The sequence below is a fragment of the Myxine glutinosa genome, chromosome 5, assembly GCF_964187855.1.
Source record: "Myxine glutinosa chromosome 5, kmMyxGlut1.1, whole genome shotgun sequence".
Classification (NCBI taxonomy): Eukaryota; Metazoa; Chordata; class Myxini; order Myxiniformes; family Myxinidae; genus Myxine; species Myxine glutinosa.
Window position 1 is genome coordinate 25552866 of NC_136265.1, and position 72089 is coordinate 25624954.

Sequence of the window (72089 nt, forward strand, 5' to 3'; positions counted from 1 at the left end):
CAATTTTTCATTCTGTGCCCTTGCACAATTTCGGGGCTGGGTCGTGTGGCTCCACCAGCAGGTCCAACTACCTGCGCACCTCCACCACCGAAGTCGCCACCCGAGCTTACCTTGCTCCTGCGACTACCTAACTGGGGAAGGCCCCTCCTGGCTCTCACCCCCTGATGCCCTCCCTGGCATTGGGCTACCCGGATCCTTCTCCTGGATCCTCGGGCCCCACTGAACACTACTCTGACTGGCTCCCAGAGCCGACCTGCGGCCTCACCTGGCCTACAAACTACCAGTGGCGGAGTGCCCCAATAACCATACGCACCAACAAAGCCCACACGCCCAGCCATTCCACAGACTCATGCACCCAACTAAGCACTTCCTGCTACTTCCTGCACCACAGGTGTCAATATCCAAACAATTTACCTAAACCCTCTACCCAACTTTAAACTATCCTCCCCGGGTATTCGTGAAGGGGTCCATCTCCCCCCACCCACTCCTTCGCACCCTGCATTCCACACCTTCTATCTCACACCAAGCATTCCACACCACTCATTCCACACCATTTATTCCACACACACCAAGCTCTCTTGCACACCTCTTGTGCTCACACACCTGTTCCCCACTTGCACACCATGCAAGTCAATTCACTTCAACACACTCCATTCGTCCTTAATACACCACTTATACACTACTACACACACACAGCATCATCTAACTGACTACTTCCCCCTAATACTCGTGCTTTCCCGTCTTCCCTTACACTAAGCACTCCCTCGTCATTATCATCCTTCTAATCTCTCTACGTCCCCTCTACCTGTACAAAAGTCACTACATAAATCTCGTCCCTACCGTCATTTACTAAATCCCTAACAATATCCTAGCCCGCCCTCGGCTCGTTTACACTGCCACCCCATAATCTATTGCTCATGTGCCCCAAATTTGTGTGAGGAATGGCGAAACCACCACTCGCCCACGCCGGGTACCATTCGCCAACACTATGGCTAATCGTCCACTGTACTCGAGCCTCTCCGTGCAGCAATACATTTTCGTCATCACAGCTCGGCTTCGAAAAGCCGAGCAATGCATGCGGGTGGTTGGTCTCCTGTTGGTTGGGTCCGCCCGGCATTTTCGATTCTCGGGAGTAGGCATACTCGGCCCGAGGTTCCAGGCGCCATCCCGGCGCCGAGCCTCCCTGTCTCCGGCACGATGACCCAACCTCCCCCGGCCGGAGCACCGCGCCCACCAGGGGGCGCCTCTCCTACCCCCCCCCCCGTGAACCGTGCCGATCGCCTTTCCCGCCAAGGCGCGGCACCGACCATACAGGGCAGGGCCGGCACGAATCGTGCACGCTGCCACGGCAAAAATCCCCGCCGATCCCCGCTGCACACAAAGCACACCACGCACCGAGGGCTCGTGTCGGCTATACGTCGCCCTAACCGCTCCCTCGGTCTGCGTCGATGCTCGAGCTGCGTTCTCAACACACGCGACCCGTTCCACTCGCACATCGAGGCGCTCCAGTGCCTCCCATACACTCCATGCACTCTGTTACTGCATGCTTTCGTGAACACCACCCAGGCGCACTCGTACCACTCATACACTCTGTAACACACTTTTCCTCCACACACTTCGTCACACAATCGGCCATCGCACACCCTCACGTACACTCTTTTGTTACACACTCAGTAACAACCACGGGTGTGCACTCTCCCGGTACACACCCAATCAGCGCACACTTACCCATGGGTGTGCACTCTCCCGGTACACACCCAATCACACGCTCTGGTGTGCACTCCTGCACACTCTCTTCAACACACTCCGGTGTGCATTCTCCCTCACTCTCGGCCATCGCACACTCTGTGTCACACTCCGTTTCACACTCGGTTTCACACTCTTCCCACATACACTCCATTGTGCATTCTTCCTCGCACTCTGTAACACACTTTCCTGTTGCACACTCGCGCTCCGGTGCCGTTCGCACACGCGCGCCATTCACCCGCGTACATCGCACCACGGACCTTCCACGAGCGCCCAGGTTTCGTCTGGATCCCAAGCGCGCCAAAAATGTTTTCCAGCCAAACACTTTCGTGCCATACACACTCCTACTCACCTTCGGGACCCTCTTCTCCGGCAACCGCACCTGCAAACCTTTATTGGGATTAGCAAGCACGGCATCACAATGTGAACACGAACTTTGTGTGCATTCCATTTCTTTTTCTGGCGATTCAATTTCTAACTCTGCCATCTCTTCGGCCCCAATTTCAACTATACACATTTCTTTGTCTTTATCTAGCTCGACGACCGCCGGTGCACATAAAATTTTATTTTCCAATTTGGCGGCCGTCGGCTTTTCCACACCACGAGTCGCGATTTCTATACCCTCGGTCAACTCGGCCGCGCTCTGCCCAAGCTCGCTCTTCCTGCGTTCCTCACATCGCGTTACCCCGTCGCGTCCCTTTGCGACCTCTTCGCTCAAGTTGCATCTTATGTCTTTCCCTGCCTCTTTTATTTCCTTTTTCGACGCCACCCTCATTTTTCCCAATTCGTTCTTTTGGGTGTCCATTTTGTTTTCCAACCCAATTTTCACCTCGTCCAATTGATCACCCATTTTTTTAATGTCCCGGGTGGATTTGTCCCCCATTTCTTTCAACTGGCCCCCCATTTCTTTCAATTGGCCACCCATTTTGTTTTCCAATTCATCACCCATTTTTTTCATGTCATTCTTTTGGGCGTCAATTATTTCCCTTTTTGATTTGTACCCCATCTCTTTCATTTCTGCTCTCATTGCATTACTTTGCACCACGAAGCATGCTTTGAGTTGCACCATGAAGGTGCCCATATCCATTGGCGCCACGGGCTTGGCTCTCGCCGCCACGTGCGAGGCGCCGCCATTTTCTACCCCTACTGCTGGCCCCTCATCAATGTCCTCCTCTTCCATTTCTCCCAATTCTTCCCGTGGGTCCTGGGTTATCAATTCTTCGTTATCTTCGTTATCGCTTCCGGTCCGGTCTGAAGAGGACGCAGGCGTCACATGCTCGCCGCTTCTTCGACTGGGCCACTGTCTGTGGCTTGCTTTTTTGGTGGTCGTGCGGATTTTTTGGCCATTGAGTCTGCCCTCCGCATAGTCCCGGCTCTGCTCCCTGCTTCGCCTACCCGGCTCCTTCGCCTGCTCGCTGTTTCCTCGGGCACGCTCTCGTGGGTTGTGTCCTTCGCAGCGGTGTGGCGGCGGTTTTCCCGCCGTGATCTTGATTTGTAGCGGCGGCGGTTGATTGCCGCTGCATTTCCCGCTTTGCCGTGATCAACCTTGGCCTCGTGATCGTCTCTTTGCTCCTGTCTGCCCTCTGCTTGGTCCCGACTCTGCTCCTGGCTTCACCTACCTGGCTCCTTCGTCTCCTTCGTTTCCTTGGGCCTGCTCCCGTGCGTTGGGACCATTGTTTCACCTCCTCAACCTTGGCCTCGTGCTCGCCTCTCCACTCCTGCCTGGCATGGCTCTGCGGTACTCCGCCGCAAGGCTCCTTCTGCTCAATACCCGCTCCACCCCATCATGCATCTCTGCCATCAAATCAAATGGACTCCCCCGACGACCCAGGTACATTCACCGTGGCTCCGGTCATAAGTTTGTATATGTACAATCAGGTCACTCCATCCCCGTCCTCTGGTCGGCTCAGCGCACTCCCACTCATCGTCCCAGCGCACCTAGTCACGGCAACGCACAAAATCGCACCTCCTGCCTGCGAACCCTGGCTAAATCACCTGAATTCATCCCCGCTGTTCAAAACAACATCAAGCTCACCCTGTTCAACACCTGGTCCCTCAACAACAAATGCCTCATCCTCAACGACTACATCCTGGATAACAAACTGGACTTTCTCTGTCTCACCGAAACCTGGCAACAACCACTGGACTACTACACGCTCAACCTCACCACACCCAATGGATATTCCTACGTCAATAAACCACGCTCGGAGGGCCGAGGTGGTGGAATTGCCGTTATCCACCGTCAAGACATCAGGACCAGCCTCATCCCCATCGCCTCATCCTCATCCTTTGAACACCTGGCTTTTAAACTCTCTGGTCCCACGCAGTCAGTCATGGCTGTCGTCTACCGCCCTCCCAAACCACACCCATTATTCCTGTCTGACTTCTCCTACTTTCTGACCCAGCTATGTTGCCTCTCCCCCTCAATCCTCCTCCTTGGTGATTTCAATATCCACATGGACTCCACTGACTCCACAATAACCACTGACTTCACTGATTTACTCACCTGCTTTAACCTCACTCAACATGTCAACTTTCCTACGCATATCCATGGTCACATTTTGGACCTTGTCTGCTCCACTGGATTAATTTTGCACCATCTCTCTGGCTCCGACCTCACCCTCTCTGACCACTTAGCCATCACTATGACCATCAACATCCCCACCCCAACACCAAGACATTATCGCACGATCAACTTCCGTAAGCTAAACGCTCTTTCACCTACCTCATTCTCATCCACCCTCTCTGAAAAAATGTCCACTTCTCCCTTCATTGACCTCCACACACCTTCCGACCTCACTGACTACTACAACCACACTCTCTCCTCCTGCCTTGACCAGCTTGCGCCTGTAAAAACCAAAACAGTTTCTTTCACCCATTCTGCTCCCTGGTTTACCCCTGAACTCCGCCTGATGAAAACTCGTGCTCGCCAACTTGAAAGACTCCGCAATAAAACAGGTCTCACAGTTCACTCCCAAGCCTACAAGGACCACCTACAACACTACAAAGATGCCCTCTCCCACGCCCGCTCCGCCTACTACTCTCAAATTATCCACTCTGGCTCCGGAAACCCAAAAGCACTCTTCTCGACAATAAACAAACTCCTCCGCCCCCTGAACAGCACCACCCAGTCATTCACAGTAGACAACTGCATCTCCTTCCTTTCTTTCTTCCAACGCAAAATTGACAACATCTACAACAGCTTGACCACCGCCGCACCCGCTCCCCCTCCAACCACCTGCCCCCCCCTTATCCTGCCTTCCCCTGTCTCAATTCTCCCCGGTCTCCCCTACTGACCTCTCTGAACTCCTCATAGGAATGAAAACTGCCACCTGCACTCTTGACCCCATCCCCTCCAGCTTTGTCAAGGCCTCCCTCCCTGCTCTCTCTCCACTTATCATTGCAACAATAAACTCCTCCCTGTCTACAGGCATCGTCCCACCATCCCTCAAAATTGCTGCTGTTACCCCCATTCTAAAAAAACCTGGTCTAAACCCTGACACCCTAAACAACTTCAGACCCATCTCCAACCTACCCTTTCTGTCGAATGTTTTGGAACGCGCTGTAGCCACTCAACTCAAACATCACCTCTCTGCCAATAACCTGTATGAAACATTCCAATCCGGATCCGCTCCAACCACAGTACTGAAACTGCTCTCCTCAAAATCACCAACGACCTTCTCCTCTCCTCTGACGCTGGCAACCTCAACATTCTCGTCCTCCTCGACCTCAGCGCTGCCTTTGACACCATCGATCACACCATCCTCCTCACCCGACTTGAATCCACCTTTAACGTTACCGGCACTGCCCTCTCTTGGATTAAATCATACCTCTCTGACAGACGCCAGTTCATCTCCATCAATAACTGCAAATCTCCCACTGCTCCCCTCCCCCAAGGTGTCCCCCAAGGTTCAGTTCTTGGCCCCCTCCTCTTCATCCTTTACCTGTCCCCCCTCGGTCACTTAATCCGCCGTCATGGTCTCCAATTCCACTGCTTCGCCGATGACATCCAGCTTTTCATCTCCACCAAGTCCGTCTCCACCGACACCCACTCTATCCTGACAAACTGCATCTCTGAAATAAAATCCTGGCTTCAAATCAACTTCCTCAAACTTAACTGTGATAAATCTGAAATAATCATCATTGGCCCAAAAATGCTCACAAAATCCACCCATAACTTTGCCCTCAACATCGATAGTATCCCAGTATCCACCTCCCCTCTCATCCGGAATCTTTGCGTCATCTTTGACCAAACCCTCTCCTTCGACAAATACACTAAACAGATCACAAAGACAGCCTTCTTTCACCTGAAAAACATCGCCCGTCTCCGCTCATCCCTCTCCTCCACGGCTGCAGAAACCCTCATCCACGCCTTCATCACCTCCCATCTGGACTACTGCAATAGCCTCCTCTATGGTTCACCCTCAACAATCACCAATAAACTCCAATACATTCAGAACTCCGCTGCCCGTCTACTCACCCATTCCCGGACCCGTGACCACATCACCCCCGTCCTTTACAAGCTTCACTGGCTCCCCATCTCCCAGAGAATCCAGTACAAAATCCTCCTCTTGACCTACAAAGCCCTCCATAACCTGGCCCCATCCTACCTGGCTGACCTCCTCTCCAGACACACTCCCACCCGCAACCTCCGCTCTGCTGGTACCAACCTCCTGACCCCCCCCCCCATCCGGACCAAATTCAGATCCTGGGGGGACAGGGCCTTCTCCATCGCTGCTCCCACCCTCTGGAACTCACTACCTCACACCATCAGAGACTCCTCCTCACTCACCACATTCAAAACATCACTCAAGACCCACCTGTTCAGCACTGCATTCAACATTCAACCCACAGCATTTAACCCCTGACTATCACTTCTCCTTCTCCCTCCTTTTGCTTTAAATATTTCCCTATTGATTCTTGTCTTTTTGCAATGGTTGTTTTCATGTTTTGTTATGCATTATGTTTTGCACTCTGTCAAAGCGCCTTTGGGCTTCATGAAAAGCGCTATACAAAATAAATGAATTATTATTATTATTATCTACCTCCTCTTCTACCCTCACCGGCATTCGACCGCTTTGCCTAGCCATGGCACGAATTTAATTTTTGGATTTTACAACTAAATTTCGGTCGCTCGTAATTTGAGTGCATTAAGCGCACTTCGGGTCCTAATCCAAACTCCTGACACCAATTGTTGCGGCCAATATGTACAATTGGTGTCCAAAATTAGGTCTAACAAATTTCGTCCCAGGTTCCAAATGCCCTCTCCTGACTACCAATTGTTGTGGATCTGTCGCCGGCCTTCTCCCCTTATCAAGGGGGGATTAATCCCCTTGTCTTTACTGACCTGGCATGACCCGAGACCTATTACGTCCCTTCCGGACAGCGCTAAATAGGGTTTCAGGACCAAATTCGCTGTTACCTAAGTACTAGCGCTGCCCTGGAAGCGAGGAAATAAGCCTCGCACGAACCATGTGTGATGGTGATACGCTGAGCGGTTTGCGTACACGTGATCTGCGCTATTATTAGTTACTATACCCGATTGGAGCGATCTTATTCGTACCACACTTAGTCAATGGAGAAATCACAAAGGCGTTTCGATTGGAAAGGAAAAGAAGAACAAATATGTTTAATTATGATTGCACGTATTTACAGCTCAGGACGAAGAGACACAGGGAAATCCTTAACAGTCTTACTCTTAATACCCCAGGACAAATGGGCCCGTCTCACACACACACTCACACGGGGATTGCTGATGAGCAGGATGATGTTCACCAGCTCCGCGGTGGTCGTACAGGCTCGGCTCCGTCTCACTCTCCACGGTCCCCGGCACGTCCAACGAAGATGGAGCTAGGCGAAAGCAGGACCGCGTATCGTGTCGCTCGAACAAAACGGGTAATCTCGGGGCGAACGGTATAGGGCGGACTTTGGTGCGACTGGCGGTTATTCACTTGCTTATTCACTTATTATTCCTTTATTCATTTATTGTATGTTTTGTGTGCCCGTTTGTTTTTTTTGTGATTGATGTTAGCTCTTACACGAACCTCGATCTTGTATACAGTTATGGCTGCGTTCACTCGCGTGGCCGAAATGCGCTATCTTCGTTACCGGTGCATCTGGCTGCGCCCGCATACATGTACGGCCAACGCCTCTTCCTCTATCCCCTGGCGCGCACGTTCTATTGCGAGGGTCAAAGTTCAACAATCGGCGAGTGATGCAAATTCTCTGGCACAGTCCTTTCTCCTCAAGTCCTATCGCGCCACTGGTGCAAGTCAAGTCCTTTCGAGGGCTTTTCATATGGGCTTATATAGACCCGCCCCGCGAACCTTCTGGAACTCACCAGACTCTCTTCCCCACGCCCTCTCACGCCATGCGGCTCAAGCTCTGATTGGCTGGTTCATTCTTACCACCCCCACTGCTGCCGCACCGAGCTCAACCCTCCTGCACCTTTCGAGGCCTACCTCGTGTTACTCGACTAGTGGACAGCCAAATGGGGCGTGGGATGGATTGCGCCCATAGAGGTAGAATGGAGGTTGGAGCAAAATGAATGTAGGGCCTATTCTCCTGTTTTTACACAACGCAGGTACTAAGAGGGGAAATGGCCTTTTCTTCCACATACTAAGACATAACTATACTACAAATGGGCCTATATGTTGCTCGTGTGACTAACTATGGGGGGCAAACCTTTAACCTTTAATGACTTCAATGTGCCAATCTCAAAACCGCGGCAATATATATATATATATACACCGGACGGACAGACAAACGCTGTTCCATACGGGATTGCTACGCCTTTAAAAAAATCTGTAAGTTTAGCGCCCTTAATGCAATCTTATACACTACCTTAATTTACATATCCAAGTACAGAGAGAGCGGAAACTTCACTCCTTCATTCTTCTTTACTCCCGCCTCTGGAACAAACTCCCTCACTCTCTTCAATTCCACTCCTCCCTCCAGGTCTTTAAAACAGCTGTTCACCACCATCTCTTATCTTCCCCCATCCAAAACCTTGATCTTTTCTACCCCCGTTAATTCACCCCAAATCCACTTTTTGTTTTTGAAATACCGACTTCTTTCCTGGAAGTTCTAGCAGTGTCGATGCGTTTGATACTTCTCCCCCCCCCCCTTCCCATGCCTCCTCCCCCCCACCCCTTCCCATGCCTCCTCCCCCCCACCCCTTCCCATGCCTCCTCCCCCCAAGCCCTCTCCCCACAGATCTCCCAATGTCCCTGTTCTCTGCTGTTGTACTTGTGTGCTTCCCTCTCTCTCCCCATCTTGTCTCCCACTCCCTTTATTGTATGTTTTGTGTGCCCGTTTGTTTTTTTTGTGATTGATGTTAGCTCTTGCACGAACCTCGATCTTGTATACAAAAAAAAAAAAAAATTATTAATTGAATATATCTCTGTCGTTCTTGATGCCTGTGCCTAGATCTACAGTCATCTGTATACCCCACAACAAACAGACACGACTCTTCCTGACGCTCCTGTACCTGCGCTTGTCTTCGTGAGCATTGCGAGACTTTTATCTCTTCTGGATTCGGAAAGGAGCCTTTCTTTCCCTTTGTTGTTCCAGCAATATCTGACTTGGTCTTCATGTGACGTCAGTGAAACAACACAGATGGTTCATCTATTACGTACGGAGTGAACCACTGTCTCTTCACCGCTCGCCGAGCTGCTTGCAAAGCGGTTGCTGCGGAACGGCAAGCTTGGAAACTGACTAAGTAATATCAAGCGACTTGGTAACGGAACAAGAATCTTGGGTTTTCTTTTAAAATTCGACCGATTCCGATTAATCAAAGGAACGTTAAACTTGTTTTGTACAGTGTACTTCCGGATCAGCGATACACGTGGAGACGACGAGGTGGAACCGAACGTGGTGTTCCCTCGTAGTGAGTGTCATGGACCAAGACCCCTCGAGCTGCGCCCACGATCCGAGCTCCTCGGACTACAAGTCGGGCGATGATGGAGGGAACAGAGGACGTCCGGGAGGAGATGCTGGGATCTGTGGGTTCAGGATCCTGGACGTTCAGAACCTTCGTGATGGAGATGACGTCAAGGACCAGGGACCAGGTATGGAGTTTCCTCGTGCTTGTTAACAATTCTTTCATGGGTGATCTATTTCTTATGTACGCACGGAGGATACGAAATTGAGCAGAGCACCCACTTGGAAGGAAGGAAATAACCTCGTAGCAAACACAACGCAATAAGTACAGGAGGTTCGAGTATTGTGCACCGCTCCTCCTTTCCTGTTCCCTCTCCAGGCACTGCATGACGTCATCGCATGGCACCGAAAGGGAGCACTCGGTTTTCACTTTTGTTTGTCTATCAATCGCCCACAGATCACAATTTTAAACCGATCGTCACAAAACTTCATCAGATGGTAGAGTTGGTCATAAGGAAGAAGCCTATTCATTTTGAGGTCAAAGGTCAACTTGAGGTCAAATTTCCAAAAATCGTAATTTTTCATCCGATTGACTTGAAAGCTCAACAGCATTTGCAGATTGAGTCACTAAATTGGGAAACCAACTATTTTTGAGGTCAAAAGGTCAAATGTCAACTCAAGGTCAAACTTCCAAAATCATCAATTTTCATCCGATTGACTTGAAAACTTAACAGCATTTGCATAGTTAATCACTGAATTGGGAAGACAAGTATTTTTGAGGTCGGTAAACTCTAGGTCAAGCTTCTAAAATCATCAATTTTCATCTGAAAAATCGTCACTTTTCATCCGATTGACTTGAAAGTTACAATTGTAGAGTGCCTCGTTGAATTGGCACACCAAATATTTTTAAGGTCAAAATGTCAAAGGTCAAAACTAGGTCAAACTGCCAAAATCATCAATTTTAATCGGAAAAATCATCAATTTTCATCCGATTGACTTGGTAATCAAACAGCATTTGCATAGTGCCTCACTGAATTGGGAAACCAAGTATTTTTGAGGTCAAAAGGTCAAAGGTAAACTCTAGGTCAGACTTCTAAAGTCATTAATTTTCATCTGAAAAACCATCCATTTTCATCCCATTGACCCGAGCTTTGATCAAGACCGTCAATTTTAATCTTGATGAAATTGACAATTTGATGGATCAATGGCAACCTTTTTTTGGGGGGTGTGGGTGGATTTTGCAAGTATCATGCTCTGCATGACGTCTTCTTGTTTGTTTGTTTTTTGGTTGTTACTTGCAAAATCGAAGATTTTTCAAGTATACTGGTCGGTTGAGTTTGTTATTTTGTCTGTCTGTTTGTCACTCGCCTACAGTTCATAATTTTAAACCGATCAACACAACAGTTTTTTTTTCTTTTTTCTTTTTTTTTGTATACAGAATCGAGGCTCGTGAAAGAGCTAACATTTATCACACAAACAAATCAAACAGACAAACAAAATATATAAAAAGAGGGAGCGGTAGACAAGATGGGGAGAGAAGGGGAAGCACACAAACAACATTTGAGAGCAGGGACATCGGGAGATGTGTGGGAGGGAGAGGGCTTGGGGGGAGGAGGCGTGGGAAGGGGGTGGGGCGGGGGGGGGGGGGGGGTGGGAGAAGTATAAAATACAAGGACACCAAGGACTTCCAGGAAAGAAGTTGGTATTTCAAAAAAAGTGGATTTGGGGTGAAATTAGCGGGGGTAGAAAAGATCAAGGTTTTCGATGGGGGAAGATAAGAGATGGTGGTGAACAGCTGTTTTAAAGACCTGGAGGGAGGAGTAGGATTGAAGAGAGTGAGGGAGTTTGTTCCAGGCGGGAGAAAAGAGGAGTGAAGATGAGCAGAGAGTCTTGATTTTGGCAGTTTAACCATAAGAGGGTTGCAGGCAGATCTTGTGCGACCTGTAGGAATATTTGGGGGACAGAGCCCAGAGAGAGCTGGGGGGGAAAGGCCGGAGAGTAGTCGGTAGAAGACGGAAAGACCACCAACCTGCCTGTGGTGAGTGAGTGAAAGGCCCTTGGAGTTAGCTTCATCGCGGGAGATTCCAATGATTCTGAACGCTTTGGTTTCAAAAGCGTGAAGACGAGCTTGGTGTGAGGCAGGAGCACCAGCCTAGAGGGGAGAGCAGTATTCCATTAAGCTGTGGATGAAAGCCTTGTATGTGGTGAGGAGCTCAGGTGTGCCAAGGAAGGACTTCGCACGACGGAGGATGCCCAGTCGGCGACTGGCTTTGGAGGCCAAATTTGAAATGTGGTTTTCCCAGGAAAGATCATGGCAGATAGTGAGGCCCAAAAGCTTGAGTGCCAGAACTTCTTGGAGAGGATTATTCAGAAAGTGGATGGGAGGGTTGTCCAGTCGGTCTTTTCGGAGAGACATCGTAAGAGTGTGAGATTTGTCAGGATTGAAAGACATGTTCCACTTGTTTGCCCAGTCTGTGATTTTGTCCAGGTCTGCAGAGAGTGAGGAGGCTGCAGACTGTCGATCTGAGGGATGAGGAATGGAGCGACAGAGAGTAGAGTCATCAGCAAAGAGATAGAGAGGATTTTCAAGAGAGTCAGAGAGATCATTGATGAAGACCAGAAATAGCACAGGGCCCAGAACACTGCCTTGGGGAACTCCAGCTTGAACAGGAAGAGGAGATGAGAGAAACCCATTCAGGGCCACACGTTGACTATGACGAGAGAGGAAGTCCGCCAGCCAAAATTGATCACTTCACAAAATTGTAGAGTTGTTCATTAGGAAGAGGCCTCTTGATTTGGAGATCAAATGTCAACATAGGCCAAAGGTCACCAACTCTATCGGATTTCTAAAATCATCACTGTGCATCCGATTGACTTGAAATTTGAAGAGGGTTTACATATCAGACCACTGAATTCAACCACAAATTATCCTTGAGGTCAACATCGGCCAAAAGGTCAGCATAGGCCAAAAGCACAACATAGGCAAACGCCCAACAAAAGTTCTTCAGGTGCAATTTTCTAAAATTCTCAATTTTCATAGGATTGACTTGGAATTTACATATCATGTCACTCAATTCAACCACCAATTATTTTGAGGTCAACATAGACCATAAGGTCAACACAGGCCAAAGGTCAACAACTTATTTTCGGGACTTTGCTAGTATTGTGCTATGCATGACATATTTATTGTTTGTTTGTCTGTTTACTTGTTTGTCTGTGAACATGATATCTCAAAGTTGTGCACAAATTCAGACTACATTTCGTGGAGAGTTTGGGTATGTGACAATGATGAATGGCTTCCATTTTGGTGAAGATCTGGATCCGGATGCATGAATTTTTTAATTTTTAAAGTGATTCTTCACCATTGAGAGATGGGGCCAAAAACAATAATTGCATGATACTTCCAAAAGTTGTGGTCGGATTCAGACGAATCTTGGTGGATGAGTTGGTTTGGCGACGAGAAAAAAAACCAAAAAAAAAACCACCTTTAGAGGCCATTTTTCCCCGCAAAGCGGGGGTTGGCCTTTTTCGGGAACCGTGGTTGTTGTTGTTTTTTTTGGTCCCCTTTTTGAAGCAATGTTTTACGGCCGGATGCCCTTCCTGACGCCAACCCTTTTTGCCGCCTTTAACGACAAACAGGGAATTACCAGTGAACTGGTACTCAATTTGCCGACCTCGGAAGGATGACAGGCTGAGTCAACCCCCCTGGCGTTAATTCAGCGATCGACAGGGATTCGAACCCAGGATCCTAGGATTCTAAGCCGGCACCCTAGCCGCTAGCCCAACACCAGGGTTAGTTTGGCGACCAGAACAAGCTGATTATATTTTGGGGGTCCGGATCCAAATCCGACCTATCAGTGGGCCACAAAACGTAAACTGTTCAGCCTTTTGGAGGTATGCGCTCTATCGAGTGCCCTTATAGTTGTGATTGTGTTCGATAATACCTTGTGCTTTGTTTGAAGCATGTTTTGTTTCCCTGCAGATCCCATTGTAGTGGTGAAGGTCGAACCTGTACCTCCAAATGATTCTCCCTCACAAGGTAATAATCCAAAATAACATAGTACAGTACAAGTTAAGTTCAAAGTAATCGGAATTGTGATGGGTTTTTACTTATATTTAAATGTTTGTTTGTTTTTTTATCCATCTTTGGCTTGCCTTCCGCTAAATTTCAAACATGTTCGGAATTTCAAACATATTTTCAAACATACATGTACATATTTTACTCAAAATGCAAAGTAGTAAATGTGCAGCAATCAAGCCAAATTAGCCCGATATACTTTTGTCGTAGGAACAAACTATTTTGCAATGGGCCATCCCAAGTCAACTCCAGGCCAGGTGTGCAGCATATTGAGGAGAACAGGTGGTGTCATGATTGAAAATGAGACAGAGAGTGCAAAATATTAACAGTTTGGGCCTAAAGATCCTGGAAACAAGGAAAGGTGCAATATTACGTCTGTTGTCAATTTTGTCATGATTGGATCTTAACGGTTCTTGTCACCCACCATAAAAGGTCACCCACTGATGTTAAATTGAATAAATGCCTCCAAATTAATCCCCATGCAAATTGTCTTTTTGACCCTGTTACAATGATTCTTTAGGCCTCAGTCACACTTGATCGTACGATTTCTGGATCGTGCGATTGATGGCAATCTGGCCGAGGTAGGACCAATCGTCAATGTTTGCTCCGCTCTCCATTTGTGATCGCAAACAGCGATTGGTCTTAGGGGTCATCGTACGATTGGTGGTACGTGTGGTTGTGCAATCACCAACGATTGGAGAAGATCAATCGCAAGATCAATCGTAGGTAATCGTGCGAATAGTGATGGCGATCAGCGACCAATCGTACGGTCAATCGTGGCGACTTGCGACCGCTCGGCCAATCAATCGTGGCGACCTGCAAACGCTCGCACTACCGATCATGAGGTTGAACGACAGGTGGCACCACCAATCGTCAGGTGGCAGGACCAGTAGCACGACCAATCGTGCGACTACTTGACCCGCGATCATACACGACTGGTGGTGTGTCCATGCGCGACTGGTGGTACGACCATGTAAGACCTGTCTGCAACCTCTTACGATTTGGAATCGCAGGTCAGAAGTTTTGATCATGACCATCGACCTTGCTGCGACTGATTTTGCTCTGGCGATCACCCACGACCTCTGCGACCAGTCGCGCGCTCTTTCTACGATTTGCCCACGATTCACAAAATTTTCGGTCGCAGCTAGGTCGTAACCTGGTCGCAGGCCCGGTGTGACTGGGGCTTTACAAGTGATTGTTCGGTCGTTTATTTTGTTCAGTGCATGGTTATCACTTATTTTTATATATGACTGTAATGTTTGTTTAGGCTAGATGTTGATTTCAAAAGTTGAGTAGAGTAAAAAGGGGACAAGTGGAAATGGTTCATGAGTGGTCCATTTCAATGACAAAGTGGAACCTGAGGAAGAGGAATCTCGTTTTACCGTGGGGTCAACTGTGCCGTGGTGGTGTGTCGGTGAATTCTCGTGTGTGGAATATGCCATTGTTCTGGTTGAACATCAATTTATCAGAGAACCTTGTGTTTTGTGACAGTTTCTTACTTTTCTCATGTCATGGTTTATGGTGCTGCAGATGTTTACGGTCAGCTGAAGGTGAAACTGGAACCTTTTGATCATTGTTCTTCACAAGGTATGTCTAGAACTACAATACGATATCGGACCTAGAAATATTAAATTGTTCAGGATGCATACGAAATTAGTGATAACCTTTGGTTAGGCGTGATAAATTAGTGATATAAACATAACTAGAAAGAGCAATCAGAGATTGCAGACCCTCGCCAGGATGTGTTTTCAGTGTTTTTTAAGGCTTTTGTGTTAAAACAAATATGGCGGCCGAACCACGTGTCCGATGACGTCATCAATTTTTTTTCTCCACCAATTTATCCTGAGATGACGCTCAAGAAATTTCATCTTGATCTGATGAAGTTTTGTACTTGTAGAATTATGATGTCATAACAGAGGCACCTATGACATCATCATTAACATATTTTATTCCCCATGGAGAGTTCTTTACAATGAGCCATGTCTCAATTTTTTCTATGCAGTGCTTTCAGAGATGTAGGGGTGCAATTTTTTTCGGTTTTTCCAAGATGGCGCCCACAGCGCGTGACCTATGACATCATAATAATTATAAAAAATATACAGGAGGAGGTGCACCTATGTTGAAAATTTCCTGTCAATCGGACCAATGGTTGCAGAGAAAATCATATTTATTCTGTGCGGACAAACAAACGGACTCAAATGCAATACCCTCTCCTTAGGCGAGGGTAATAATACAGTACTTAGCACATTATTCCATCAGAATCACGATGTGATTTTAAACAATCGGACATGACATTGATTGAGCTCTTGACATGTAGCCTTTTAGAGATGTTCATTGTCATTGCTGTTTGAGTTTTAGTTCTCATCTCATACGAGTCCAGATTGGGACAACATCCTCCCCTATGGAAGTATGACGTCGACAAAGCATTGTCAATCAAATCAACCGGATTGTTTCCAAACAAAAGGTCACCACCTTGGATGTGGCATTGTTGCTTATTTTGAGATGCCTTAAGGAGGAAAATGACAAGGATCGGGACGCGATGGACAAAAAGCACCATTTTCTAATCAAAGCACCGCATGGCTTAATGATTGAAAAAAAGTCATACTCCAAAAAAATTGATAACTGGAAGGGTCCAAGATGACCAATGTCTTTCAACCTTTTCTCCATCATGAACAACAAAAAGTTCAGATATTAGAATTTTCTGGGACAAGTATGTACAAAGCAGTATGAAGGATTCAACTCGACAAAAGTGAGGTGCCGGTGTGCGTAGGAAGGTGACACATCAGACTAAAATGCCAGATAACACAAAACTTTCAAAATGATGTATTTCTGCCCTGATTTCTCAACACACAAGCGCAGAAACCCAAACGACGAAGTAAATCAGGGTGGCCAGACATCTTCCGTGCCTCCCAGAAAAGGATTGTAGAATGAAACGACAAAAAAAACCTTTTAAAGAAGCTGAAAGTACTTGTAAGCGTACCTGCAACAAAGGAGTGTGCCTCTCGACAATGAAGCAGTTGGAGAACTGTCCAAAGAGTTGATACATTGCAGTCCGTATTGCAAAAACTCCCGGCGATGTGTGCCTGTGAAAGGCCGAAGATGGTGCGTTCTAACCAAACCTTCATGCTTGCTAACATCAATGGGAAGGTCATATATGGGGTTCCGTCATGCACAGTGTAAGTTTTAAATGAATCTATGAATCATGTTTGGGAGAAGGGGGAGGGTGGTGGGAGTGGGAGTTCTATGGACTGTGAGGGCAGTTACAAGGATATATACAGTGGCCTGCAAAACTATTCACCCCCCCTCCAAAGTTTTCACATTTTGATGCCACCTGAGCTTAATTCATGATGCTTTCAAATGAAACTTAATATATATAGAGTCTTCACAAACTACTCCAAAGTGATAAAGCTAAAAAATGCAGATAAAATGTGAATCAAAGGGAGGTGCAAAGCACCCCTCCCTTTTTATAAGAGAGCGTTTCTCTGTATGCAGCTTTAACATAGGGACTGAAAATATGTTTCTCGGCTTCTACTGGACAAAATCGGCTGCAGGTTTGTACGTTGAGGTAATATGTTCCAAATTTCAGCAACGCCGTTTATGCATTCTTGAGTTTTATTTTAAAAACCCTTGAAATCATGTTGGTGTCTGTCTGTCCATCCGACCGTCCACCCAAAATGTGTTGGCGCTCATATCTCAAGGGCTATACATTGAAACTAGAAGCTGAAACTTGGAATATACATCAGCCAATAGATCTAGTTAATGGCTTTCAAAACAAATTCCACCTAAGTGCCATCGTTTTGGCTTTAAAATTAAATATATATAAAAATATATGCATACTTTATAACTCTTCAAAATGTTATTACTCAAATCGAATGTGCTGGATTAATGGCCTAATGGATAAGGCATCAGCCTCCCAAGCTGGGGAGTGCAGGTTCAAGTCCCATCTGGGTTGAATAATTTTTCTTCTTCTTACTTTTTGAAGTATTTTATATCATCTTGAATATAATCAAAGGGAGGCGCAAAGTACCCCTCCCTTTATATGGGATTGTTTCTCTGTATGCAACTTTAACATGGGGACTGAAAATTCGTTTGTTAGCTTCTACTGGTATATTATATTTATATATATATTGTTACGGACCGCGGATTAGATGTTATTTTGACCGAGCGGTGGTGTAACCGCGGCCGAACAGTTATTCCCCTAACTAAAACCCGATTTACCCCAAACTTTGGCCGTATCGCGCCGCAGCTGCTCAATCTGGAAAACTCTAAAGCGACTGAATGCAAAGAGGAAGAAGACGTACAGAAGAGTAACTGGGTTTATTATTATTCACACATATAAGCAAAAAGAAAGCAGTCACGTTTATTTACAGGGACATGAGACGCAGGTGACACAGTGAAATCTTTAGCTTATCTAACAGGCTTACTTACTACCCAGGGACAAGACAAAAGACAGACTACGAACACACTTACACGGGGAATGATGATAGGGATGGCAGGTGGATGGCTGGCAGGATAGGGAGGTCCAACTGGTCCTGCAGCACGATCGGCTCGTTGGGCAGCCGCCGTTCCTTCGCGGCCCTGCTCCAAACTGCCGTCCAGGCCCCACGCTGCTGTGGCTGCAGTTTCGGTGGCTCGAGCTGCTGTAGAGGCAGTTTCGGTGGCTCAAGCTGCTGTAGATGCAGTTTCGGTGGCTCAAGCTGCTGTAGATGCAGTTTCGGTGGCTCAAGCACGCAGCTCAGCTCTGACGCCCCAGCTCTTGTCTCCTCCCTCCTTGTCTCAACTCTGTCAAAGCTCATCTCCTTCGACCCAGCTCTTGTCTCCTCCCTCCTTGTCTCAACTCTGTCAAAGCTCATCTCCTCGGGGAACGCCCCGCCGCGGGTTATATAGGCCCCGCCCCTCAACCTTTGCGAACCTCCCCCAAACGTTCTCTCTCCGCCCTCTCAAGCCAAACCCCTTGTTCATGGTTGGTCGAGTGGGGCTGGCTCACTCCTCCCCTCTCTGACGAGGTGGGGACCCGCCTTTCTTCCCCAACCCTGCCTCGTGGCCAATGGTGGTTGAAGAGAAAACCGCCCAAACTGCAGTTGGCCATCGAAATTAAATGAAAGGGGACCTATTCTTATTTCACTTGGTACAATGGAGTATTTAAGTTAATGGGAGACACAGCCTTACCCTAAGACACATAATAAGATATAAGCTATCGAACAGGGGTATTCTATGATTGGCTGACGTGGATGCTTTATGGACTAATTACCGAGACGCCCTTTTTACCTTTACACAACTCCGGAGGCAGGAGGCGCAGAATAAACAATAATAATAATAAAGCACACAATAAAAAAAAATACAATCCTCATATCCGCAACAATATATATATATAGAAATATACATATATACACACGTTATCCCGCTTTAAAATATATATATTTTAATTCTATCTGCTGGCTCAATGGCCTAATGGATAAAGCACAAGACTTCCAAGCTGGGGATTGTGGGTACGAATCCTGTCTGGGTTGAATATTTTTCCCCTTACTTTTTCACGTCTTTTACATTGTCTTGAATAAAGTCTTGTATGATGAACAAATGCATTTTGTTCGTATTTAAAATGTATCTTGTGAAAAATGCCAGGGGCATAGAAACGGCCCCTTTATATGGGATGTGCCATGTGGAAAACTATAGAAAAGAAGGGACATTCAAAAAAAATCTTTTCTGCATGCTGTACTACCCTTGTGTTCTTAGGAGGAATCAAGTAATGCTCTAGAAAAGTTCAGATAAAGGGGCGCCCTACATCTGGCAAATAAAATACATTTGCTTACTTCTTCATGCAGCTGTATGAATGAAATTGGCACCCCTTTATATGAAGGTGTAAAGCTGGTAAAGATCGATCCAAAAAGACTCATAGCAGTCATTGCTGCAAAAAGTGCTTCCAACAAGTACTGACCTAAGGGGCTGAATACTTTTGGAACCACTGAATTTTGATTTGTACATGGTTTTTGCAGGTTTTCCTGACATGTAACCTCCTTCATTCAACTATAACTGTGTTTACTTTGATCTCAGTTATGAATAAAAAAGTTCAATTGGAAAAATTGTTTCTACATAATTTTTTTTTTTTTGTTGTATACAAGATCGAGGCTCGTGAAAGAGCGAAATTCGTAATTCATCTAAATGTGGCTAAAATGTGGCATCTAAATGTGGTAAGGGGTGAATAGTTTTTCCCGTCACTGTATTTGTTACTCCCGTCACTGTATTTGTTTGGTTCCAGGGCCACAAGAGAAATTATACTTTTTTCATCTTTTGATGAAAGAAGTGTGTGTGTGTGTGTGTGTGTGTGTGTGTGTCATGGGTTGGTCTCTCCACTTATGTGTGTTTCAGAAGGTGTAACGGAGTCCTTCCAGGTCTCGAAGTATCCACCCCCGTTTCCGTAAGGGATCATGATTCATAGACCAGTTTGTGAAGTTTTCTTATTCTCAAAGTTTTGTTCTGATGACTCTTTTGAGGATCGTCACCGAGCCTCGGACAGTTTCCAATTGCAGTTAGTTTGTGGTAATATTCCCAGGAATGGTTTTTAAAATATCTGTAAGGTTCTTTTTTTATCATTCCCATTGCTCCAATTTTCACTGGTACAATTTTGGCGCTCTTCAGCTTCCAGGATCTTTTCACTTCATTTTTGAGATCTTGGTATTTGGTCATTTTCTTGATTGCTGCGCTGGTTAGGCCAATATGGCTGGGTACTGACACCTCATTCAGCAATGCTGTCTCCATTTTTGTACCTCATTACTATATAAGGTCACAATGCTTTGTTTTCTATGTTCACGCTTGATGGGATTATTGGGCCATACATGAGCATTACTTCCTTGTTTTCAGTGATTGCTTTTGGTTCATGTTTCCATGAGTTTTCTAGAACTGGGATATTGAGACTTTTACAGATGTGCCAGTGGATTACTCCACATACTTTGTTGTGCCCTTGGGTGTACAGCTGCTCTGACAACTGTTCTGTACAGCTGTTGTGTGTGTATGTGTGTTGTTTTTAACCAAGGCAGCCACTAGCTAATTGTATTACCAGGATGGTAATATCATAGGTCAAAAGTGACATATAACATGTGAAATGACAACGCAATGAACGCTTCTTCCTCCTTATTCCATTAATTCTTGAAAAAAGTTGCTTTTATTTCCGTCGTTTCGATATTCGTCGCATCTTTAAGGAACGCTTCCCCAAAGTAAACCGGGCTCTTCAAGTATGTGCAAATCAGGTTATTGCACTAATTGCTGCACACCGAGGAAAGGATCAACTACAAATATATCATTTATTATTTACAAAATCAAGGCTCATGGGAGAGATGGATGAGAAAAGATCAAGAGAACAACAGAGGTTTTGCCAGCAGCAGATATAAGATGGGCACCACGGAAACACTGGGCATGCTGTATTACACCAGGACACATCGATGCCATTGTTCGATGAGTCGAGTTGAGCTGAACAAGACTTGAAGGGGTGAAAAGTGTTGATAAAGTCTGTAAATTTATGTAGGATGTATTGTATTGAAAAATACTTCCTTGTAATACCATGAAATGGTTACCATGAACAAAATGTATTACCGTGAACATTAATACCACGTGCATTATAATCATGTTGAGTATATGCCTACCTTTCATGTGTACATTAATCTTAATTAGCTCCACTCAGCATCGATGGATTGACTTTCCTATATATTAACCATATTACTATAATCACTGATAAATGCTGAAGATGAGATGTGTTCAACAATCAATGTGCTGCAATGGCCTAACATTGGATATTCCGCAGGTAAAATGGCTCCAGTGGAAGAGAAGTGTCTCCACGGTAACTCAAGCTGCGAGGAAGTGAAGGAAGAGCTGGGTGAAGATTCCATCTCTGCAGATGGTGAGCATAGTTAAGCTTCTGATGTACAGAATGATTCTACTAAAGCATTTCCTGCACCTCAATCCACTTGGTATAGAAGAAGAAGAACCACCTTTAGAGGCCATTTTTCCCCGCTGAGCAGGGGTTGGCCTTTTTCGGGCACCATGGTCCTCTTTTTGAAGTGATGTTTTATGGCCGGATGCTCTTCCTGCCACCAACCCTGTTGGTCACCTCTTGCGACACACAGGGAATTACCAGTGAACTGGTACTCAATTTGCCGACCTCGGAAGGATGACAGGCTGAGTCAACCCCCCTGACATGAATTCAGCGATTGACCAGGATCCTAGGATCCCAAGTCAGCACCCTAACCGCTAAGCCAACACCAGGCTTACCAGGTATGGATTTCTGAAATCCAGAACACAGCAATTCATCTCCCTTTGAAAAGGAATGTGGTTCACTCTTACAAGTAGTTTGGGTGATGTGGTAATCTCATCCACCTATGACAAGACAGTACCGTAACGATGACCCAGATGGATACGGTTATAGTGAAGACTCATCTTTCGGATGTCCCTCTGTGGGATGCACTTCAAGCTGGGTATCCTGTCTGCTAGTATGAGTTGGTGGATATCAAAGATCCCACAGTGTTTTCTGAAAAGTTGGCGAGTTGTCACGGGCACCCTGGTGAGATCCCAAAGTTCTACCACTGGGTCATTCCATGTCAAATCATCAAAGAATCTGCCGTCATCTCTCAGATTTTTGTAAAACTTTGGGAACCAATTGGGACCCATGAAAAACAGCTAGAAGTCAAATATTTTTGCTAACAGCCTCTTAATTAGTGAGATACAGGTTAACGAACTTTGGACTAATTAGCGCGATGTCGCGAATTCAAATGGCCATATCTCTAAAAGTATAACACCTAGAGAGCTGGTTTTGGTGTCATTTTAAAGGTATTTTCATGCCCTATAAATTTGTCTGGGCAACATTTTCCTACCTCCAATCACAAAAAGTTATCACAAAATATAAACTTCAATCGTGAATCCAAAAACAATGTATCCTTCAAATTTCCTCAAATTCATCCCAGATGTACCTTATGATGTCAAGAAGCTTCCACATAAGTTTTGTGATGGGCACTCCAATAGTTTCTGAGATATGAGCAATAATGTACATGTACGTATGGCATATAGGTTCGAAAATCAGCATTTGTAATGTATTATACAATCATTCTAACCTAGCCATGACAGGGAACACAGGGAACAACCATCAATTGCTTTGAAGTATCATATACTTTCATTTTCAACTGGGCCTGAGGGGAATTCTCATCTGGGGAATTCCAACTGGGATTTCCCATGTGGGTAAGTCGAGGTGATGCAACTTTCACAGTCTAAGATCCCCAGGGAAAGTCCAAGTTGGCTTAGTGTAATGCTTAGGCCTGCCACCAACAGAAATTGGCAGTTCACTTCTGAAGGAGCTGCAGAAAAATGACGACTGCCAAGGAAAAGTTCATCTTGAAGCAGAAATCCTGCTGCAATCCCTTTGGAGCTCATGAAAAACCAAAGTCGTCTGGCTTGAGAGCTGTTAGCCAAAAAGCCATAGCCGCTCATCCAAGCCTCAAACTGCAAAGTGCACAGAAAATCTGTACCCAGTGTCGTAAGAAACTGGCAAAAAGACAACCAGGTGTGGTAGAGACTCAGAGTGAAATACCATTACCAGTGACCAGCAGCGCTATTAGCAGTAGTGAGGACAATGATGGTGGAGGTGAATCACCAATACCAGGCAGTTCAGGGGAGTTTGAATTTCATTCTCCTGAAATGGAACTGAATACACTGAATGAGTCTTTGGGATTGATTGGAGAATCACCTATTCCAAAAAAGAGACTTGCTGCAGATAAATATGTGAAATCCAAAACCAAGAAAATCGGTGACACTGGTTAGTGAACCTGTCAGGTTAGTGAACACTGTGTACTTGAACTCACTTATTGATTGTATAATACATTACAAATGCTGATTTTCGAACCTATATGCCATACGTACATGTACATTATTGCTCATATCTCAGAAACGATTGGAGTGCCCATCACAAAATTTATGTGGAAGCTTCTTGACATCATAAGGTACCTCTGGGATGAATTTGAGGAAATTTGAAGGATACATTTTTTGGGGATTCACAATTGAAGTTTATATTTTGTGATAACTTTTTTGTGGTTGGAGGTAGGAAAATGTTGCCCAGACAAATTCATAGGGCATGAAAATACCTTTAAAATGACACCAAAACCAGCTCTCTAGGTGTTATACTTTTAGAGATATGGCCATTTGAATTTGCGACGTCGCGCTAATTAGTCCAAAGTTCGTTAGTCTGTATCTCACTAATTAAGAGGCTGTTAGCAAAAATATTTGAGTTCTTGCCGTTTTTCATGGGTCCCAATTGGTTCCCAAAGTTTTACAAAAATCTGAGAGATGACGGCAGATTCTTTGATGATTTGACATGGAATGGCTGACTTTCAGTCTTGCAGAGGCCTTACCATCTGGTTTATGGAAGTTGTTGGAGTTGTCTATTTCTTAGGAATCAAAAGGTTTGGAAAGCTGAAATTTTAGATCTTTATAGCTTCTCGATTGTTGAAATTTCCCTTGGTGTGAAGAAGGTTCCACTTTCAAGAACAGGAAGTTTCAAGTACAGTAAACCACTGAAACTTTTCAAGTTTCAAGTACAGTAAAGTACACTTCAAGTTACGTTCCTGAAAAATGACGCAATATTCAAAACCACAATAGTTAAAACCAATTTCGTATGGTAATAAGGGGATTAGGTTTCTGGGCTTCGTGCCAAAATATAGAGGAAAGTAGCAGCAGCCAAAATAAACATGTAAAATATGCATAAATCATCTTTACAATGAAATCTCTCGCTGCATGGTGTAGGTTAAACATTCAAAAGCAGCCTAAACACAGCCCTTTCCTTCTCTGATTTGTCTAAACCCCCTCTCTCTCTCTGATGTACCATACTCTTCACAGAGCATCGGTCCTGCCAACGGAACTTCCTGAGCAAGGGTTATACTGGGTGGTTTGCCATTGCCTTCCCATTAGTAGTTAGGACAGGAATTTGGAATTTGGCTATGGGCGGGTGATTGCTCGCTTACTCCTCATAAAGGACCCCGGTCGGGTCTGAAGCTTCCATCAACTAATTTTAAGGAATTTTAAGGCCATTTCCCCTGTTAGAACGGGGGTTAGCCTTGCGGGGCCCATGACAATCTTCTCCATTTTGCCCTATTTTCTGCATCTCCCCTTGTTAACCCCCTTGCCCACATTTCTTCTTCCACCACCTTTAGCCAAGTCTTTCTCGGTCTTCCCCGTCCTCTACTGCCTTCTACATTCATTTCCATCATTCTTCTCAACCAGTCACTTTCATCCTTCCTCAACACATGACCAAACCATCTCAAACTGTTTCTCTTCACAGCATCCATCACAGGCTCTTTTCCCATCAGCTTTCGCAATTCATCATTTGTCTTCCTCTCTCTCAACGATACTCCACACATCCACCGAACCATTCGCATTTCCACCCTTTCCAGCGTCCGTTGCTACTCTACGTTCATTACCCATGTCTCGCTCCCATAAATCATAACACTTCTCATCCATGCAGCATACACCTTTCCCTTCAGCTTCAACGACACTCCCCTCCTCCTCAGCACGTCACTCAGTTCCCGAAACTTCTTCCATGCAACTCTCACTCCAGCAACCGTTGCCGAGTCTGATCCACCTTCTCCATTCAACATGTCTGCTAGGTAGCAAAATGTTTTCACACCTTCCAGCTTCACGCCGTCTCCAAGATCCAACTCAACATTTCTTCCATTTGCAGCTCCCTCTGTGCACACCTTACACTGGAATGTAGCTGCCACACTGGTTAATGACCCTCTCAAACCACTACATTTTTGATGAACCCACTCAGCGCACATTGTACTTTGAATTGAGTTCATATCTGCACCCTTCCTGCACACAGCACACGGCCACTTTCCAGTTCTTTCCACCTCACCACATGCTTTACCACTTGCCATCACCTTCGTTTTTCCAATATTCACCTTCAGACCTTTTGTCTCCATACATTCCTTCCACTTGTTCATCTTCTCCTTCAGTCCATCCATACTTTACACAATCAACACCAGATCATCTGCATACAACAACTCCCACAGTAAACCCTTCTTTACATTCCGAGCCAGCACCTCCGAGCCAGCACCTCCGTCTCCATACATTCCTTCCACTTGTTCATCTTCTCGTTCAGACCATCCATACTTTACACAATCAACACCAGATCATCTGCATACAACAACTCCCACAGTAAACCCTCCTTTACATTCTGAGCCAGCACCTCCATCACAGCTACAAATAGTAGTGGACTTAGTACTGACCCCTGATGCACTACGACCTTCACCTCAAACTCACCACTGTGCTCGTCCTTTGTCCTTACAGCTGTGCGTGCTCTCTCATACATTGCCATCACTACTCTAATTAACCATTCTTCCACTCCTAACGTCCTCAATGCCTATGTCACTACTTCGCGTGGAACCCTATTGAATGCTTTCTCCAGATAAACAAACCCAAGAAACAACTTCTTCCTCTTCTCCATGTACTTCTCCTGCTACTGCCTTGCAATAAAAAGCACGTCTGTCGTTCCTCTTCCTGGCATAAATCCAAACTGCATTTCGTCGATCTTCACTTTCTTCCTTGTGCTCGTCTCCAACACCCTTTCCAATGCCTTCATTCCATGCTCCAATAACTTTATTGCTCGATACGAGCCATAGTCCAGAGGGTCACCTTTCCCCTTGTATAGAGGGACAAGGGTACTCAGTTCCCAATCCACTGGAATGCGGCCTTCTTTCACCACCAGATGACAGATCTCTGTCATTCTCTTCACACCCGAACTTCCTGCTGCCTTCAACATGTCTCCCACAACTTCCGTCGGCCCTCCCACTTTTCTACTCTTCATTGCTTTCATCGCTTGGTGTTGCCTGGTGTTGCCAGAAGCCTGGTGTTGGCTTTGCGGCTAGGGTGCCAGATTAGGATTCCTAGGATCCTGGGTTCGAATCCCGGTCGATCGCTGAATTAACGCCAGGGGGGTTGACTCAGCCTGTCATCCTTCCGAGGTCGGCTAATTGAGTACCAGTTCACTGGTAATTTCCCGTTTGTCGTAAAAAGGCGACAAACAGGGTTGGCAGCAGGAAGGGCATCCGGCCGTAAAACATTGCTTCAAAAAGGGGACCAACAAAAACAACAACAACCACGGTGCCCGAAAAAGGCCAACCCCCGCTTTGCGGGGAAAAATGGCCTCTGTAGGTGTTTTTTTTGTTGTTTTTTTTTGCTTTCATCGCTTCCTCAACTTCCTTCTCAGTTAACTTCTCTGCCGGTCCTAAAACTGGGTTACTCTCGATGTTGCCATTCATTCTCTGCATTCAACAGCATTTCCATATATCTCTTCCATCCTCCTTTAATTCCATCTGGGTCGACAACGATTTGTCCCACTTCATCCTTCAAGCAACTCACCCCCATCACATCGCACCTCTCTTTCGCTATCTGCTTTGCAATCCTGAATACCGCTCTCTGACCCTCTGCTGAATCCAAGCGTTCTCCAAACATTTTCCTCCATGCCTCCTGCGCCTTTGCTACCTCTTTCTTTGCAGCCTTCTTGACTGCCTTATAACTTTCATGCTCTGCCTTTTCTGCCCCCATACCCTTCGCCTTCTGCCACTCTTTGAACTTCTTCCTCTTCTCGTCAATCATCTTTCCAACTTCATCATCCCACCACCATGTTTCTGAGTGCCTCGGTGGTCCTTTTGTCCATCCATATACCTCACCAATGGCTCCCAACAGACTATCTTTCATTGACTTCCATCCACTTTCAAGCTCAACCACATCATCCTCTACCCTACTCAGCCTCTCTTTTGATACCTCCCTTACTGTCACCTCTTCCAACCTCCACCCCTTCATTCTCGGTTGGTACTTCACCCGTCGAGTTTTTTTTTTTTTTTTTTTGTATACAAGATCGAGGCTCGTGAAAGAGCGAACATTAATCACACAGAAAGACAAACAGACAAACCGACACATAAAACAAATAACATCGGGAGCGGTAGACAAGATGGGGAGAGAGGGGGAAGGACACAAACACAACATTTGAGAGCAGGGACCGAGAGACATGGAGACAGGGACCGAGAGACATGGAGACATCGAGAGATCTGTGGGAGGGAGAGGGCTTTGGGAGCTCTCCTTGCACCTTTCACCCTTATTTCACCCTTATGGATCACCTTTGTGTCCTGGAGGTGCCCCCTATCTCGCCTACGCACCATCAGGTAGTCAACGGTTGTCGTCGACCCACCTGACGTGTATGTAACAAGCTTATTATCGGCTTTCTGGAACGTTTTGGAACGTTTCTGGAACGTTTCATGGCGTTCAACAAGAGCTTTCCAATCATCATTTTCACAATCATCAACCTTTCACTCACTATTGTCACACTCACCACACTGTCTACAAACTCCTCAGAAAACAGGATACCAACACCATGCACTCCTTCCGGGCACCCTTGCTACACAAACTTGTATTTCTGTCCCTGCCTACCTTTCACCATTCCCACACCACTTCCCTTCACCATTCCCACACCACTTCCCTTCCATGTAGTATCCTGCACACAACATATGTCCACTCTTCTTCTGACCAATACGTCCACCACTTCTCCTGATCTCCCTGTCATTGTCCCTCCATTCCATGTCCCAAACCTCAGAAACCAATCTCCACATGGGGCATCAGACATTTCGTCGTCATAAATGGAGTAATTTCCTCCCTTGCTTCTATCGGGTTCCCCACCTTGATTTTTGACGAGAGGGAGTGAGGTCCCCCACGGGGTACTTCGGGCTGTACCCTGCCCATATGTAGTTGTAATTGTCATGGTTCCCTTTTTGAGGCAATTTTTTATGGCCGGATGCCCTTACTAACGCCAACCCTTTTAGTCGCCTCTTACGACACGCAGGGATACGGTGTACCTATTCTAAACCGGGGAATTTTTACTGTGACCGACTGTTCTAAAAGTCTCAAATACATCAGCCAATAAAATAACATTAGTTTTAAGATACAAATCGTGATACTCTCCAAGGTTCTTTATATTAAACTTTTTCCAAATATTTTGTGCTTGTGTATAATCTTCATCAGTTATATAGCTTTTATTTAACTCATTATACAGACTTGGCATTTAATATGGAATATTTTTTTTTTCTTGACTTGGGTTTCCTTTCTGAACTCAGAATATCAATCTGGTGAGTTTCTTTTATGCTTCGGTGATTTCTTTGTTAAAAGAACCATGTCACTGATTGTCTGTCGCAGCAAGAAGTCCATAACAGGATTATATCACAGGTGGCGTGACAAAATGTACGGACAGGTACATTTGACGATTGGCTTCACAATCGGGTATACAGTCACGTGAAAAAGTAAGTACACCCCATGTAAAGTTTTGACTTTTTCAACATATTTCAACATTCAGCTATTTGATCTTCATTTCAGCAATATTGATAGATAAAGGTGATATAATATAACAAATATCATGAAACATTTACATTTTGTCGTCCATTGTATAATTTAAATAAACATAAATGCAAATTTTGCATGTGCAAAAAGTAAGTACACCCCCACATTTATCACGACTTCAAATACCTAAAATTAGAATCAGGTGCACCAGCTCAGGTGCAAATGATTAGAACATCATCAGAGAGGATCTTGGAGGAACCTGTCTTATTTGAACCTCAGACATTTAATTTTGTTTGCTCTTTGTTGTTGAAGTGTGCAGCGTCACCATGCCTAGGTCAAAAGAGCTCTCTGAGGCCTTCAGAAAGAAGGTTATAGATGCCTACAAGTCTGGGAAGGGATTTAAAAAGATCTCCAAACAATTTGAAATCAATCATTCGACTGTTGGGAAGATCATCTACAAGTGGAGAAGATTCCAAAGAACTGCCAACTTGTTCAGGCCAGGCCGCCCCAGCAAGTTCAGCCTGAGAGCAGACCACAAGATGCTGAAAGAAGTCTCTAAGAACCCCAGAATGTCATCATGGGACCAACAGGTAGCTCTTGCCACTGTTGATGTCAAAGTGCATGAGTCTACCATTAGAAAGAGGCTGCACAAATTTGATCTACATGGGAGGTGTGCCATTAGGAAACCTTTGCTGTCCAGAAAGAACATCAGGGCAAGACTAAAGTTTGCCAACACCGAGGCAAAGACCAGCACTTCTGGAACAATGTGCTCTGGACAGATGAGTCAACGGTAGAGCTATTTGGCCACAGTACCAGAAGACATGTTTGGCAAAAACCAAAGACAGCATTTGACCACAAGAACCTGATACCAACTGTTAAGCATGGTGGTGGAAATATTATGGTTTGGGGCAGCTTTGCTGCATCAGGGCCTGAGCAGCTCACCATCATAGAATACACTATGAATTCTTCATTGTACCAGAGGGTGCTTGAGGATAATGTAAGGCCATCTGTCGGAAAGTTGAAGCTCAACCGAAGGTGGACCTTGCAACATGACAATGACCCTAAACATACCAGTAAATCCACCAAGGAATGGCTGAAAAGAAAGAAATGGAGGGTTCTGGAATGGCCAAGTCAAAGCCCGGATCTAAATCCCATCGAGATGTTGTGGGGGGATTTGAAACGAGCTGTGCATGCAAGAAACCCCTCAAACATCACACAGCTGAAAGAATTCTGCATGGAGGAGTGGGCAAAAATTTCTCCCAGTCGATGTCAGAGACTGCTAGACAGTTATAAGAAACGCCGACTTGAGTTTGTTTCTGCCAAAGGGGGCAATACCACCTACGAGAGCCAAGGGTGTACTTACTTTTTCCACATGCGAAATTTGTATTTATGTTTATTTAAATTATACAATGGACTACAAAATGTAATGTTTCATGATATTTGTTATATTATATCACCTTTATCTATCAATATTGTTGAAATGAAGATCAAATAGCTGTATGTTGAAATATGTTGAAAAAGTCAAAACTTTACATGGGGTGTACTTACTTTTTCGCGTGACTGTATAAGGGTTGTTGCGTTCTGTATTAGTGGAAAACAACTGCTGCACGTCTACAAAAGTTATTGCCGCTTCCTCTGGAGATGGTCCGTCAACTTGACAATGCTGTTTGTCATGGAGTGGTGGCTTTACGAAATTCCGGCATGAAACAGTGTGCTATTGCTCGGCAGTATGGCATCACTCAAGGTCGGGTGTCAAAGATCCCGAAATGAAATGCTCAGAGGGGTGTCCCTCCTCCAATATCAAGGCCAGGATGTCCCCACAGAACCACAAGGAGGGATGATCGCCAGCTGCACCGGTTAGGCCGCAATGGCCGTACCAAGTCAGCTAATCGGCTTAGGGCTGAGTGGCAGCAACTGACAAATGTGCCTGTATCCAGAAGGCTAGTCAACCAACGACTGGTTCAAGCAGGCTATCGTGCCAGGCGTCCCCTGAGAAAGCCACGCCTGACAAGACGACACCGCCAGCGCCGATTGCAGTGGGCCAGAGAGCACTGTCAATGGCAGCCAGGACACTGGAATCACGTGATCTTCAGTGACGAGTCTTGATTTCTGGTCTTTCGTCAAGATGGCCATGTCCGAGTGCGCAGACAAGTGCATGAAGCCTACAACGAAGATTGTATAGTGCCAAGAGTCCAAGCTGGAGGTGGTGGGGTGACCGTTTTGGCTGCTTTTCATGCAGGGGGCAAAACTGACCTGGTTGTTCTGAATGGAAACCTGAACCAGTTCAGGTACAGGGCCATTCTGGAAGAAACATTGCTTCCATTTGCTCGTGTAGCCTTTCGAGGAAACTTTGTCTTCCAAGATGACAATGCATGGCCTCATCGTGCTCGCATGATCCAACACTTCCTTGCTGACCGTGGTGTAGAGCATATGGAGTGGCCTGCCATGTCCCCGGATATGAATCCGATAGAGAACTTGTGGGCAGAATGAATGCGTCAAATCGACCACTTGGACCAGCAGCCGACCTTTGTGTGTGAATTGCAGCAGGCTATTGTCACTGCATGGCAAGCGATTCCTGTCCAAACCTTGGCAAATCTCGTGAACAGCATGCCTCAATGTGTACGTGCTCTCCTGAATGCTCGTGGGGGTTACACGACGTACTGAACTGTCATTTTACTATCCGTAATCCCAGTTGTAATTTAACTTTCGTTTTTGTTAAAAAAAAAATTGGCTAATGTGCAAAATAAAGAAATACTTCTGGAAACCGTACAGAAGTTTAACGCAGTACTGTCCGTGAATTGAGTTCAATATCAGTTTCCATCACTTTCAAGGATCAATTTATTTGCTTCGAAATGTCAAATGTGGTTTTTGTTTCTTTTAAACGTCACATTAACAAAATCTAGAATAATTTCAACATAATTCCAATGAACTTTTGGTTCTAAGTCAACTTGAAAAGTAAGTTCACCCCCACAAAAAAAATATTCCATATTAAATGCCAAGTCTGTAGAAAGACAGCTTAGATGGAAGTTGTGTTTCTTTAAACCTTTCAAATGAGTTCATATAATCATAAAGATATATTCCCTTTTGTGAAAAGAGTTCAAACTCTTCTTGATTTGAGAAATGTGATCGGAGAATTGGAAAGTTTTTAATATTTGACAACAAGTCAGATTATGGACTTGACATAAACATGAATGTGTCAAAAAAAATCTGATATGAGTTATGGGCGATGTGTGAATTGTTTTTGTGAATGAGATGTATTTCTGGTTCATGTTAGGAATAGCCAAAGTGTCTCCTGAGGTTTTACTCATCTACTCAACAACGATATTTAAACCAAGAATCAAGTTCTAACATATTGTTTGTTAATATACTCGATGGCAATGAGTGCCATAAGGAAATCAAGTTATTTCCTAAAATAAAACATAAACAAATATTAATTGGCTCTCTATATGAGTTTAATGTAAAGATGTTAGTATGGTGTGAATAATGTGAAAGACCATCTTTGTCATCACATCAGTAATACTCAACCCACCCACAAGTAGTAGAAGAATGTTGGTTTTGAGATAAGCGCCTGACAGCGAACGAGTGACAACGAGTGCCTGTAAGGATGGCAGTCTCAGAACCAACATTCTCCTACTACTCATGTATGACAAATAATTTGTTCCTTATCGAATCAGAAGTTGGGCATACAATCATGAGAAACGCACTGAACCAGTACAACACTTACAAATCACTCATAAAAAATTGTAACATTGAAGCTTTCATCGATTTCATACTTTTACACCTTTCTCCAAGCTTGTGTACCCTCACTATACTTGGAAAAGTCAGTGTCACACAAAATGTGTCAACTGACATCCAGGAAAAGTCATTAAGAAAGTGTAAATTTCAATATTCACTACTTTTCAATGCATCTGTAGGGATGATGCTTATTTTACATCGCTGAAATCAACATCCTTACTTTTTTCTGTTTGCAATCTTCAGAGAGATCGACGGAAATCTTCAGCACGTCTTCCACCAAAAATAGCTGGACATTCAACGAAAGATCTTTGCTGCAACACAAGAAGAGCCGCTCGGAAAAGTCGAAGAATTCCAACCAGAAACCTAGTTGTGCACAGACACATGCGAATAATCACACTTGTGAAAAGACACGCGAGTGCATTGTGTGCTACAAATCATTCAGTTCAATATCAATGTACCAGTCGCACATGAGGATTCACACAAGAGAGAAGTCCAAGAAGCAGCCGTATAAGTGCACAGTGTGTTGTAAATCGTTCATCAAAAATGCGAACTGCCAGGCACACATGAGAACACATACTGGAGAAAAGCCGTACTCATGTATTTTGTGCAATAAATCGTTTGGTCAGGCGTCAACGTACAAGGTACATATGAGGATTCACAGTGGGGAGAAACCGTACAAGTGCAGTTTCTGCAATAGATCATTTAGTCATATCTCTAGCTGCAAGGTACACATGAGGACCCACACTGGAGAAAAGCCGTATAAGTGCCCTTTTTGCTATAAATCATTCATTCAGATTTCAAACTGCCAAGAACATATGAGGAGGCACACTGGAGAGAAGCCCTTCAAATGCAGCATCTGTAATGCATCGTTAAGAAATAATTCAATTTATCAAAATCACATGAAGATCCACTCCGGTGACAAGCCTTACAAGTGCAGTGAATGTAATAAATCATTTGATCAATACTCAAAATGTCATGAACATATGCGGACGCACGCTGCGGAGAAGCCGTACAAGTGCAGCATGTGTCCGAAATCATTCAATCAGAATTCATCCTGTCATGCACACATGAGGACCCACACTGGCGAAAAGCCATACACATGCAGCGTGTGTAATAAATCCTTCAGTAGCATCACATCTCGCAAGGGACACCTGAGGACCCACACAGGTGAGAAGCCGTATAAATGCAGTGTATGCAATAAAACATTTAGACAAAACGAGCACTGTCAGAAACATATTCGGATACATACTGGAGAGAAGCCGTACAAGTGCACTTTGTGCAATAAATCATTCAATCAAACTTCTAACCGGCAGGTACACATGAGGACCCATACTGGGGAGAAGCCATACACGTGCAGTGTATGTAATAAATCGTTCAATCACAAAGCAAACGTACAGGTACACATGAGGACACATACCAGAGAGAAGCCATTCAAGTGCAGTGTTTGTAAAAAAACGTTCATTCAGAAATCATCCTTCGAGATACACATGGGGAATCATATCGAAGACAAAATTCAAACTCGAAAATTGCAAGCTTCACCAAACAAACTTATCCACAGCCTGGGTCGGTTACAAAAAACCCTTTGATAGTGTCCCACATTCATGGATTATAAAATGCATGCAAGTATACAAAGTAACCTCCAAAATAGTCACACTGATAGAGAAAGCAATGACGCTCTGGAATACAATGCTGATACTACCTCACTTGGAAAGAAAAATTGAAATCCCAAAACGAAAGATATGACGTGGTATCTTACAAGGTGACAGCCTTTCCCCTCCTGTTTTGTCTGGCTCTGGACTCACTGAGTAACCTCATCAACGAACAAGAAAAATGTCCAAGTAACCTAGAAAGGTGACAAATCTACTGCACATGGATGATCTAAAACTTTTCGCACCGAATGATAACAAATTGGCAGATCAACTGAATCTAGTAAAGCGCTACTCAGAGGACATTCAAATATAATTTGGTCTTGACAAATGTGCCAAATGCACATTTCTACATGGTAAAATAAGAAGAACACACAATGTCTCATCTGATGAAAGCACAACATTGCAAGAACTAGAAAACGAAACGTCCTACAAATACCTCAGAATAGAAGAAGGTCCCCAGGTACGGCACAAAGACATGCGTAAAATAATCAGCCAAGAGTACCTTACGCAGAAAAAGACTAATTCTGAAGCCATCCCTCTCTCCAATGAACAAAATCAAAGCTATAAACCAACTTGCAGTAGCGGTATTCCAGTATAGCTGTGCAAATATAAACAGGCCACAATCAGAGATCAACAACTTCTTGAATTGTTCAACAAACAAATCAAAAATTGATCAACAAAACAAGGAAACTTCTAACTATTCACAAGATATTCTACAAAAACCAATGCATTCCGAGGTTTTACTTCCTGAGACAAGGAAGAGACAGTCTGATGGAGCTGAACCAAGTGCACAGAACAGAGTGTGTGGGACTAGTGGAGTCTGTGAAAAGCTCAACAGTGTCCATGTGTTTTATACCTCTCCCACCCATTGTGTCCATTTTTTTTTTCTCCACCAATTTATCCATAGATGACGCTCAATAAATTTCATCTTGATCAGATGAAGTTTTGTACTTGTCAAATTATGACGTCATAATGGAGGCACCTATGACATCATCATTAACACATGTTATTTCCTATGCAGAGTTCTTTACAATGAGCAATGCTTCAATTTTTTACATGGAGCGGTTTTGGAGATATAGAGGTGCAACGTTTTTGAAAGATGGCGTCCATACCACGTGACCTATGACATCATAATTATCACTAAAAAATTATACAGTCACCTCCTTCGGGATGTAAAAAACTCATGTCGCAACAGTTGTAAAATAAAGAAATGACGGTGTCTGTAGAGTAATCCACTGGCACATCTGCAAACATTTCAACAATCCGGTTACAGAACAATCCTGAAAACACAAACCAAATCCATTCCTTGAAAATGAACATATCGTGCTCATGCATGACAAGATGATTCTATAAAGTGTGTACATTGCAAACAAAGCATGGCGTCCAGACATAGTGCTCAAACACAAAAAGGAAAAGACAGCATTGTTGATTGAGGTTTTAGTTCCAAATGACTTTGGACTAAATGCTTCAGAAACCAGGAAATTGCCTAAATTTCAGTAGCTGAAAAATGAGGTCAAGAGGACTTGGAAATTGAAGAAAGCTGAAATTGTACCAGTGATAGTCGGAGCAACAGGGATGATCAAGAAAATCCTTACTGAGCACTTAAGAAGTATTCCAGGGAATATCACTACAAACGAGGCACAGGTGGAGGCTGTGAGTTCAGTTCAAACAGTTCCGTGAGGATTCTGAAAGGAGCCATTGGAACGAAGCTAGGATAATGAAGTTTCACAATCTAGTTCATGAATAATGATCCTTTACCGAAAAGGGAGGTGGATACTTTGAGTTCTGGGAGAACTTTCTCCCACCTTCTGAAACCCGCAAATGGAGATAACAACCAACGAGAGAAACCATATACGCAGTTTGTGCAATAAATCCTTCATTCAGAAATCAAACTTCTAGGCACACGTGAGGATTAATATTGGAGAAAAGGTTCCAGCCGATTCACAACTACTAGGTTGTAGATAAATTGGTGAAGATTAAATTAGCAGAGCTGAAGCTTAGAGGAGAAGGAAATCATCCTCCACTGTGAAGTGTATTCTGCGCATGAACCATGGGGGACTAAGGGTAAAGGAGAAAGATTCATGAACCAGTTGAAACAAACAAAGCTGGCAGCCAAGGCTGAAAGAGTTCCATAAACAAAATTCACTGCAATAGCATCGATGATGCAAAGATACATCATGCACGAAAGAATAAAGGAAATAACTGACAAAGCAATACAGCAAGCGTTTTAAGACGTAAATTGAATGACCAAGGAGAGAGAATCAGCATAAAAAACTGGAGAAAGAAAGGAAAATGGACCTTATTATGCGCAATAGAATATGCCAGATAAAAAAGCGTGAGAAAAAACGTGCGAACATCTGGGAACAGATATTCCGAAGATTATTCCCTGATACAGTTAATTTTAATAAGGCAACACTAAGCTCAAAGAAATAACAATTTCCTCAAACTAAAAATATTCACAGAGGAGGAACAAAGAATAAGAGGTGAATATGTGAGGGATTTCATATAATCATGAGGGATTTGTGAATATGTGAGGGATTTCATATAATATACAACCAACTTCTTTCCTGGAAGTCCTTGCAGTGTCCTTGTGTTTTATACTTCTCCCACTCCCCACCCCCCTTTCCTATGCCCCCTCCCCCCAAGCCCTCTCCCTCCCACAGATCTCCCGATGTCCCTGCTCTCAAATGTTGTGTTTGTGTGCTTCCCCTTCTCTCCCCATCTTGTCTACTGCTCCCCTTATTATTACTTTGTGTGTCTGTTTGATTTTTTTTGTGTGACAAATGTTCTTTCACGAGCCTCGATTCTGTATACAAAAAAAATAAAAAAAATAAAAAACCCCTCTCCTGATTTGGTGACGGCAGCGTCACACTGTGACCCATTTTGCTTCACTAGCGTCTAATCGTCTGGCTCGGAGAAAAACTGTTTACAAAATTCTTGTTTGACCTTGCTAAACATTCATTCCCCATGAGCTCCCTGCCTGTCCAGTCCTTACAACTTCTCTCCAAGGCGGCAGTCTGTGAAATTGAGGAGGGTGAAACTGGGGAGATGTTTTGAGTTCCTTTGATCTTTGAGAAACGTATATTAAACCGATTACGGGTTGAAGCTGACTGAGATGTTGGTGCGGGCTGTGCATGATTGTAATGACTGTGATGTCATCCATGCTGGCGTTACTGTCCTACACGCCACTTCAGCATCTTCCATTCATGTTATTATTTTTATCTATTAATAAATCTCTTGTACACTGTCCGAGTTCGACCAGGTGCTTATAAAACCCATGACAAATATACTGACGAGGCAATAAATGACTGGTCACCTATATATGGCGAAGTACCACCAACGCCACAATGGAATGACGGGACATACATTTGGAATGAGATTCCCAGAGTACAAACTCCCAAAGAAAAGGAGCAACCGACAGAACTTACTGGTGCTACGCAGGAAATAGAACAGGAAGAGGAGAGGAGAAGCAGATGGGATTTCAAGTTTAATCACAATAACAGCAACACAAATTTGGCAACAGATTGGAGAATTGAATACAACAACAACAGGCATCTTAAGGCCATTTTCCCTGCTAGAGCGGGGGTTAGCCTTGTGGGCCCCATGACAATCTTCTCCATTTTGCCATATCCCCATGTTAACCCCCTTGCCCGCATTTCTTCTTCCACCACCTTTAGCCAAGTCTTTCTCAGTCTTCCCCGTCCTCTACTTCCTTCTACATTCATTTCCATCATTCTTCTCAACCAGTCACTTTCATCCTTCCTCAACACAGGACCAAACCATCTCAACCTGTTTCTCTTCACAGCATCCATCACAGGCTCTATTCCCATCATCTTTCACAATTCATCATTTGTCTTCCTCTCTCTCAACGATACTCCGCACATCCACCGAACCGTTCACATTTCCACCCTTTCCAGCCTTTGTTGCTGCTCTACGTTCATTACCCATGTCTCGCTCCCATAAATCATAACACTTCTCTCACACGCAGCAATGACACTTCTCTCTAAATCATAACACATAACAATGACTAAATCATAACACTTCTCTCACATGCAGCAAATTAACAATGTGACCTTTCCCTTCAGCTTCAACGACACTCCCCTCCTCGTCAGCACGCCACTCAGTTCCCAAAACTTCTTCCATGCACATCTCACTCTAGCAACCGTTGCCGACTCTGATCCACCTTCTCTATTCAGCATGTCTCCGAGGTAGCAAAATGTTTTCACACCTTCCAGCTTCACGCCGTCTCCAAGATCCAACTCAACATTTCCTCCATCTGCAGCTCCCTCTATGCATTGAATCCAGAATTGAATCAGGAAACAAAATTGAAAACTCCACAACAGGCTCAGTGATTGACAAAAGGAAATGCTGCAGCAACACCTCAAGAGGAAGAACAACTCGAAATGACTAACTCAGCTCAACCTGCACCATTGCAAACAAAACAACTAACAGCAACAAAGATATATCACAATGAGGAGGAGAATAATGGACAACAACAGAATAAAGAAGAGGAAGAGGAGATTGACAATGAACAGCATAGCCCCTAGGTGGAGTTCGCTAATAAAATAGAAGAAATCAGACTAATATCACACAAGCAAAGACCGCACGCAACTCCAAGATACAAGTAAGGAGAATAAACCAAGCAGTCACTAAAATGCTCCCCAAATCACCTAATCTGAGAGAAATTAACAATGTGAGTTTTGCAGCAGCACTGTATGTCCAAGAGAAAATAACTGGCAAACAACACAAAAAAATAGATCTGATAATCTTAACAAAAACAAAACACACCATGGAAACAGAGACTGGATAAGCAGAGACCAACTGAGGACGGAAACGGGACAAATAGAACAATTCAAGAAGTAGAAGGGAAACAGAAGCCCAAAGCTCAAGAAAAGAATCAACAAATAAAAAAGAAATATAACATTGAAAACAATGAACTAGAACCACTTGCTGCCCATAATAAGCTCCAAATACAACGGATAGCAGGGAAAATTAAATATAAAATTATGATGATATCGGTGCCACCAGGATAGGGTTATTCGCAGAACGCATACACCCTCAATTGGGGGATTCAGAGGACTGAGAGAACAGAGTGAGAAACAAATGAGAGAACATGGTAGAAAACAGAGAGACCACCGGCCTGCCGCATCATGGGACATTCAATCATTTTGAGAGCTTTAGATGCCACAGAATCCAGTAGAGATAGATGTGATGCTGGGGTGCCAGCCCATATGGGAGAGCAGTACTCCACTGAGTTTTGGACAAAAGCCTTGGGGATTGAATAGTTCTGGAAGGTTTTGGATTGACGGAAGCTACCCACTGTGTCACTGGCTTTGGAGGCCAGCTTTGGAATGTCATTGGCCCAGCAGAGTTCATGGCTGATGGTGAGGTCCATAATTTCAAGAGACTGAATTTCTTCCAGTGGTGACCAACGAAATAGATAGGTGGGTATGTCGGATAGTCCTTCTGGAGCAATATGGCGAGAGTGAGGTTATTGTGATTTCTTCCCTCGCTGAACACTCGTTTTTTTTTTTTGGTTTTTTTTTTTGTATACTGAATCAAGGCTCGTGAAAGAGCTGACATTTACTTCACAAACAAATCAACCAGACAAACAAAATACATAAAAAGAGGGAGTGGAAGACAAGATGGGGAGAGAAGGGGAAGCACACAAACACTTGAGAGCACACAACATTTGAGAGCAGGGAGAAGTGTGGCAGGGAGAGGGCTTGGGGGGAGGAGGCGTGGGAAGGGGGGGGGGGGGAGGGGTGGGAGAAGTATAAAACACAAGGACACCAAGGACTTCCAGGACAGAAGTTGGTATTTCAAAAAAGTTGAATTGGGGTGAAATTAGCGGGGGTAGAAAAGATCAAGGTTTTGGATGGGGGAAGATAAGAGATGGTGGTGAACAGCTGTTTTAAAGACCTGGAGGGTGGAGTGGGATTGAAGAGAGTGAGGGAGCTTGTTCCAGAGGCGGGAGAAAAGAGGAATGAAGGAGTGAAGGTGAGCAGAGAGTCTTGATTTTGGCAGTTTAACCATAAGAGGGTTGCAGGCAGATCTTGTGCGACCTGTAGGAATATTTGCAGGACAGAGCCCAGAGAGAGCTGGGGGGGCAAGGCCAGAGAGGAGTCGGTAGAAGACGGAAAGACCACCAACCTGCCTGCGGTGAGTGAGTGAGAGGCCCTTGGAGTTAGCTTCATCGCGGGAGATTCCAATGATTCTGAATGCTTTGGTTTCAACAGCGTGAAGACGAGCTAGGTGTGAGGCAGGAGCACCAGCCCAGAGGGGAGAGCAGTATTCCATTGAGCTGCAGATGAAAGCCTTGTATGTGGTGAGGAGCTCAGGTGTGCCAAGGAAGGACTTCGCACGACGGAGGATGCCCAGTCGGCGACTGGCTTTGGAGGCCAAATTTGAAATGTGGTTTTCCCAGGAAAGATCATGGCAGATAGTGAGACCCAAAAGCTTGAGTGACAGAACTTCTTGGAGAGGATTATTCAGAAAGTGGATGGGAGGGTTGTCCAGTCGGTCTTTTCGGAGAGACATCGTAAGAGTGTGAGATTTGTCAGGATTGAAAGACATGTTCCACTTGTTTGCCCAGTCTGTGATTTTGTCCAGGTCTGCAGAGAGTGAGGAGGCTGCAGACTGCCGATCTGAGGGATGAAGAATGGAGCGACAGAGAGTAGAGTCATCAGCAAAGAGATAGAGAGGATTTTCAAGAGAGTCAGAGGGATCATTGATGAAGACAAATTGATGAAGTCAGAGAGATCCTTTCCATGAATTTGTTCCATTTCTGTTTCATTCCTGGTTTTTCCGTTCTCTCCTTGCTGTGTTTGAGGTTGTGTCCAGCTTGTTCACCCCGTGTCCTCTGCCCCCCTATCATTGCTCTCATTATTTCTCTCACCAAGTCCTCCTCAGTGTCTCTCTACCTTGTTGTTGTCACCTCCCATTTTTCCCACACTGTTATATTCTGTTTCGTGTGACTGCTGTTCCATGATCTTGAAATTTGTATTAAAAACAAGTAAAAACCAAATCAATTGTTTGCAAATGACTTAAAATTATACCAAAGGGGAAGGAGGGATGTGGTTGGAATGTGTTACCTTTTAAAAGGCAAAGTAACAAGCGTATAACAAATTGAAGATCAGAATTGAAAGTAAATTCCTGAAGGGGGAATTCCTGATAAAAAAAAAAAGATTGGAAAACAATCCACAGAACCATCAATTTGAAAATTCCTGGAAAGAATGTCAAACTTCAATTCTGGTTAAATCGAAGATCTAAGACGCCTCGATAGATGAATCCACGAAGAAAGATCCCATCTGTGGTTCACAGTAGGGAATACTTTCCTCAACCTAAAAGTTCAAGAACTCCAGAGATTTGTCGGAATTCCCACGAGATCGTCAGTAAAGTTCCTATCCGATAAACAAACCCTTTAGTGTACATACTTTTTACCTTTCAAACACGTCTTCATTACACGGAGTGAAAACAAGTGGAAATGTCAGGAACAAATCCCAATGTGATGTAGAAGAGCGTGTTCGACATGAATATGAAGAAACTTGTGGAAACTCGTCTTCAGCCTGCAATGGAATGGACAGAACAAGCTCCTCTAGGAGCCTTAAATAATTGTTCATAAAATAAAAACAATCATTTGGTGCGTTGGTTGATCGGAGTCCGTTTAAACGAGTTTTCATCTACACAAAGCTATGCAATTTTTATCCTGTTATTATTTTTCTTGTTCTCCTTCTCTTCCCTTTATAACAGGTGAGGTCCGATGGCATAAAGATTCTGAAATCCCTTGCAGGGTGTTGATAGAACAAAGCTGTGTGTAGGCTAATGTCCGAATGTCTTGAGAAATGTACTTTGATATGAAAGTTGTGGTGCCCAAACTGACTTGGCTAAATGTCACGAGGAACCAGCCAAGAGAGTTTGGAATGGTAACAAAATGAAGGGCTGCAATGAACTTTGAAATGATGACAAAATGAGAAAAGAAGGCTTGAGCAAGAGTGGAGTGAAGGCCTCTGAGAGACCTTGGGTAAGACATTATAAATCAGCAAGAGAGCTTGCCTTTGATTCAGGAATGAGGAACGCACCATGTGAGCTGTGAGAAGGAACTGCTTTGTGTTGCATGAGGCAGAAGGTATTTTAAAATCCACTTAACCAGTAAAGAGGGGATTGTGAGTGCTGCATGCAGAACCGGCTTCGGATGCTGGTCTGTCTTAATGTTGGCTGGTCAGTACTCTACAAATGAAGCCTTAATTGTCTTGGAGACGACGTCCAAGCAGGCATCTTCTCATCACTCACTTGCATTGAGATGGCAAAGAAACTGTTCCTTACACCCTCTTCATTCTTCAGCGCAGCCGGTAGGCAGTTGTTCTTAACAGTGCACAGTTTCCGAATTCAGTGTCGCTCAGCTTGATCTGTGAACTCGGGTTCATCTGCTTGCTTTGGTGATACCAAGCTCATCTTGAGGACTTGCAACGTGACCAGCCCTGTCAGACTTCAATCTGTACACACTCGCTGGACAAGATTGTTTGAACGTGTTCACAGCGGACAATTTGTAACTGGCTGAACTTTACTTTACGACCTAGTTACTTGAGATTAAAGTTATCACCTCAAAAGTTGTAAGTTAATTCATAGCTGCATGGATTTCTGTGACATTTGTACTTTTATAATCTCAGGATTTTAAAATCAGTCTTTCTTTTAATCAGTACTAGAATATAGGACCCGTCGCTTCGCTGAATATGAGTCCCATCTAGGGATTCTTGGCCAAGCTCACAATGGCGGACGCACCCATGATGCCATGCATGGATTGGACCAGCGCCTACCTCCGTGAAGCCTTCGAGCTATTCAGAAAGCATACCCAGCTGTACTTTTCTGTGAAGGATGTAGCAGGTGACAAACAAATCGACCACTTTCTACAGCTATCAGGTGAGGAAGGCCTGTGACGGTACAGTTTGTGGGGCCTTAAGAACGCTCACGGCACAAGGCCTAACACTGTGATGCCAGCAATTATTGGGCAGCGTTTTTAAGCTGAGCTGAAACCCCCAGGCCAATTACCGTGTGGCTTGTTTCTGCTTACAGCGATTTAAGCAGGGCGACGATGAAACCATGGACAATTTCATCTCCAGATGCAGCCAACAAGCAAGCAAATGCAAGTTCAAGACCCCCGAGGCGGACGAGCGCATAATAGAACAGCTCATTGCGTGGACGCGGTATCAGGAGCTACAGAAAGAGCTCCTTGCGAAGGATGACTCCCACACGCTGGGGCAAGCCCTGGAAATAAGTCGGGCGCATGAGGCCTCTGTCACTCACATGCAGCAGTTTACCCAGACCAACAGGCAACCAATTTTGTCCACACCATTGGGTACCACCCAAAAGAGTGCCGTTTCTGTGGAAGACAACATCCACCCCAGCCCCCGACTTTGATGCTCAGCATGGGGCTTAACCTGTGAGGCATGTGGAAAGCAAAACCACTGGAAGGCTGTTTGTCTCTCAAGATTGAGGCAAGAACAAGGCCAGCAGACAACCCACCCAGAGACGAGAGGGCAAAAATCCTTCACCCGAAAGCCCATCCACACACTGGGGAGAGACGAAGAGCCCGACAAGAAATGTGCAAAAACAGATCCTTGCAATTACAGACCAATCAGCCTGCTCCCAATAATCAGCAAGGTCATGGAATCAATCATCGCTTCTGATATTAAATCGTTCCTCTTCTCCAAAGGCTTGATCTCTGATCATCAATTTGGATTCAGACCAGGTTATTCTACTCTGGACATGCTGCTTCTGTTGTCTCAACAATAGATGGAGGCCTTCAATGCCAACAGGAAATCAGAGCTGTCTCCCTTGACATATCTAGTGGCTTCGATACGGTCTGGCACCCCACCTTGCTCACCAAACTCTCCTCCTATAGTATCCAGGGAAATCTCCATGCATGGCTTGCCGACTTCCTCTCTGGTCAAAGTCAACGTGTGGCCATGAATGGAATTCTCTCATCTCCTCTTCCTGTCCAGCCTAGAGTTCCCCAAGGCAGTGTTCTGGGCCCTGTGCTTTTTCTGGTCTTCATCAATGACCTCTCCGACTCTGGAAAATCCTCTCTATCTGTTTGCTGATGACCCCACTCTCTGCTGTTCCATACCTCAATCCTCAGATCGGCAGGCTGCAGCCTCTTTACTCTTTGCAGACCTGGATAACATCTCAAACTGGTAAAACAAGTGGAACATGTCTTTCAATCCTGACAAATCTCACACTCTCACTTTGTCTCTCCGAAAAGACCGACTGGACAACTCTCCCATTTACTTTCTGAACAATGCTCTTGAAAAAGTTCTGTCACTCAAGGGTTTGGGTCTCACTATGCCATGATCTTTCCTGGTAAGCCACATTTCCAAACTGGCCTCTAAAGCCAGTCGCCGTCTGGGCATCCTCCGTCGTGCAAAGTCCTTTCTGGGCACTTCTGAGCTCTTCACCACAAACAAAGCTTTCATCCGCAGCTCAATGGAATACTGCTCTCCCCCCTGGGCTGGTGCTCCTGCCTCACACCTAGCTCGACTTCACCCTGTAGAAACCAAAGCATTCAGAATCATTGGAATCTCCTATGATGAAGCTGATTCTGAGGGTCTCTCTCTCTCTCTCTCTCTCTCTCTCTCTCTCTCTCTCTCTCTCTCTCTCTCTCTCTCTCTCTCTCTCTCTCTCTCTCTCTCTCTCTCTATCTCTATCTCTATCTCTCTCTCTATCTCTCTCTCTCTATCTCTCTCTCTATCTCTCTATCTCTCTCTATCTCTCTCTCTCTCTCTCTCTCTCTCTCTCTCTCTCTCTCTCTCTCTCTCTCTCTCTCTCTCTCTCTCTCTCTCTCTATCTCTCTCTCTCTGTCTCTCTCTCTATCTCTCTCTCTATCTCTCTATCTATCGCTCTCTCTATCTCTCTCTCTATCTCTCTCTCTATCTCTCTCTCTATATATCTCTCTCTATCTCTATCTTCTACCGACTCCTATCCGGCCTAGCTCCCCCAGCTCTATCTGTGCTCTGTCCCCCAAATATTCCTTCAGGACGCACAAGATCTGCCTGCAACCCTCTTATGGTTAAACTGCCAAAATCTCGGCTCTCTGCTCACCTTCACTCCTTCATTCCTCTTTTCTCCCGCCTCTGGAACAAACTCCCTCACTCTCTTCAATCACACTCCTCCCTCCAGGTCTTTAAAACAGCTGTTCACCACCATCTCTTATCTTCCCCCATCCAAAACCTTGATCTTTTCTACCCCAGTTAAAACACCCCAAATCCACCTCTTTCAATCCCCAACTTCTTTCCTGAAATTCCTAGTGGTGTCAATTTATTTTATACTGTGTACCCCTCCCCCCTTCCCCCAGCCCTCTCTCTTCCACAGATCTACCGACGTCCCTGTTCTCTACTGTTATGGTGCTTGTATGTTTTCCTCTCTTTCCCCCTGGTGTTGGCTTAGCGGTTATGCTGCCGGCTTGGGATCCAATAGGATCCTGGGTTCGAATCCCGGTCGATCGCTGAATTAAACACCAGGGGGTTGACTCAGCCTGTCATCCTTCCGAGGTCGACAAATTGAGTTACCAGCTCACTGGTAATTCCCTGTGTGTCGCAAGAGGCGAGTAACAGGGTTGGCGGCAGGAAGGGCATCCGGCCAAAAAACATTGCTTCAAAAAAGGGGACCACGGTGCCCGAAAAAGGCAAACCCCTGCTCTGTGGGGAAAAATGGCCTCGAAAGGTGGTTCCTCCCCCTCTTGTCTCCCGCTCCCTTTATTAACGCACAGGTTGTAAACCTGGTGCGTTATAGCGTTTGCCTGGGAATTTCGGGCGCTCAAAAGTGAAGCTAGTTTCTGTCACCCATTTCTGTCGCTCATTTCTGTCGCTCATTTCTGTCGCTCAGATGTGTAAACATGACGTCATCAAATCTATATTTATAGGATAGGTTATAGGAGATATATATGTTATAGGATAGGAATATAGGACCCAAATGACCCAGAGGACCCAAATGACCCAGAGGACCCAAATGACCCAGAGGACCCAAATGACCCAGAGGACCCAAATGACCCAGAGGACCCAAATGACCCAGAGGACCCAAATGACCCAGAGGACCCAGAGGACCCAAATGACCCAGAGGACCCAGAGGACCCAAATGACCCAGAGGACCCAAATGACCCAGAGGACCCAGAGGACCCAAATGACCCAGAGGACCCAAATGACCCAGAGGACCCAAATGACCCAGAGGACCCAAATGACCCAGAGGACCCAAATGACCCAGAGGACCCAAATGACCCAGAGGACCCAAATGACCCAGAGGACCCAAATGACCCAGAGGACCCAAATGACCCAGAGGACCCAAATGACCCAGAGGACCCAAATGACCCAGAGGACCCAGAGGACCCAAATGACCCAGAGGACCCAGAGGACCCAGAGGACCCAGAGGACCCAAATGACCCAGAGGACCCAAATGACCCAGAGGACCCAAATGACCCAAATGACCCAGAGGACCCAAATGACCCAAATGACCCAGAGGACCCAAATGACCCAGAGGACCCAAATGACCCAGAGGACCCAAATGACCCAGAGGACCCAAATGACCCAGAGGACCCAAATTCTATGTATGTTTCTATGATGATGTATGTTTTGGTGAAAGTACATAATGTGAATACTAGTAGCAATTTTACAAAAACCATGGCATAATTTCAAATCTTGACCCGAGATGATAATTATGCTACATCATAATTTCCATGTGCCAACCTGGGCGGAATCCAAGTGGATTCACTTGTTTATTGTATGTTTTATGGATCTGTGCTTGTCCTCGTGTGGAATGTGTTAGCTTTTACACGAGCCTTGACTCTGCATACAAAATCAATAAGTAAATAAATCCTGCTTTTTGCTTCAGAGAAGTAAGTGTTCCATCAAAATAGCACTAAACTCCCCTATTCCACGTTCGACCTCTACGATTTATTACTCTACCAGTTGTTTCCGAGTCTTCAACGTCGTCCCGATTGTTGTGAACACATTGCAGGTTCGTCAATGTATGACCGACGTCATCCCCAATTTCCACCACGGGTTCATGCATGTACGGTCTGACATCACCTTCTACGTAATTATTTTGTCTTTCATCGTAATCTGAGGATTCTTGATCAGAAAAATCTATATCAAATTCACTTTCTGACGAGTTTGAGGAGACTTGTTCGGCCGTTATCCATTGCGCGCCAAGACGACCTTTCCTTTGATTACGTCACGCAAATGACGTCTTGACCATCATGGTGTTCTGGAACTTTAGGGGTGGTGCATGTGCCCGTGCCATTGCATTGCAGGTTTTATGGGAGCTTCAAGATGGCGCCCGGTGACTTCACTCCACGCGCTCGATCCGCTATCCAGCGAGAATGATTGACGTCAGGGCTCTGAACCCGACTACGGCAGCCATGTTTGATAAATATGTGGAAGTATCGCCCCTCATCGCTCGCCGAGCTGCTTGCAAAGCGGTTGCTGCGGAACGGCAAGCTTGGAAACTGATAGTAAGTAATATCAAGCGACTTGGTAACGGAACAAGAATCCTGGATTTAATTTTAATTCGAGTGTTTCTGGTGAATCAGAGGAACGTTAAACTTGTTTTGTACTTCCGGATCATCGATGCACGTGGTTCGGCGATTCAACATATATAGTTCGTGCCTGAGCGGCTGAGCCTGAGGAGAGTGTTGGAGACGACGAGGTGGAACCGAACGTGGTGTTACCTCATCCTGAGGGTCATGGACAGAGACCCCTCGAGCTGCGCCCACGATCCGAGCTCCTCGGACTCCAAGTCGGGCGATGATGGAGTGAACAGAGGGAATGCTGGGGTCTCCGGGTTCAGGATCCTGGACGTTCAGAACCTTCGTGATGGAGATGACGTCATGGACCAGGAACCAGGTATGACGTGATGACGCCAACCTCGCAGTAAACACAGCGATACAATAACTGCGGATCTCTGAGATCATTTTCCGACAAATCAATAAAAGTGAAATCATCTTCTTCACAGGATGAAACGAAAAAGGTGATTTTATTTTGGTGCAATACTAAATATCCGTGTATGTGTGTGTGTGTGTTGTGTGTCAATGTGTGTGTTTGTGTGTGTGTGTGCGTGTTTGTGCGCGTGTTTGTGCATGTATGTGTGTGTGTGTATGTTTGTGTAGGCCTATGTGTGTGTGTGTATGTTTGTGTAGGCCTATGTGTGTGTGTGTGCGTGTATGTGTATGTGTGTGCGTGTTTGTGTGTGTGCATGTATGCATGTGTATGTGTTTGTGAGCATGTGTTTGTGTGTGTATGTATGTATGTGTGTGTTTGTTTGTGTATGTGTGTGTGTGTGTGTGTGTGTGTGTGTGTGTGTGTGTGTGTGTGTGTGTGTGTGTGTGTGTGTGTGTGTGTGTGTGTGTGTGTGTGTGTGTGTGTGTGTGTGTGTGTGTGTGTGTGTGTGTGTGTGTGTGCAGATGTGTCAGTGTATGGGTTTTTGTGGTTTGCTGGAGGGCAATGGTTCGAGGCCAGGATGTAGAATTGAATAGAACATGTATTAAATCCATATTTATTCACATGAAAACAATTTAACTACCTATAAAACTATCTTTTCATCTATGTGGGTGCACTTTGCACCCCGTGGGGCACACAACCATCACATTGTTGAACTAGAACGGCACTCAGTAGAGAGCATACCTCTGCCAGGTGAACAGTTTACGTTTTGTATCCCAGAGTAGACCAGAAAATCACAACACAGAATCACATTCAATCAAAATCATCCATCTACAACTTTTTGAAATATCCTGTTCACAGATCGACATTCAGACAAACGGGGGTGAAAACATAACATCCTCATCCGCCCAATCTCGGTGGTGGAGATACGTAACTAGAATACTACCGCCAGGCTCAACAGTTTACGTTTTATAACCTTCTGATAGGCCGGATCTGAACAAAAATCGAATCAGCTTGTTCTTGTCACTTACCCAACTAGTCCACCTAGTTTGGTGAGAACCCGTCCACAACTTTTTGAAATATTGTGTTTGCTATCATTTTTGGCCACATCTCTCAAAGGTGAAGAATCACTTTTAAGAATCTTACTATAATTCACCAAATGTCCGTCCGTCTGTCTGTCTGTCAGTCCGTCCGTTCAAAGGTACCGCAAAAACGGCTGAACCGATCACAACGATATTTTGGGTGGGTAATCCTGGGATCTCCTGGAATAAAATAGGGTGTATTGTTTTTCCAATTTCAGCTTTGGCCTCCAGCATTTTCAGGTTTGGTCTCCCGCATCACGTTATTTTCCCGGGTACCGCACAAACGGCTGCACCGATCGCTGCACAGCTGCACCGATCGGACTCGGTGACCTCGGACAAAGACCTTTTATAAGGACATGGGTTGAATCCCTGCTTGAGAGAATGCCAACCCCCTCCCCACCATCACGGTCGTCTCTCCAACTCGCAATCCCACGAGATATGCGGAAAGGATGACCCAAAACCAATTACCTTCTTTTTGATTCGTATACAAACATCATTAAAAGTAAATAATGACCTCGGCCAAAGTTCAAACGACGTGGGTTTAATCTCTACATGAGAGAATTCTACATAGCTATTTGGGTGGTGTATAAGCGAACAGATCGCTGTCTCCATCGATCTTGCCAAGGCCGTAACACCTATCGGCTCAAAATCCTTTTAACTGTTGACTTGGTAGTTTTTAAATGAAGGAAACATTAACAATGTTGTTAAACGTTTATTTTGTGATTAATTTATGATTGGAGTTATGTTGTTTGGAATGAAAAAAGGAGATATCGAGTTCAAGTAAATGACGACATGCCGTGATGGTTTCTACTTTCTAAACGTGAACTTCGCGGATCACCATATGCAGATTCGCCACGGACCCACCATCGATATTTCCATACGTGAACGTACCCGTTTTCTACCCGAACGTAAAAACGAACGGGTACGTTTTTCATGGAAGTCCTTCACGAACTTGCTGTCCATGTCTGACGTGCGACTGAGGGTGCTACAGGAATGTGGAATTTATTGGTTTCATGCTTTAGCATTCGCCGTATCTGCATTGCCTATTTGCCTCTGGCCTCCCACGCGTGCATGGCACAGGTTTCTCTCGAGTTTAAAGAATTCTCCAATTCGGATCTTCACCAAAATCTAATCAATTCGTCCTTGTCACACACCCAATCTGTCCACCAAGTTTAGTCTGAATCCTTCCATAGCTTTTTGAGATCTCCTGCACACAAACCACAACAACAACACAACAACATGCATTTTAAGGCCATTTTCCCTGCTAGAGCGGGGGTTAGCCTTGCGGTCCCCATGACAATCTTCTCCATCTTGCCCTATTTTCTGCATCTCTCCTTGTTAACCCCCTTGCCCGCATTTCTTCTTCCACCATCTTTAGCCAAGTCTTTCTCGGTCTTCCCCGTCCTCTACTTCCTTCGACATTTATTTCCATCACTCTTCTCAACCAGTCACTTTCATCCTTCCTCAACACATGACCAAACCATCTCAACCTGTTCCTCTTCACAGCATCAATCACAGGCTCTATTCCCATCATTTTTCGCAATTCATCATTTGTCTTCCTCTCTCTCAACGATACTCCGCACATCCATCGAACCATTCGCATTTCCACCATTTCCAACCTTCGTTGCTGCTCTACGTTCATTACCCATGTCTCGCTCCCATAAATCATAACACTTCTCACACATGCAGCATACACCTTTCCCTTCAGCTTCAACGACACTCCCCTCATCATCAGCACGCCACTCAGTTCCCGAAACTTCTTCCATGCACATCTCACTCGAGCAACCGTTGCCGAGTCTGATCCACCTTCTCCATTCAGCATGTCTCCAAGGTAGCAAAATGTTTTCACACCTTCCAGCTTCACGCCGTCTCCAAGATCCAACTCAACATTTCCTCCATGTGCAGCTCCCTCTGTGCACACCTTACATTTGAATGTAGCTGCCACACTGGTTAATGACCCTCTCAGACCACTACATTTTTGATGAACCCACTCAGTGCACATTGTACATTGAATGGAGTTCACTCCGACACCCTTCCTGCACACAGCACAGGGCCACTTCCCAGTTCTTTCCACCTCACCACATGCTTTACCACTTGCCATCACCTTCGTCTTTCCGATATTCACCTTCAGACCTTTTGTCTCCATACATTCCTTCCACTTGTTCATCTTTTCCTTCAGTCCATCCATACATTCCGCAATCAACACCAGATCATCTGCATACAACAACTCCCACGGTAAACCCTCCTTTACGTTCTGAGCCAGCACCTCCATCACAGCTACTTATAGTAGTGGACTTAGTACCGACCCCTGATGCACTCCCACCTTCACCTCAAACTCACCACTGTTCCCGTCCTTCGTCCTTACAGCTGTGCGCGCTCTTTTGTACATTGCCATCACTACTCTGATCAACCATTCCTCCACTCCTAACTTCCTCATTGCCCATGTCAATACTTTGCGTGGGACCCTATCGAATGCTTTCTCCAGATCAACAAACCCAAGAAACAACTTCTTCCTCTTCTCCATGTACTTCTCCTGCAACTGCCTCACAATAAAAAGTGCATTTGTCGTTCCTCTTCCTGGCATAAATCCAAACTGCATTTCGTCGATCTTCACTTTCTTCCTTATCCTCCTCTCCAACACCCTTTCCAATACCTTCATTCCATGCTCCAATAACTTTATCGCTCGGTACGAGCCACACTCCAGAGGGTCACCTTTCCCCTTGTATAGAGGGACGAGGGTACTCAGTTCCCAATCCACTGGAATGCGGCCTTCTTTCACCGCCAGATTACAGATCTCTGTTATTCTCTTCACACCCCAACTTCCCGCTGCCTTCAACATATCTCCCACAACTCCCGTCGGCCCTCCCGCTTTTCTACTCTTCATTGCTTTTATCGCTTCCTCAACTTCCTTCTCAGTTATCTTCTCTGCCGGTCCTAAAATTGGGTTACTCTCTATGTTGCCATCCCATTCATTCTCTGTATTCAACAGCATTTCCATATATCTTTTCCATCTTCCTTTAATTCCATCTGGGTCGACAACGATTTGTCCCACTTCCTCCTTCAAGCAACTCACCCCCATCACATCACACCTCTCTTTCGCTATCTGCTTTGCAATCCTGAATACCGCTCTCTGACCCTCTTTCGAATCCAAGCGTTCTCCGAACATTTTCCTACATGCCTCCTGCGCCTTTGCTATCTCTTTCTTTGCAGCCTTCTTGGCTGCCTTATAACTTTCATGCTCTGCTGTTTCTGCTCCCGTACCCTTCGCCTTCTGCCACTCCTTGAACTTCTTCCTCTTCTCATCAATCCTCTTTCCAACTTCATCATCCCACCACCATGTTTCCGAGTGCCTCGGTGGTCCTATTGTCCATCCACATACCTCACCAACGGCTCCCAACAGACCAAAAACAAATCTGCACACAAACCAAAAAACAGAAAACAAACGGGTGAAAACACAACCTCCATCCCCCTTCGGTGGCGGGGGTAATAAAATAAAATTCCCGATATGTTTTTGGGAAAGAACCTGGGCAGGGAGCCTGGGCGTAGAGCCAGATTTTTCAAGGTTTCCTGTCGTTGTCCAATAAACATTTAGTAATGAGTTTTAAAAAAGCTATTGCACAATGTACTGAATTGATAAATTGATGATAAATGCTTATTCATAAAATATGTTATTTATCGACAATTGCAACTGATTATTTTTGTCTTGTTGACATGGATGTGGGGGTGGGATAGTCGTTAGGTTTTCACACTTTTTAATTTCCTTCATTGTTAAACATTTTTATACACCAGAGGTCTAATTGAGACATGGCGTGGGGCAAATGGCATGCAAGGGAAGTTGAGGCGGGGAGTTGTGAGGGACGGGAGTGGTGTTCAAGAAGTTTTGGCATTTTTTTCAACTTATTTTGGCAATTTTATTAGTCCACTACTGGTTTTCCAGACTTTTCTCTTGTACCTTTTAACATATTCAGCTGAAACTTGGTACATGGCTTTGTTATGATAAGATACAGAAACTGCAACTTATTCTGTCGCTTTACATACCTAAAACAATTTGTCCTCACAATTGCTGAGTGCTTGGACCAAGAACATTCATTGGGACCGGTATGGGCCATGTATTGCAAAGCAATTCTCCTGCTTGTTAACTCAACTGGACTACGTCCAGTTGAGTTCATCACATACCCCTCCGGCGTCTGCCGTCTGTCGTCCGTTAACTTTTCGACGTTAACACTCCAGCGTCCACAAATATCAACCGATTTTTATCAAACTTGACATGCAGCATCTTTACCCCAAGGACCAGGTTGGTATTACATTTCAGCCTGATCCGCTGAAAAATGGCGGACTTAGGCGACCATTTTGTTTTTGGTCATGAAAACGACGTTAACACTCTAACGTCCACATATATTAACAGATTTTGATCAAACTTAGAATGCTTAACCCTTACCACACAAGGTAGGTTGCTATTGCATTCCAACCCGATCCGTCACAAAATGGCCGCCATAGGCCGCCATATTGTTTTCAGCTCCAAAAGGTTGTTGGCTTTTCATTTAAGTCAAATCTAGTACAGACAACTGACCTACTTTAAAGTTGTCCAGTCAGTTCAGTTGAGTTCTGCTTCCCTGGAAGCTCTAGTTTATATTGGCATTTCTCTAAGTCCTAGAACTCTGATAATTTCATTTAATTATATAAAAATTAACCAAATTAAATTATTCATTAAATTATTTAATTAACTGATTTTTCCCCAATCTGTCCCAGAACTCTCATTTTCATGAACTCTCACGCATATCTCACAAAAAGCATGGCTCTCAGATCAAACTGTCTGACAGATTGGTGCTCCACCTTGTCTACGACACTGTCAGTTATTGTGCCTTCAACACCTGAAGGTTTCCTTAGCCTAGGCCGCAGTGTGCCACTGTGTTCACCGTCCGACACCCACAGGGAAGCATCCATTCAATAGAAACACTTAATTGTGACTATGTGCATGCGATAATACTTTGTGCTTGTATGTTTTCCTCTCTCCCCCTGATGTTGGCTTAGCGGTTAGGGTGCTGGCTTTGGTTCCTAGGATCCTGTGTTCGAATCCTGGTACATCGTTGAATTAACACCAGGGGGGTTGACTCAGCTTGTCATTCTTCCGAGGTCGGCAAATTGAGTACCAGCTTGCTGGGATGAATGTGCCGGTGTGTGCCCCGGTTTAGAATAGTACACTGTATCCCTGCGTGTCGTAAGAGGTGACTAAAGGGTTGGCGTCAGGAAGGGCATCCGGTCATAAAAACATTGTCTCAAAAAGATAACCATGATGATTGTCATGGGGCCCGCAAAGCTAACCCCTGCTCTAGCAGGGAAAATGACCTTAAAAAGGGAATTTATTTATTTATTTTTTGTTTGAAACAGGTTTTGTTTTACTGCAGATCCTATTGTGGTGGTGAAGGTGGAACCTGTATCCCCAAAAGGTTATCCCTTACAAGGTAAGAATCCAAAATAAAATAAATCTAAACGGCTTGTTCTTGTCACCTACCCAACTCGTCCACCAAGTTTCGTCCGAATCCGTCCACAACTTTTTGAGATATCGTGCTATATATAGTTTTTGTCCCGATATCTCAATGGTGAAGAATCGCTTAAAATATTGTTACGGTTTTTGAACCTTCACTAGTAAATTTTAGTAAATGTTTCCCTTATAAATGATCCCCTGTAAATATCCCCATCAATTGGCTTTATTAAAGATCGCACCCTAGATAGTCCATGTACAACACGTAGAGCACCATCGGACCTCTCTGTAGTTATCTCATTATTATGTGTTTTAGTTAAGGATCTGTTCCCAATAGTTGAATCTGCGTTGCATTAATTAAATAAGATAGGCCCCATTCCATCCATTTTTCTCTCTCTCTCTCCAAATTGTGTTACTTTGCTTGCCAGCAGCGTTCGCTGCATTCAAACGCCATTACGCACGCGGTCAAGCCGGAGAAGAAGGGGGAGGAGCGCCGAGACCGAGACCGAGGCGTGGCCCTTTCGGTGAGCCAACCAGGGCTGAGATGAGCTCGGTGGTGGGCGTGGTTTTGGAGGCGCGCATAGTGATCTTGGCTCGCATTATAAAAGAGCGCGCGGAAAGCCCTTTGACAAATTTCTTTCGACGGGCTCCTTTTGAAAGAACTGCGCGGAGACGTCTCTGGCGAAAGAACTATACGGCGGCGCTCTTGAACAGGACTCGCGTGCACACGGCAGTGGCGAAAGAACTATACGGCGGCGCTCATTGCAAAGGCGTTATAAGAGAACCTTGGAGAGGGTGTGTTTGGCAAAGCCATTCATTTGTTACATACGGAGCATCCCAGTCCCCCCGCTATACGTAAGGTCCACTCGCGGTTGAATGATACGCGCGAAGCTGCCTGCCGGGTTTTCGCCCGCGGGACCGGAGCCTGGACCCCATCGCCTGGACCATCCACCTGGACCTTCCACCCTACCAGCTACAATCCCCGTGTGAGTGTGTATGTTTGTCTGGGGTCGTAATATAAGACTGTTTAAGGCTGTCCTGTGTACCTGCTTCTGCTTCTCCTTGTAAATTCCCTTCTTTCGTTTCCTCTTGTCGATAGTCAATAAACCTGTGTTCTTCCTTTACCCTTTTTGGTTCTTTGGCTTCCTCTCGTCCGGTCGCTTTAGTCTTTTCCCCATTGAGTACCTGTGGCGCGATTTGGCCAACTGCTTTATAGTCGGGTTTCGTCTCTTGCTAACTCCTCAGTCACATTTGCTCTACGGCTAGGATATGGCGGTCGTACCCCCCCTAAATTGACAGAAACGTGCGGCGGCTGCAGAGTTTCTGAGGTGGCCTCAGGGTGGCCCTAGGGCGTATGGCTATCTTTTACAGGCCGTAGGGGTCTCCGTGGAATTATAGCGCGGAGTTATAACTTTTTTCATTTATAGGTTGGCCGTAGCAATTCGACAAGCCGTAGCCATGACGTAGATGTGTTCTACGTCGACTGTACGTAGGGCGTACGGTGGGCTTGCGTTATTCGTGCGGCTGCCGTAGGCTCTTATCAATGAAAAATGAATTTGGCCAACCCCCAAAAAATTACGGCGGCCGCATTATTTCCACGGTCGCCGTAGGGTAGTCCTAAGGCGTCCCTGTGTTCACCGTACGGTGGCCTTGCGGTCTGTGTGACTACCTGCGGGCAACGCAGGGTCGACGCACGGTTCCCCTACGCCCACCGTGCGTCCTACGTACGGCCTCCGTGGCAGTCTGCGTCGACCGTGCGTCCACCGTGCACTACCGCTAGAGATCGGAGTATAGGTGTTTGCCACACACATCATCACATTTCACCAGCAGCTCAGACCAGACACATCACCATGCCGCCAAAGAAGCGATCAACCAAGGACAAGGGGAAAGGTGCCAAGAAAAAGACCAACCCAGTCCATGAGGATGAGCAAGAGGACCAGCCATCCATGGAGCCAGAACAGGTGCCAGACACCCAGCCTGAGCAGGACCATGACCCTGATGGAGAGGATGAGGATGAGGACGAGTCTCCCGCGCTCCAGCGCATTGTCGAATTTTACGAGGCCCATCCCTACTTTTACAACCTCAGACATGAGAAGTACCGCAACACCAAGCTGAAGGAGGCGGAACTGGCTGAGCTTGCCAAGGAGATTAAGTGGACCGGTGAGTAGTGAAATTAATCCTGGTACATAGTTGCCACTATCAGTACTTTCCCCATTTCCTCATTTCTGTAATTCTTAAATTACTGATTTGTATTGTAGTTTCATTGTCAATTGTCCAAGTATCATGAAAAAAATCCTCCATTGTGTAAATACATAATATTCACTTTCCTCTGACACATTCTAATGTGATTATTTTTTGTTTGCAGTGGAGAAGATCAAGAGGAGGTTCAAAAACCTACGTTCTGCCTATGGCAAACTCAAGAACCGGGCCGGTTCTTCGGGGAAGTCGGGCCAAGCATCCTCCAAGTTAACCAGCCTACAGCAGTGGAAGCTGCGGAACTTGGCCTTTCTCGATGAGGTGATTCAGCCGCGGACCCAGGGACAGGAGTTGGGAAGGGTAAGCATTGGCATTGAATTTGTTTGTGTGCAAATGATCCTCTTCTTTTCAGTCCCTGACAGAACATCCTGAGTGTTGCATGTACCTAATATTCACTTTTCTCTGCCTATGCTTCAGGTTGCTGTGGAGGACGAGGACGAGGAAGATGAAGATGTGGGGGACGACTCTGCGGCACCCGACTCTGAGGCACACGACTCTGCGGCACACGACACTGACGACCATGACAGAGGGTCTGAAAGTCGGACGAGGGGGAGCAGTGCCGACAGTCACCACAGTAGCAGGAACAGGGTGGGCACCACCACCAGCACCAGCAGCAGCACCAGGATGAGCAGGAAGAAGGCCGCAAAGACCACCCCCGACGTAGGGGAGCTCCTCCACGAGATGCTGATGGAGAACCGGAGACGGGACCGGGAAACAGAGAAAAAGGTAAATTATAACCGATTTAATGATAACCTAAACTGTACTTTTAAATGTCATGTGTCATAAGTCTTATGTTTTTTGAAATTTGGATTGAAACAGTTATGATAATTTTCCTTTTTGTTTTCTCTTTCCCCCCAGTTGGAAGAGTCCGCAAGCAGAGAACCAGATGAGCGAGAGGCGTGGGGCAGCTGGCTCCAGACGGTGGTGCGCAACTGCCCGAAGGAGAAGTTCCGACAATTCCAGACTGAAACCCTGGCCCTCTCCCAGCGATACCAGCCAACAGATGAGGGGCAAAGTACGAGTCAGCAGTGTCCGGCTCCAACCCCAGCTCCACCTGCCATGTACCCGCCCCAGCCCGCGGCCTCCCAGTTCTCATTTCAGGGCCAGTTCCAGCACCCTTCCCAGAAGTTCCAGCCCCAGCCGCAGTTCCAATACCAACAACAGCAGCAGCAACCGCCAGGGTATTTGCGGCAGCAGACCTTCACCCAAATGCTGGTAAGTTATTATAAAGAAATAAACTCATCAAATCAGGATTCTATGTAAAACATAAAAGATTTTATTGCAGAAATTTATAAAGAAATTAACTCAGTAAATTATGATTCTATGTAAAACATACAAGATTTTATTTCAGAAACGTACTATTTATATAGAACCTTTATTTAATGTGCATTTTTCTTGTGTCTACAGACCCAGTCGCCTCAACAGCAGCAGCAGCAGCCGCAGCAGCATCAGCAACCCGCCCGCCCCACCTCTGCTCCTACTATCCCCAGCACCAGCAACATATTCGGGGACCAAGACTTGCTCCCGGCCCTCCGCACCCCTGCATTGGGGGACAGACTGAGCCTCTCGGGATTCAGTGGTGGTAGCAGCTTCGGCCTCCATGGCACCAGCGCGGACCAGTCCTTGCTCAGCGGTCTAATGAGGCCCCAGACTTCATCTCCGGCAGACAAGGCAGACAAGGCGTGTGCTGAGTCCGAGTCTGATGGAGACTAATATAAATATACACAAAGAATTAAGTTAAGCACCCCCCCCGTTTTTTTACAACCTCGCACATTACAAGTTTGTTGTCGTCAAAACAGTGTAATATACCCATGATATTGCTATATTTTCTGGAGAAGTGATATTATGGTCACATAAAAACATAACAATCATGCCGTTTTCAATATTTTATTCTGAATAATTTAAGGTGAAAATTTTTGGGAATTTTAGGCATATTTTCACCTCAATTTAAGTATGGAGCTATAGGTCCATCACGGACAGTGTGGATGACGTTTATGTTTTCTAACGTACAGTCATTGTTCTGAGAAGACCTCTAGCGATCTTTGCGTCAATAACGTGTGTAGGACCCACGTGATCGGATCACTGACTCAACCCTACGTCTCATAGACCCTGTAAGCCGTCGTATGCGTTGCTGTGGCAGGTTGTTCCATTCCCGATGTAATGCACGTTCCAATTCATCCAGATTGGCTATTGGAGGGACCATCTTCGCAATTTGTCGTCCCAACATGTCCCAAACGTGCTCGAGGGGGTTCAGGTTCAGGACAGGATTAGGGGGTGCTTAACTTAATTCTTTGTGTAGGGGTGCTTAACTTAATTCTTTGTGTATATGTTGCTGTTACTATATATATGATATGTTAGTTATTTTTGTTATAGTTAATAAAATGGTACCATTTATGGGCTTTGAAACTTGATTTATGTGTTGGTCTTTAATTCTTCCATAATATAATTATTTATATACCTTTGAAAATAGGAAAGAAAGTTAAAAATTAATACCACAATAGAGTGAATATTTACGCTATTACTTTAATCTGATCACTTTAAAGACACAGGGAAGCATCATAATTAATAAAGAAACAGAAAATAAAAACCAGCAATTGGGCACTTAAAACTTTCAAGGGAAATTTTCCCTTTATTTATAAATGGAAATTTTCATTGCTAAAATTGATTTAAGTGTCTAATTTATGGGTTTTATATTGTTCTTTTATCGTTCAATTATTGCTGTCTGTTTCTTTGTTTATTGTGGGATAAAACGATAAAGCAAACAAACTGGGTTATATTCAACTTTTAAATACTTTATTTGACAAGTGGGATCACATGGTACATTTAGTTCACAGGTTATTATAAGGTCAGATGTTATGGCTATAAAGTTCATTTGATGGTCCAATTATAATAATTCACCAGTTGAGAGCTGCCTCCTGCCATGGCACGCTGCCGGCAGCACTGTTATAATAATAATAATAATAATAATTCATTTATTTTGTATAGCGCTTTTCAAGAAGCCCAAAGGCACTTTGACAGAGTGGAAAACATAATGCATAACAATACATGAAAACAACAATTGCAAAAAGACAAGAATCAATAAGGAAATATTTAAAGCAAAAGGAGGGAGAAGGAGAAGAGATAGTCAGGGGTTAAATGCTGTGGGTTGAATGTTGAATGCAGTGTTGAACAGGTGGGTCTTTAGTGATGTTTTGAATGTGGTGAGTAAGGAGGAGTCTCTGATGGTGTGAGGTAGTGAGTTCCAGAGGGTGGGCGCAGCGATGGAGAAGGCCCTGTCCCCCCAGGATCTGAATTTGGTCCGGATGGAGGGGGTCAGGAGGTTGGTACCAGCAGAGCAGAGGTTGCGGGTGGGAGTGTGTCTGGAGAGGAGGTCAGCCAGGTAGGATGGGGCCAGGTTATGGAGGGCTTTGTATGTCAAGAGGAGGATTTTGTACTGGATTCTCTGGGGGATGGGGAGCCAGTGAAGCTTGTAAAGGACGGGGGTGATGTGGTCACGGGTCCGGGAATGGGTGAGTAGACGGGCAGCGGAGTTCTGAATGTATTGGAGTTTATTGGTGATTTTTGAGGGTGAACCATAGAGGAGGCTATTGCAGTAGTCCAGACGGGAGGTGATGAAGGCGTGGATGAGGGTTTCTGCAGCCGTGGAGGAGAGGGATGAGCGGAGACGAGCAATGTTTTTCAGGTGAAAGAAGGCTGACTTTGTGATCTGTTTAGTGTATTTGTCGAAGGAGAGGGTTTGGTCAAAGATGACGCCAAGATTCCGGATGTGAGGGGAGGTGGATACTGGGATACCGTCGATGTTGAGGGCAAAGTTATGGGTGGATTTTGTGAGCGGTTTTGGGCCAATGATGATTATTTCAGATTTATCACAGTTAAGCTTGAGGAAGTTGATTTGAAGCCAGGATTTTATTTCAGTGATGCAGTTATAATAGTGTTTGAGGTGTATCCGGAGCTCTTTGCCGGCACGGTTCTCCCTGGGGGCACGTAGTGCACCCTGCATGTCGGCGAGGTAGCCTGCATCCCTCCATGCCCCTGGGACAATCACACCGTCCGCCTGCTCCCCGTCAAGGTCGGCATTCTGCAGGTTGGGAGAGCGGATCCGCATCAGGTTGTGAAGTATCACACACGCCTTGGTGATCTTGGTGGATGTCTCGGGGGTGGTCATGAGGGTGGTGAGGAGGCAGCGGAAACGGTTGGCAAGGATGCCGAAAGCATTCTCAACCACCCTCCTGGCACGGGAACACCTGTAATTGAAGATGCGTTCGTCGTGCGTGAGGTTCCTGTGGGAGAAGGGCTTCACCAGGTATGTTCGCAGGGGGAACGCGTCATCCCCGATGAAAAGGTATGGCACGTCGTGGTCGTCGTTGGGGAGGGGCTCAGGGGGAGGGAAACCAAGTCTTCCTTCACGGAGGTCGGGCTCAATGGAAGACCGGTTGTAAATCCCTGCATCAGAGGCAGCTCCTTCCGCACCCACATGCACCCAAAGGAAGCGATAGTCTGCGTCCACAATCCCCATCAGCACTATTGAGAAGAAGCCCTTGTAGTTGAAGTAGACGCTGCCTGACTTCGATGGCTTCTTTATCTTTATATGTTTGCTGTCAATGGCCCCGCAAGCGTGAGGGAAGTTCCACCTCCTCCCGAAGACCTGGGCAACTTCATTCCATCCATCAGGAGTTGAGGGGGTCACGAACACCTCGGCCCGGTACTCTTCAGAGATGGCATCGCACACCTCGGGCACAAACAGTGATATTGTGTTATGTGCCACCCTGAAGCTGAATGCAAGCGAGTGGTAGGAATCACCCGTTGCCAGGAACCGGAGTGTTATGGCCAGCATCAGGCCTGGCACAAGGGGGGGCCTTGCACCGTCGCTTTTTGTGATTCTGGGAGCGACACGGACCAGCATCTCCTGGAACATTGCAGGTTCCATACGCAGGAATGCCTTGAAGTCACCCCTGGATTCACGCATCAGCTCCTGCATCAGGTTGTCGTAGTGGCCCAGGGTGACACGCCGCAACAGCCAGGGCTTCACCCACATCGTCCTCCTTTTTCGCTGCCGTCGGGCCAGCCGCTGCTCCTCCAGGAAAAGGGCTGCAATCAGGTAATCTCGCTCTCGATGCACCCGCCTCAGCTGCATGCGCAGGTAGCCCAGCCTCTGCCGTTGAGGAACAACCAGCGCCATCTGTATATAACCTGGTCCACAATCTATATGACAGATATGAGATATGATATACATATGAAAAAGAACTGGTATATATACCCACTCGTTACCGTCCGTCTGGCCGCACGTTCGCCTTAGGGCCCCCCTGCGGGCGCCTTGCGGGCACCTTGAGGCTACCTTGCGTCTGCCTTGAAAATTCTATGGCCGCCGCAGGGACGCCCTAAGGTCACCGTGCGACATCAAATCAAAGACCATACGGCACCCCCACGTTTTCGGTCTCCACAATTTCTAAATACCCCGTGCGGCTACCCGAAAAATAAAAACATATGTGACTGCTACATTGTGTGACCGTGGAAATACTGCGGCCGCCCTATAATTGCTAGTGGCCGTAGATTTTTTAGACCCTACGGCCGCCGAGGCAAATGTGACTGAAGCATAACGGCCCGAGTCGCAGCTCGCTTCGCTCGGCGCAATCCAATCACGCTGCGGCCCGGGTGGGAGTATTTCCTCGCTTACGGCCGGTGGTAGTAATTAGGTATTAAGACAAATTGGGCTTACAACCCTACTTACCATCGACCGGAAGTGACATCATACCCCCAGGAACGGTCGGACGGCCAGCTTAACAGGACAATGGGATTAACCCCCCCCACCCCCTTGCTAACGGGAGTGCCGTCTCCCGGATCCGTAACAATATGTATATAAAAACTTGTATCTGGATCCAGATCTTCACCAAAATTGAATCTATTTGTCCTGGTTAAACACCCAACCTGTCCACCAAGTTTCGTCAGAATCTCTCCACGACTTTTTGAGACATCCTGTTCACAGACAGACAAACCTCCAAACAGGTGTGAAAGCATAACCTCTGCCCACGTTCGGTGGTGGCGGTAGTACATGGCTGCGAATTAATCCCCATGCAAATAGCCTTTTTGTTCCTGTCACAATTATTCTTTACAAGTGATTGTTAGATCATGTATTGTGTTTGATGCATAGTTATCACTTGTTTATTACACATGACTGGAATGTTTAAGGTAAGATGTTGATTGCAAATGTGAGTAGAGTAAAAGGGGGGCAAATGAAAATAGTGAAGTTCGATTTTAGAGCTTATGGAAATGTTGATGTTCGTGGAAGTTCTTGCTTCTGTGTATGGGGTGTTACTCGTGGCATCGAACAGTTTCTGGCTCCTTGTTGACGTAGAATGGTCTCAGATTTGTGAGTGGCTTCCTGGAGGGATGGGCCTTGGGGAATTTTCAGGAGTGGTCCATTTCAATGGAAATGCTGAACGCGAAGAAGAGTCACCTTTTACCGTGCTGTGTACTGTGCCATGCCGGTGTGTTGGTGTGTCCTTGTTTGTAATATGCCGTTGTGCTGGTTGAACATCAATTGTTTAAGAACCTTGGGTTTTGTGACAGTCTCTTACTTTGCTAATGTCATGGTTTATGTTGCTACAGATGTTTACGGTCAGCTGGAGGTGAAACTGGAATCTTTTGTTGATTGTTCTTCGCAAGGCAAGTATAGAAAGTCTACAATATGATATCGGACCTAGAAATATTGAATTGTTGAGGATGTATGCTAAATTAGTGATAACTTCAATACTACAGTATTGCGCACATGCAGTATGCACAGTATTGCTCAGTTTCCATAAAGCATCTGAAAATGCAAAGCCCGTCTGCATCCACTTTGTATTCAGACTTCTTCTTTCGCATGCTTAGCATGACGACGGCGTATAAAAAAAATTGACTATCTTAGGCGATCTTGACCTTTTGACCTCAAAAGCAGTATGCGCTTCATTGACCCAATATGCAAACCCTGCTCAAATTTCAAGTCAATTGGATGAAAATTGATGATTTTATGCAACTTTGACCTTTGACCTTTTGATCTAAAAAACAAATCAGCTTCTAGACTTTGTTTGGTGAATCAATTCATTGACACAACATGGAAATTCTTAAAATTTCAGGTGAATCGGATAAAAATTGACGATTTTATGCAACCGTGACCTTTTGATCTACAAAAAAAACAAAAAAACAATCGGTTTCTAGCTTTTGATTGGTGAACTATGTACAGTATCGATGGCGACATGTACAGCATCGGTAATTACCACAGGAGGCATCAGAGAATTTCATTTCGTCAATGCGTTAATCGTCAATCGCAGGCACGGCACCGATCCGACACCGTGTGCGCTTCATGTGTGCACTATGACGTCATTATTTACCATCTTATAATCGGTATTGGCCGAATTTGAACTTGTCTTTTGCAGCTTATTATGAGTAAAGAAGTTGGAGTTATCTTTTTTCTGATATTGATATCATGTATTTAAGGATTGTAAACACCATCTTCGATTTGGTGGTGATATACTGATGTATGGATTCGGAAGCGCACATGCTTGGATTCGGAAGAGGGTCAGAAAGCAGTATTCAGGATTGCAAAGCAGATAGTGAAAGAGAGGTGTGATGTGATGGGGGTGAGTTGCTTGAAGGATGAAGTGGGACAAATCGTTGTCGACCCAGATGGAATTAAAGGAAGATGGAAAAGATATATGGAAATGCTGTTGAATACAGAGAATGAATGGGATGGCAACATAGAGAGTAACCCAGTTTTAGGACCGGCAGAGAAGATAACTGAGAAGGAGGTTGAGGAAGCGATAAAAGCAATGAAGGGTAGAAAAGCGGGAGGGCCGACGGGAGTTGTGGGAGATATGTTGAAGGCAGCAGGAAGTTGGGGTGTGAAGAGAATGACAGAGATCTGTAATCTGGCGGTGAAAGAAGGCCGCATTCCAGTGGATTGGGAACTGAGTACCCTCGTCCCTCTATACAAGGGGAAAGGTGACCCTCTGGAGTGTGGCTCGTACCGAGTGATAAAGTTATTGGAGCATGGAATGAAGGTATTGGAAAGGGTGTTGGAGAGGAGGATAAGGAAGAAAGTGAAGATCGACGAAATGCAGTTTGGATTTATGCCAGGAAGAGGAACGACAGACGCACTTTTCATTGTGAGGCAGTTGCAGGAGAAGTACATGGAGAAGAGGAAGAAGTTGTTTCTTGGGTTTGTTGATCTGGAGAAAGCATTCGATAGGGTTCCACGCAAAGTACTGACATGGGCATTGAGGAAGTTAGGAGTGGAGGAATGGTTGATCAGAGTAGTGATGGCAATGTACAAAAGAGCGCGCACAGCTGTAAGGACGAAGGACGGGAACAGTGGTGAGTTTGAGGTGAAGGTGGGAGTGCATCAGGGGTCGGTACTAAGTCCACTACTATTTGTAGCTGTGATGGCGGTGCTGGCTCAAAACGTAAAGGAGGGTTTACCATGGGAGTTGTTGTATGCAGATGATCTGGTGTTGATTGCGGAAAGTATGGATGGACTGAAGGAAAAGATGAACAAGTGGAAGGAATGTATGGAGACAAAAGGTCTGAAGGTAAATATCGGAAAGACGGTGATGGCAAGTGGTAAAGGTGATGATGGCAAGTGGTGAAAGTAAAGATGGCAAGTGGTGATGGCAAGTGGTAAAGCATGTGGTGAGGTGGAAAGAACTGGGAAGTGGCCTTGTGCTGTGTGTAGGAAGGGTGTCGGAGTGAACTCCATTCAATGTACAATGTGCGCTGAGTGGGTTCATCAAAAATGTAGTGGTCTGAGAGGGTCATTAACCAGTGTGGCAGCTACATTCAAATGTAAGGTGTGCACAGAGGGAGCTGCAGATGGAGGAAATGTTGAGTTGGATCTTGGAGATGGCGTGAAGCTGGAAGGTGTGAAAACATTTTGCTACCTCGGAGACATGCTGAATGGAGAAGGTGGATCAGACTCGGCAACGGTTGCTAGAGTGAGATGTGCATGGAAGAAGTTTCGGGAACTGAGTGGCGTGCTGATGAGGGGAGTGTCGTTGAAGCTGAAGGGAAAGGTGTATGCTGCTTGTGTGAGAAGTGTTATGATTTATGGGAGCGAGACATGGGTAATGAACGTCGAGCAGCAACGAAGGTTGGAAAGGGTGGAAATGCGAATGGTTCAACGAATGTGCGGAGTATCGTTGAGAGAGAGGAAGACAAATGATGAATTGCGAAAGATGATGGGAATAGAGCCTGTGATTGATGCTGTGAAGAGGAACAGGTTGAGATGGTTTGGTCATGTGTTGAGGAAGGATGAAAGTGACTGGTTGAGAAGAGTGATGGAAATGAATGTAGAAGGAAGTAGAGGACGGGGAAGACCGAGAAAGACTTGGCTAACGATGGTGGAAGAAGAAATGCAGGCAAGGGGGTTAACAAGGAGAGATGCAGAAAATAGGGCAAAATGGAGATGATTGTCATGGGGACCGCAAGGCTAACCCCCGCTCTAGTAGGGAAAATGGCCTTTAAAATGCATGTTGTGTTGTATACTGATGTGTTTCTGGTTATGCCAATTTTTTTTTTTACACTTTTTCAGTATACCGTTGTATTCAAATTTCCAATATCGGTTTATTGATACTAAAAATTATACTGATCATACGAATATAACCGGTATATCGATATATTGCCGGACCCTACAGTGTGCCAACTTCCTCTGCCTCTACCATTGCAGGCTATAAATAAAATGCCCTTTTACCTTTTCTCCTTCATGAACTGCAAAAGGTTCAGAGATTAGATTTCGTCTGGGGCAGGTAACTGTAGTTGCCAAAAAAAAATGCAAACGCCTCGGTAAATGAAGGACACCAAGTATATTGAAAGTAATGGCTTCCACACAGGTGCGGCTCATGTGATTATTCAGCAAATAACATCCCAGCATGCTTAGGGTCATGCATAAAATGCTGCACAGGCCTGGTTGTCTATAATTATGGCTAGCATGGCTGCAAGAGAAGACCTCAGTGACTTTGAAAGAGGGGGTGATTGTTGGGGAACGTTTGTCAGGAGCTTTAGTGACAAAGACAGCTCAACTTGCTGATGGTTCACGAGCAACGATGCCTAAGATGATGTCAGCATGGAACTCCGAGGGAAAGACATCAGCAGCAAAGGGCAACAGTGGGCGGAAGCGCATACTACACTACAGGATCATGATATCCATGTATTAAGTCAACGTGCGAGGCAAAGCGAGTGAGCAACTGCAGGTCAAATGACTAAATTTCCACCTGGGGCGCGAGCAGCCATTTTCATCAATAATGGTCCGCTGAGAACTCCACAGAGCGGGATATGATAGCCGGGTTGCGGTGCACAAACTGCTCATCACACCTGGCAATGCACGTTTGCAAGTTCAGAGGTTCAAAGAGCAGAGGCAACGGAGTACCAAGCAGTGGAGAAATGTGATGTGGTCAGATGAATGAATCATCCTTCACCATGGTCCCGACAAACTGACGAGTGCACATGTTGCACCAACGAAAGGAACTCGACAACTCTGAGTGCTTGGTTCCAACAATGAGGAGTTCTGGTGGTTCTGTAATGTTGTGGGATGCATTTACCTGGCATGGTTTGGGTGCAATCATTCCCTTCGAAGGTAAGGTCAATGCCAATCGCTACTTAATGGTACTGAGTGATCATCTTCACCCCATGTTGCAGCATTCCTTTCCTGCTGGGACGGGTGTCTTCCAAGATGACAATGCCCCCACCCACAGAGCACATGTGGCTGCCCAATGGGTTGATGAGCATGACACTGATGTTATCCAAATGTCATGGTCTTCTCAGTCACCAGATCTGAACCCAATCGAGCATTTCTGGGATATTCTGGAATGAATGAATGAATGAATGATCGTTTTAAGGCCATTTGCAATTGTTGTTTTCATGTATTGTTATGCATTATGTTTGCCACTCTGTCAAAGCGCCTTTGGGCTTCTGGAAAAGCGCTATACAAAATAAATGAATTATTATTATTATTATTTCCCCTGCGAGAGTGGGGGTTAGCCTTGTGGGCTCCATGACAATCATGGTTCCCTGTTTGAGGGAATGTTTTTATGGCCGGATGCCCTTCCTGATGCCAACTCTTAATCGCCTCTTGCGACACACCGGGCAGGGATACGGTGTACCTATTCTAAATTGGGGTACACACCGGGATCATTCATCCCAGCAAGCTGGTACTCAATTTGCCGACCTCGGAAGGATGACAGGCTGAGTCAACTCCCCTGGCGTTAATTCAGCGATCGACCGGGATTCGAACTCAGGATCCTAGGATCCTAGGATCCCAAGCCAGCACCCTTACCGCTAAGCCAACACCGGGATTCAAACTCAGAATCCTAGGATCCCAAGCCAGCACCTTAACCGCTAAGCCAACACCAGGAATGACGCATGATAACTTTCCACCTCCATCAAACAGGTGTGAGTTGATTGACTTTCTCATGGAATCCCTCCTGCAGAATTCCGGATGCTGGTGGATTCTGTGCCATGTTGCACCCAGACCGTACTAGCAGCACATGGTGGCCCAACACCCTATTAAGTGACTTGACTTCGGTGTTTCCATTTCTTTGCTCACTACCTGTACGTATACATTACCTGGATATGTGTACAACGCAGTATCAAGGATGCAACTCGACAAGCGAGGTGCAGGAAGGTGACACCTCAGACAAAAATGGTAGCTAATGTGAAAGACCTCCTCAGAGATGCCACTAACAAAGAGTAGTTGTGTTCCCTCCTGTCTCAGCCGATGACTACAGAAGACTGTCCTTTCATTTGCATACTTTTTAACAACAAAATGTTTATTTTACCATCATTTATTTATTATTTAGAGACTTGAGGCTCATGGGAGAGCTGGATGAGAAAAGGTCAAGAGAGCAACAGAGGTTTTGCCAGCGGATAACAGACTGTGTATGTTAGGCACCATGGAAACACCCGGCATGCTGTATTACATGCCAGGACACATCGGTGCCATTGTTTGATGGGTTGAGTTTTTTGTTCTTTTTTTGTATACAAGATCGAGGCTCGTGTAAGAGCCAACATTAATCACAAAAAAACATAAATGGACACATAAAACATATAATAAAGGGAACGGGAGACAAGATTGGGAGAGAGAGGGAAGCACACAAGTACAACAGTAGAGAACAGGGACATCGGGAGATCTGTGGGAGGGAGACGGCTTGGGGGGAGGGAGAAGGGGGGTGATGAAGGAGGTGTAAAACACATGGACACTGCTAGGACTTCCAGGAAAGAAGACTGCATTTCAAAATAGTGTATCTGGGGTGAATTAACAGGGGTAGAAAAGATCAAGGTTTTGGATGGTGGTGAACAGCTGTTTTAAAGACCTGGAGGGAGGGGTGGGATTGAAGGGAGTGGGGGAGTTTGTTCCAGAGGTGGGAGAAAAGAGGAATGAAAGAGTGAAGGTGAGCAGAGAGCCGAGATTTTGACAGTTTGAAGAGTGAAGTTCAGCTTGAGTTGAGCTGAACGAGACTTTAAGTGCCAGAGAGTTTTTGGCTTCAAAGGGCGGAATCTTTATTCGTTCTACTCAGCATGGATGGATTGACTTTCCTATATGTTAACCATATTACGATAATCACTGATAAATGCTGGAGATGAGATGTGTTCAAGAATCAATGTGCTGCAATGGCCTAACATTGGATATTGTGCAGGAGAAATGGCTCCAGTGGAAGAGAAGTGTCTCCACGGTAACTCAAGCTGCGGGCAAGTGAAGGAAGAGCTGGGTGAAGATTCCATCTCTGTATATGGTGAGCATAGTTAAGCTTCTGATGTACAGAATAAAAAAAACCACCTTTAGAGGCCATTTTTCCCCGCAAGCGGGGGTTGGCCTTTTTCGGGAACTGTGGTTGTTGTTGTTTTTCGGTCCCCTTTTTGAAGCAATGTTTTACGGCCGGATGCCCTTCCTGACGCCAACCCTTTTTGCCGCCTTTAACGACAAGCAGGGAATTACCAGTGAACTGGTACTCAATTTGCCGACCTCAGAAGGATGACAGGTTGAGTCAACCCCCCTGGCGTTAATTCAGCGATCGACCGGGATTCGAACCCAGGATCCTAGGATCCTAAGCCGGCACCCTAGCCGCTAGCCCAACACCAGGGTCTGATGTACAGAATGATTCTACTAAAACATTTCCTGCACCTCAATCCACTTGGTATGGATTTCTGAAATCCAGAACACATTGAGATCATCCCCTTTTGAAAAGGAACGTGGTTCACTCTTGTAATTAGTTTGTGTGATGTGGTGATGCCATCCACCTATTACAAAACGGTATCCTAACGATGACCCAGGTGGACATCGTCAAAGGGCAGACTCACTCTTTTTCTTCAATGTCTCTGTTTCAGTTTATGTTCTCATTATAACTCAGAAACTGTCAGATTGGGGCTTCTCAAGGAGGGTGTTTCATCACAGATAGCGCCGTCCGTGGGATGTACTTCAAGCTGGGTATCGTCAAAGAGTTGGTGGACGTCAACAATCCCACAGTGGTTCTTGAAGAGTTGTTGAGTTATCAACAGGCACGTGGGTGGGATTCCAAATTTCAACCACTTTCAGTTTTGTGGCAGGCCTCACCAGCTGGATTACTAAATAAGTACAGGTGAAGCTGTGTTATCCGGCATATTACCATCCGTCTCTTCTACTCCGAGGTATTTGTATCATGCTCGGTAGGTAGGAATCATGTCTGCATGGTGTTTTCACAAGTCTATTCAAACCATCGGCTCATTTACATATATTGTGGGTCATCCACGCCTACCCATGATTCCCTGGTTCTACCAGGTGAGCCCAGGTGAGCCTCCATCCCCTTTTTTGTATATCTCTGCTCTTTTGTCTTCTTCCAGTTGTCACTATATATCTGTTGAGATTTCATCTTATATTATTCTTTTGTCTTTTTTGCAATTGCTAGGGCTTTGTTTGTCTGGTTGTGAACAAAATATCTCAAAAACGTTGTGGACGGATTTGGACGAAATTTGGCAGAGATGTATCGTATGTGACAAGGACGAAATGATTAGATTTTGTTGAAGATCCGGATTCGGATCCGGCTACTAGAGTTTTTAAAAGTGATTCTTCACCACTGGGAGATAGGGCCAAAAACTAAACATAGCAGGATATCTCAAAAAGTTGTGGACGGATTTGGACGAAATCTGGTGGACCTGTTGGGTGTCGGACAAGGACAATTCGATTCGATTTTTATGAAGCTCTGAATATGGATTCGGATATGAGAATTATTTAATTTTCTAAGTGATTCTTCAGCATTGAGGGATCGTGCCAAAAACGATATATAGCATAATATTTGAAAAAGTTGTGGACGACTTATAACAAAATGAAGTGGATGAGTTGGTTAGGCGACAAGAACAAGCGAATTTGATTTTGGGTCGGCTCTGGATCCAGATCCGTGGGATACAAAAAGTAAACTGTTCATCGTGGTGGAGGTATGCTCTCTACCGAGTGATGTTCTCGTTCTTCATTATCCTCCCCCCTTCCAACCCATTGTTTTTGGACGTTTATTTGCTTTTAAAATAATTTTTCTGCAACCGCTTGTCCAATTGACATGGAATTTTCAACATCAGTGACTACTCGTGTAAAATGTTTTAAACTATAATTATGATGTCCTAGGTCATGTGGTGTGGCAGCCATGTTGTAAAAAAGGATAAATCTTGGAACTCTTATTCTCCAAAACTGCTTCATGGAAAAAATTGAAAATTGTCACATATCAAATACTCCCCATGGAGGAATAAGTCTTGATAATGATTATGTCACCAGTGAAGTGGTGTGCCAGGAATAATTGGATATGTCAGAATCCTCATCCAATCAATACGAAAATTATTGAGGGTGATCTAGGGATAAATTGGTTTAGAGAATTAAATTGATGACGTCATCGGTCAAGTGGTTTG

The 72089-nt window shown here is 45.3% G+C and overlaps 2 protein-coding genes across 3 annotated transcripts; both read left to right on the forward strand.

The window, feature by feature from the left end:
* Positions 1-9574: 9574 nt before the first annotated feature.
* LOC137427822 (uncharacterized) lies at positions 9575-37696 on the forward strand. Of its 2 annotated transcripts, XM_068117575.2 has the most exons (5): positions 9575-9815; positions 13610-13666; positions 15236-15292; positions 21501-21596; positions 33044-37696. In XM_068117575.2, exons 1-5 carry the CDS (start codon positions 9644-9646, stop codon positions 34384-34386), a joined length of 1725 nt encoding a protein of 574 aa, XP_067973676.1. In that variant the 5' UTR covers positions 9575-9643; the 3' UTR covers positions 34387-37696. The 2 variants fall into 2 exon arrangements, with proteins under 2 accessions (XP_067973676.1, XP_078633857.1); XM_078777731.1 differs by lacking the exon at positions 15236-15292 and having other exon boundaries at positions 33044-37289.
* Positions 37697-48070: 10374 nt separating this feature from the next.
* Positions 48071-58907, forward strand: LOC137427808 (uncharacterized). Its single transcript, XM_068117557.2, has 7 exons — positions 48071-48341; positions 54862-54918; positions 56769-57098; positions 57304-57494; positions 57612-57920; positions 58053-58409; positions 58602-58907. Exons 1-7 carry the CDS (start codon positions 48182-48184, stop codon positions 58905-58907), a joined length of 1710 nt encoding a protein of 569 aa, XP_067973658.2. The 5' UTR covers positions 48071-48181.
* The last annotated feature ends 13182 nt before the right edge of the window (positions 58908-72089 follow it).

Excerpts from the sequence above, each read along its gene's own strand:
- LOC137427822 (XM_068117575.2), top strand. The coding sequence starts at position 9,644 with ATGGACCAAGACCCCTCGAGCTGCGCCCACGATCCGAGCTCCTCGGAC. Across the intron at positions 13,667-15,235 it reads AAATGATTCTCCCTCACAAG|ATGTTTACGGTCAGCTGAAG; the intron begins GTAATAATCCAA and ends ATGGTGCTGCAG. Across the intron at positions 15,293-21,500 it reads TGATCATTGTTCTTCACAAG|GTAAAATGGCTCCAGTGGAA; the intron begins GTATGTCTAGAA and ends GATATTCCGCAG.
- LOC137427808 (XM_068117557.2), top strand. The coding sequence starts at position 48,182 with ATGGACAGAGACCCCTCGAGCTGCGCCCACGATCCGAGCTCCTCGGAC. Across the intron at positions 54,919-56,768 it reads AAAAGGTTATCCCTTACAAG|CTCAGACCAGACACATCACC; the intron begins GTAAGAATCCAA and ends TTTCACCAGCAG. Across the intron at positions 57,099-57,303 it reads CAAGGAGATTAAGTGGACCG|TGGAGAAGATCAAGAGGAGG; the intron begins GTGAGTAGTGAA and ends TTTTGTTTGCAG.